Here is a 62,938-nt window from a genome sequence, read left to right as displayed (position 1 = left end):
ACTCATGGCTACCATGTTGTGTGTCAGTCTGGTGATTCACTGCATATGTCGATGTCTTTGATGTGGTACTTGAGTGTCGTGTTTGCTAACATACTGCCCTGGTTATGGGATGGCAGTTTCATTTCATTTTTGTTTTCACTCTGTGCTTTTGTGTGGCATGTGGCAATATCACTCTTTCTTCACTGTAATATTTCCTTACACCTCATTTACTTTATACATTAATCTCAAGACTGCTTGATTATGTGTAATGAAAGTGTTTTCACACATTTTCAACTAGCCAAAAGTTACAAAAAGGGATTATTGAATTGTTAGAAGTATTTTATAAATAACGTTATATAATCTAACATGTACTTTTTTGTATGTGTGCCTCTCAGTTTCTGAATTCAGTTAATTTGTTTGGAATATGATTTTACTGCTCACTGTATACTGCATAGGAAGGCCTACCACTTGTGAAAAAAGCACACACCTGTAGTGTACTGCAAATCTTAGAAGTAGTTATAAATATAATATTAATGAAAACAGGACACTTATATGTACTTAAAGAGAGTACACATTCATAACTGTTTCCTAACTCACTTAAGTATTCACTTTAAAATAATGTCAAATTAGGTTTTACTTTAAAATATTTTAAATCATAATATTTTGTCATGCTTTGAAGAAGTACACTTATTTAGATGTGATGACTAACATAATAAATCACATGTAAAGTTCTTGGTTATAATTTTAATTGTGTGTTAATATATAGTTGTTGTTGATTTTTTTTTCAGCAAATTCATCAGTACACTTTAACCATATTTCAATGACAAATTAATTATGAAATTTCATATAAAGGTGAACTTTAGACCTACTTAAGTCTAAAAAAAAAATGGCTAATTGCATTTAATGTTAATCAAGATCATACTGCATTTTCAGGTAACACTTAATTTTAAGGGCCAATTCTCATTATTAACTGAAAAGCTTTTTACCAGCATACAGTATGGTTGTTTATTAGTACTTACTAGTGTTTTAAGCACATATTAATGCCTTATTCTGCATGACCATATTTTGGATCCCTTAATCCTATGACTAAGTTTATTGAGGCAAAAGTTGTAGTTAGCAGTTAGTTAACAGTGCGAATTGGACCTTAAAATAAAGTGTGACCCATTTTCATTTAATTGCAATTAACATGCAATTAAGTGTCCAAAAACTACATTCAGTTCACACTTTTATATTGTATATTGTTTTAAATTATATTATTTCCCTTTTATTTCCATATTATTTTCACAAGATACTGTTATGTCTACTATTAAAAAAATAAGAAAGAAAGAAAGAAAGAAAGAAAGAAAGAGAAAGAAATACACAAACATAAACACTTCAAACGTATCACCTTGCTAAGTTTTGTATTTGACTCCACAAGTAATATTCAGCTTGAAATATAACAATATTTAGCATTTTTACTTATTTTTTTGTGTAATAAAAGTGTCTTTTGGTAAAATAATAAGCCAAGTAAGCCAAGTTCTGGCTCAATTGTCACACTGGAAAAGAAATGCTGAGCACAATAAGACACTGCACATTGTGCTAAACGTGCTAAACTATTCACAGAACATTCACATAATGCAAAAATAGTATGCATAGCACTATGGTAGTTTGCTATGCCAGTGAGTCTTTTCCACACTGTCCCTCACACTCACTGTCAGCTTCATTCTAATGGTGAAATTACACAACTGCATGTCTTTTAATGAAGCGCATAATGCATCCTCAACATCTGTACAACACTATTACGCTACTGTTCAATCATGCCACCACTTTACCAAAGTTCATAAGCCAAACATGTATCCAGACATTCAGTTACAGCCATTTCAGGGCAAGCTATAGTTAGCCATTTGAAACGTTATGCCCAACCACTGCTTGATTTGTGGTGATCCAATGAAATGCATTAAACCACTACCATTTCAGTAACCTTGAAAACTGACTATCATAGATTTAGTGCTAAATTAACTGTGTACAACTGTATTTGTTGAAAATCTGCACAGTTCAGTCCCAGCGATAGAGTTGGGGAGAGGTGAGCCCTCATGATGCATATGGACGGCTAATGAGTTCCAGGTGTGTGTGCCAATGTTTCAGATGAACCTATTATAACATACTGCACTTCATACGCACAGGACATTAAGAAACTAAACACGCCACTTTAATAAGCAAGGCAAGCCTAATTGAGCTCTATCTTCATTATTTTTTGACTTTATCAAACTGTTTAAGGGCCTGTGCTCACCGGTACAGCTTCATCTGAGGTTTTAGTTATTATTATTTATTTATTTTTGTGATTTTCTTTTGCATTCCAAAGAGGTGAGCAGCCTGGAAACTTAACTGCTTCCAACAACTTTTTTTTTTCCTTCTGTTGTAGTAATTGTGGGAAGTGATTATTGTAAACACACACACGCTCACTCACAGTACCCCATATGAAAGTACACCACCACATCAGGAGAAAACAGCAACCAGATGTGCTTTTAGCAGAATGACCAGAGGAAACACTGACTATTAACGTAAGAGTGAGAAGAAGTGTAATATGAAGTGATGCGTAGTGCACAGCAAATCACTAGAACATTTCACATTTACTGTATGCACCATATACAGCATGCATCTGTATGTCCGTATATTATATAGTTCCTATATATAATAGAATCCCTGTTATTCAAACTTAAGAAGGAACAATAGGGACATTTATATTAAAAGCACGATTCATGAATTTATAATAAGAAACGACGTAACTGTTGGTTTAAATATGCAATTACATAATCACCTGACATTGTGCTTTAAAAAACATTTGTTTAATATATCTTAATATCCTGTCCCCTTAAGACATTCACTTCCTAAACGACAAACTTTTAAGGAGCTGTACTCAGCGTAATTGTGCCATCTTTCTCAGGAGCTTGTGTAACATGGCAGATATGACACTGGATCAATCTCTGCTGTCTTTTGATCAGTTGAGGCCCTCAAGGTATAACCGTCTCTTCTTTCACTTCACACTTTACGCTGTCACAGCTCTTCAGATTTACTGAGTGCTAAAGTGTTCATCATCTCTGCAGCCACTAGATTTATAAGGATTTTTTTTTTAGACAATACAAAATATTTGGTGTACCTGGAAGTGTTTGACATTTAGCATTTAGCTCTTGCAGTTTTCCATAAGTAATAAGAGCTTTGGGACTGCAGCAGGAAGGAGCACTGCAACTGTAAATATTCCTCATTTACTTGCTCCTCTATGGGCAATACGGCTAGTTTTCCAAATGTTACATTAGATTAGCCTACACACTGGCTGTGAGGCCAGCAGGGGAGTGACCAACATTAGTGCTGTTTGTCAAGTCAAACACTACTATTACTATTGTTCAAACTTGTAGTTGAGGGTTTGTTCGAATAAAGGAATTGTTCACCCAGAAATAAAAATTGTCATTTACTTTCTCTCATGTCGGTTCAAACCTGTATGGCTTTCTTTTGTTTTGTTTTTTTACAATGAAAGTTGGTTTAGTCCATTGTTGTTTTGGACCCCATTTACCTTTTTATTCACATATGACAAAAATATTTTGAATATACAGTGTCCTCCATAAGTATTGGGACAGTAAAGACAAAATAGCTTTCTCTGCTGTGGAGTCAAGCCATTTGCAAATATGATTAAAAAGATGAATATGCGACAAAACTACAGAATGTCACATTTTATTATTAGGTCTTTCAACACATACATGTTTTACCAAATAAAAAGGACAGCACTTTTAGAGTTCATCCCACTATTTGATGTGAGCATAAGTATTGGAACAGTTGAATTTAAGGCAGCTGTAAAAGATTAAAAGCTTATATTTAGTTGCAGATCCCTTGCATGCAATCAGAGCAGTGAGTCTGCAACCCATAGACATCACCAGACTCTTTGTCTTATGCTTTGAAATGCTTTTCTCCAGCCTTTAACCCTCTTTGCAGCCAATTCCAACTGTTGATTGTTTTGGGGAGTTTCTGTCTTTAGTCTCCTCTTCAGCTGGTGAAATTAATGTTCAATCAGATTTAAATCTGGAGACTGATTTGGGCAGTTTGTTTTTTTGAGTTTCTTTGTTTAGTTAAAGTCCTTGACTGAACTGGCAGTGTGTTTTGGGTCATTGTCCTGATCCAATATGAAGTGCTTTCTAATGATTTTGGTGCCATTTTCTTGAATATTGGTAGCCAAGATGATTTTGTACCCTTCCAAATTCATTGTGCTACTGCCATCACACATTAAGTCATCATTAAAATTAAGAGGTCCTGTTCTAGAGACAACCATGCATGCCCATGCCATGACACCACCTCCACCAAGCTTTACAGATGAGGTTGTATGCTAAGGATCATTTGCAGTTCCCTTTTTTATCCACACTTTTGCTTTCCAATCACTTAGATAAAGTTTAATCTTTGTCTCATCAGTCCATCAACTCAGTTCCAAAACTCTACTGGCTCACATTTGTGAAGAATCTTGCCTTTCTATTTTTGGTGCTGATGAGAGGTTTGCATCTTGCTGGTTAGCTTCTGTAATTCTGTGTCAAATTCTCCTGCGGACTGTAGATTGACAGAGCATCACCCCAGCCTTCTGGAGGTTGCTGGTGATTTTTACAGACATGTATTTTAGGGTTCATTTTCACAGCTTTTATGATTTGTCTGTCATCAACTACTGTTGTTTTTCTCAGTCGATCAGGTCGTCGTTGGTTGCTGATGTCGCCGGTAGTTTCCAAACTCTTGATTTCTCCATGCCCTTTGTTTTCCTATAGTTCTAATTGACTTCTTCTTTTCTTTTAGCATCCAAATTGCTTGGTTTTCTTTCAGAGTCGGCTTCCTTGTCTTCATCCTGGTACAGTATGTGTGTGTCATCATCGAATGCAAGACTTAGAATGCAGAAGCAATGGATATAACTGATAAGACACGTTCCCTGCTTTTAATATCTAAAGAATTAATGCAACAGGACACATCTGAACACTTAGAAAGACATGTGAGGCAACTGTTCCAATACTTATGCTCATATCAGATAGGGAGATGAAACTCTGAAAGTGCTGATCTTCTTAGCTGGTAAAACATCTTTGTGTTGAATCACCCAATAATAAAATGTGAAATTTTGTAGTTTTGTCTCATATCCATCTTTTAATCATATTTACAGATTTCTTGACTCCACAGCAAACAGAACAATTTTGTCTATATATATATATATATATATATATATATATATATATATATATATATAGTAGGTGCATCTCAATAAACAGAATAGAATGTCGTGGAAAAGTTCATTTTATATCAGTGATTCAACTCAAATTGTGAAAACTCGTGTATTAAATAAATTCAATGCACATAGACTGAAGTAGTGTAAGTCTTTGGTTCTTTTAATTGTGATGATTTTGGCTCACATTTAACAAAAAACCCACAAATGTCAACTTTTTAGAATACATCATAAGACCAAAAAATAAATAAATAAATAAATAAATAAAATCTTTTTAGTGAATTGTTGGCCTTCTGGAAAGTATGTTCATTTACTGTACATGTACTCAATACTTCGTAGGGGCTCCTTTTGCTTTAATTACTGCCTCAATTCGGCGTGGCAGAGGTGATCAGTTTGTGGCACTGCTGAGGTGGTATGGAAGCCCAGGTTTCTTTGACAGTGACCTTCAGCTCATCTGAATTTTTTGGTCTCTTGTTTCTCATTTTCCTCTTGACAATACCCCATAGATTCTCTCTGGGGTTCAGGTCTGGTGAGTTTAACCAACTTTTGGTGCTTTTGGCAGTGTGGGCAGGTGTCAAATCCTGCTGGAAAATGAAATCAGCATCTTCAAAAAGCTGGTCAGCAGAAGGAAGCATGAAGTGCTCCAAAAATTTCTTGGTAAACGGCTGCAGTGACTTTGGTTTTCAAAAAAAAAAATGGACCAACACCAGCGGATGACATTGCATCCCAAATCATCACAGACTGTGGAAATTTAACACTGGACTTCAAGTAACTTGGGCTATGAGCTTCTCCACACAAATGTTTCCAAATGAAATACAAAACTTGCTCTCATCTGAAAAGAGGACTTTGGACCACTGGGCAACAGTCCAGTTTTTTTTCTCCTTAGCCCAAATAACATGTCCCTGATGATGTCTGTGGTTCAGGAGTGGCTTAACAAGAGCAATACGACAACTGTAGCCAAAATCCTTGACACGTCTGTGTGTGTTGGCTCTTGATGCCTTGACCCCAGCCTCAATCCATTCCTTGTGAAGTTCACTCAAATTCTTGAATCGATTTTGCTTGACAATCCTCATAAGGCTGCGGTTCTATCGGTTGGTTGTGCATCTTTTTCTTCCACACTTTTTTCTTCCACTCAACTTTCTGTTAACATGCTTGGATACAAAACTCTGTGAACAGCCAGCTTCTTTGGAAATGAATGTTTGTAGCTTACCCTCCTTGTGAAGGGTGTCAGTGATTGTCTTCTGGACAACTGTCAGATCATCAGTCTTCCCCATGATTGTGTAGCCTAGTGAAACCAAACTGAGAGACCATTTTGAAGGCTCAGGAAACCTTTGCAGGTGTTTTGAGATGATTAGCTGATTTGAGTTTGAGAATATTATAGTTTGTTGAGATTAATTGGTGAGTTTTTGTTAATTGTGAGCCATAATTATCACAATTAAAAGAACCAAAGACTTAAACTACTTCAGACTGTGTGCATTGGATTTATGAATTAACAAGTTTCACAATTTGAGTTGAATAACTGAAATAAATGAACTTTTCTACGACATTATAGTTTATTGAGGTGCACCTGTATATATATATATATATATATATATATATAATTATTATTATTATTATTATTTCAACATACTTCAGTTAGTGTGAGACTAGTTTCATATTTCCTAATTTTAGGCCATTTATATTTGTGTTAACTATCTATCTATTGACATTTTATTTTTAGGGATTAAATGTATGATTAGTACCTGCTGGATAATAAACCTCTAATAAACTTACTTAAAACTCAAAAATCTAACAAAAATGACATTCAGGGTGGGATTTTTAAAGACCACAGTGTCATAATAATCGTAATAAGGGTAGAATCTTTTGACCCTAGAGACCTACTGCACTTGAGCAGGCCATCAGTTTTGGCCATCAGGCATTGTTTGCTCATATTTATCTAGTACAGTGTGAAACATGTACACAAACATTTTCCAAAGACAGCCCACCTTCCAAACCCCAGATGAATTGTTTGGATGAACCCAAGATTTGATTAGATGACTCTCACAACTTCATCTTTGATGACATACTAAGATAACAAACAAGAAACAAAAACAACAAACAAAAAAAAACTAAACTAACTCCAAATCCACATTATCAGATGCATCATAACACCTTAGCGATCATATGGCAACACAACTTGGCACCACCCACCTTTACACAGTGGAGTTTTGCAAAATAAATAAATACAATTATTTAAATCAGTGTGAACAAGGTTTGAACACCTCAGTACATTGGCATCAGTGTGTTAGAGGAGAAACATTCTGCAGAGAACATTTTGGATGTGATTAAGAGCACATGCTGCCAACACAATGTGAGTCATGCGCAAAATGGCATATTAAAATTCACACTCACAAACTGTTCAACAAGGGTCTGTGATTAATTGCTTCAATTCATTTATGGAAACAAGAGCACAGATGTTCACTGTTCATTGAGAGGCAGCGTGTTAATGTATTGCGGCATCATAAGAGAGTCAGTTACAGGTCAGCACTGCAGGTGTGTTCATTGCTTGACTACAGGCATGGATGGAGATTACATTAATAGGCCTGATGTCTCTTGCCTAAAAGGCTCTGGTAAAAAGTCTGAAAAAGTGCTAACAGTTGTAATAAATAATAGTGATATCTATGGATTTTTAAGATAATCAGTTAAACTAGCTAGCTGTTTTTATGGTTGACGTTTTATGCTATATTTTTTATCTAAATGTTAGTGAAAATAAAATTTTTTTTTTTTTTAGATATCAGTTTGCATATGTTTTTGATAATCTTTGCATATGGTTATGATAATCTTTGGTATCTTGAGTATAACTGCTTCATATTTAACGAAGCATATGCAAAGGCTTAAACTGGAAACGACGAGATCCGGTAAACAGAATTTTGGAAGTTTTTTGAGCATAACCCCTATTGTTTTATGTTTTTTTTTTTTTTTTTAAGATTTTATTTTTCTGCATTAACTACAGTGAGTTTTTTTATACATTCATATAGAAATACTCACTGTAGTTATTGCAGAGAATTTTTTTGATATATTTTATACCTTTCCAACTAATGGCCTAAAACAGTATTACCTGATTAGTGTGTTTTAATCTCTTATGATTGATTATTAAATGAAACAGCAATAATTATATTATGGTGAGATCAGGGTTATTATATTTTTGAATGTATAATTTAGATTTTTTTTATTACAGGTTTCAGAATATCATTGTTAGTTTTTTTTTTTTTTTTTTTTTTTTTTTTTTTTAGTTTCTGACTATTTTGTTTTGATTTTAGTTTTTGTATTTAATGTTTAGTATTTTAGTTTCATTTCTCAGCACAGTCTAGTGCCATCTTTTAAATTTTAATGCAAGCTGAATGTAAAGGCCTGCATTAAACCTAAATTTCAGGTTTTATAATATTGTATTATAATTTTTTAATTAATTAGCTAATAATTGTTGTTGAAAGGAATAAAATGTAAATAGTAAAAGTAATTGATATTGTATTAACCACAACAAGCTTGATTATCAGCATTGGTCCAGAATATCCAAAACAGTGCAGTTCAGGTCATCAAAAAAAAAAAAAAAAAAAAAAAAGCAATGATGAGTATCTGAAAATAGAATAACAGTGGATCTCTAGTGCTGACAAACCTATGCGGCAGTCCTTTGGTGAGCTTCTAAGACAAATTCTACTAAGGACATCTGGCTAGATGGAAAAACAGAAGTATATATCACGACAGGGATGTGTATTCTCAACAGTAAATGACACAAGGATAAGTATACAGAAAAATAAAGGACGTTTACTGTGTGAGTGTGCCCCCTTCTGTGGATTTCTATGCTATCAGCTCTGAGAAAGAACAACCAAACAAATGTTACAATCACAAGCAAGTCATTCAGTGATTAAAGCACAGACTATTCTGAGAAACAGACATGACAGATAATATTTCATAGACTTGAAAGTGATTTTTTTTTTTTTTCAAAGAAACCATCAAACGCAGTCGACTGGAATGTGATTAAATAAGGTATACATTTCTCTGTCATGTCAGTTTTGTTTTGTACAGTTGATTATGAAACAGTTTAGTATCACTGAATCAAATATAAAAATAAAGAATTATGAAACTGTGAAATGTGAAACTAAAGGACTTTTAACAAGTTTTTCTAAATGTTTACTTACACACTAGAACTTAGTTTAAGCCTTATTTAGAGATGAAAGCTGATCATATACTCAAAGGCTAGCAGAGGACAAGGATTGTGACATTGAGAGTGGGAAAAAATAGGGAATTTTTGTCACCGGGGAAACTGAAAAAAAAAAAAAAAAAACAGATAAACAGCTCTTTGAAATAATATAATTACTCACAAAATTGATCTATTTCATAGTTACTAGGGCTAAGATATTTTTAACTGCTTAAAAAACTGTAACAGTTGGAATAATCTGTTCATCTTACAGGATTAAAGAAAGCTCAAAACAAGCTAAAACGCACCTTGTCTCTGACTTGCTGACTGTAAATCTCGGTTAACTGTAATACCAGTCTTGAACTGGAATGTTTTGAATGACAAGTCTTACATTAATGAAGTACATGTTTACAGTTTTCTCTTCTTCAGATCCTCTGTTCCTACATCCATACAGCATCACGTTGTTGAATTTTCTGAATTTTCAGCATCATTACTCCAGTGTCACATGATCCTTCAGAAATCATTCTAATATGCTGTTTTTTCTGCTTAATAAACATTTCTTATCACAGTGAAGATCTCTTCATCAGTACATATTTGAAGTAATTTGGCATTACATCTGCTCGGGTGAACTACTGCTTTAATGCATTTCAATAAGTAAGAAAGAAAATAAATAAATAAACAGTAGTGAATGTTTGCCATGAAGTTGTGGGGATGCTTCTCTGCATCATGCCCTGAAAGACTGGTAAAATTATGGTAAAATACAAAAAACCTGCAGTCAAGACAACTGCAGTTTTGGGAGAACATTTGTTTTCAGTGACCCCAGAGCTACAGAAGACTGGCTTAAAGACAGTTGGAGTCAGAGTCCAGCTCTCAATCCAACTGATAATTTATGGGTTGACTTGACAAAGGCTGCCCACCCGTGATCTCCATGCAAACTAACTGAGATCAAGCGGTTCTGCCAAGAAGAATGAAAAATTGAAATTGCACTAGACATACACAGTAGTTTCCACATATACTAAAGACTGGAACTACACTGCGTTCCAAATTATTATGCAAGTGATATATCAGTAGGATTTTGGTACAATAAAGAGTCAGATTTTTGTTTGTGTTGTTATTGTGTGGTTTTTCACATCTTTTTAGATAACTGCTATAAATCTCAGACAGGTTTGTTCAATAGTTTGCCAGGTCTTCTTAGGTAAATAACTGATACCAGTTATCTAAAAAGATGTGAAAAACCAAACAATAACAACATGAACAAAAATCTGACTCTTTATTGTACTGAAATCCTATTGATATATCACTTGCATAATAATTTGGAATGCAGTGTAGACTGACAAAGGTGCATCTACTCTAATCCTCTGTGGTTTAATGTTGTAAATCACAAAAATGTCCAAATTTACATAAATCACATTGACATACCTTTGATTTTGAACAGTCATCTCTAACTTTGATATGTAGGCATTCTGTTCTGAAATGTTCCTGTACAAATTAGAAAACAACAGAAATGAGGCAAAAATGCAAAAATATATAACTGCGCTAATGCAGTACTCATACATACTTTGACATCTTCTGCATCTCATGTTGCATTTTCAGGCCATCCTCCTTCATTCTCTCAGTGTGTTTTATTCAACATTAATTGGATTTTGTTAAAATGTGTCTTACCCTGTGCATGTTAGTTAAGAAAAAAACGAGACTAGATTAAGCCATATTAGCATCCACATCTACCATATCCAATATCAGAGCTAGTCATGTTAAGGACAGGATGCTCTCACCTTCTGCTGATAATGGGCCAAAAAACTTTTCTGGTGTCTGGCCTGGAATTGTAAAACCTGCAGAGCATAATAAATGTGTCTTTATGCCTTAAGTTAATGATTAACATAGCTGCAATATACTCTTTTTATGTATAGGATTACCTTGCTTATCTCTGAGAAGTACTTAACTGCAACTGCACTGATATCTGAGAAAAGCTCTTGAACCTCTGAGCTACTGTATGAGAACAATACACAGATTAGTGGCACAGCTTATTAAAATTAATTTAAAAAAAAAATTGTATCTTACTTTATCAGACGGTGGTTTCATCTGACACTTTGCTTTGAAAATGAAGCATACGTCCTGCTTTCCTAAAGGGGAAAACAAATACACCCTCTCTGTGTAGAACTATATTACTTCCAGCAGAGGGCAGTATATCCACACATTTAATTCATGTTCTGACTAAATGTAAAACCAGCACCATTATACCGTTTTGAAATCTGAATATATAATTTAAATATAATGTAATGTTAATTATAATGTTATATATAATGTGTTAGTTGAATGTGCTAGCTCCCTCTGAAAGCAAACATTACAAATGATGTGATCGTAGTATGTGACAGCCAGCTGACGCTCAGGACCAGATGACACGAAGCACGAGTTACAGCAAATCCAGTGAGACATTATTCTGTTTAAGTACAACAACATCATTGTAGCTGTGTGCTAAAACTTCTACAAGTGAACTGTTTACTACATAGCCTCTTAGGTAATAGGCGCTAAGATTAGCTTGTAAGGCCGAAACTGCTGCTATCACAATATGCCAGTAAAATGTTGCATGCACCTGTTATTGCCAGAACCCTCTCTAGGTGGACTGCTCACACGGTTTTGAGACACAACCTATGTGTTATTAAGATCACACATATTATTTCATAGCAAACCGATCCATCTCGAGTGCTTAATTAATTCATTTTAAAATACCGACTGTGAGGGAAGAATGATTGACTTAAAAATATGAAAATAAAAAAGATAAACTGATTAAATGTACATTAAATGGGGATAAAAATAAATAAATAAAGGTGGATGTGTTGGAGCCAAATATACAAAATAATGTGAAAAATGTCCCTGAGGACTTAACGAAAGTTCTGTGGTCACAAAATTTCTAAAATAACTACATACCTGTGTCTTTTTTACACGCTATCCAGATTTATATCAGTCGTGTGTACCCTAAATTGCAGGTTTAGGCTACTAGTTATCATATAACTAATTAGCAGATTTTCCAATGCTTTTTGAAACGACAACTACACATTGACGAAAATTGCGCACTCCTCAAAAATAAATAAATAAATAATAAAAAAAAGGCCAATGGTAGTTTCCGCCAAAACGATCCGATGATCGTAAATTATAATGAATTAGGCTAAATATTTACTGTTAAGTCAATATATCAAACGAATAACATTTATATTTGTTGATGGCGGTGTTGATAGTTAATAATCGTAGTTAAAGGGCTTGATACTGTATGTTGGTGGAATAAATTAAATTAATATTCGTGGTGGAACACAATGTTAGAATGGAATAAAACACAAAGAGGATAATCTATAGTTATTTAATAAGTATTATGAAGGTATTAAAATCACTTCATATGACACATTCGTGCAGGGTAAATGCTCAGATGTTTATGCTCAGATGAAGTAATTTAGACTTCAACATTCTTCAAACAATGTTAGAGTTGTCCAGACACACAGTCAGTCATTTCATAAAGCTAAACCAACTTCTTTTCAATGAGAAAGTTTTTGAGGTTTTTCATTTGCCAGATTCCAACAGAGAGGAGTATTGATGTCTGAATAATGGCCCACCACAAAACGTTTCCATTTGTATCCTCACTCATTTGGCGAAACTTCTCCTCACGTTCCTGGTTGCAGTAAAATAAACAGATACAAATAGCACATAATCACCAGAGAGTAAGTACCCCTTGGAAAACATGGACAGATGACATTCGGTCTGGTTCTTATTCTGATCCTGGCAAGCAATTAATATGGTAACATTTTGTTGTCAGGCTATCCTGCCTGTGTTTGCTTACCCTTTGGAAATTTTGCTGCCTGCTAATGTATCGCATCTGGTCAATGAGATGTTGCAAGTTGTACTCCATTGCTTTTCAAATCGTGTCCTTTGCCTTCGCAGCATTAGGATCAATTGGTGCTTGCCCCATCTGGACATCTAAATGCACTTTTCTGTATATAAAAGAATAGTAAGCTAGCTGACATTTTAAATTTCAACATATATGAGGCCACATTTCACATCTCACCAACGATCTCCTGCAAACACAGAGAACCTGGTGGAGTTGGACTGCATGCACAAGAAATGTTGACCCGAAGCATGGGAGGTAAAGGTGAATTTTCCATATCTCCCAAAGCGTTTTAACAAGACCACCTGCATATGACAGAACGTATCAGAGGAATTGTTGCAGGTGGTTACAGTTAAGAGTTTATTTGAAGAGTTGAATGCTTCAGACCGCATGGTCAGGGTCTCTCACAGTCACGGTCAAACCAAGATGTTGGATATTGGCCTTCATATTTTCATCCTAAGTGCTCTAGCAGAAACATGCCTTAAGGGAGAAACCAATAGTCAGGTGATACTGAGTAGTCCCTATTGCAACATTGACCAGTGTACTACTTTTCTATGCGCAGTGCACTACTTTTACTCCATGACCCACAAAACTGAATTCCCTATTGATACATGTTCAAATCTTGCTGGAATAAAGCGTTAAATGGATCATTCACCACATGAAAATTTAATTTCTGTTATCGTTTACTCACCCTCATGTTGTCATTTAATCCAAATTTTTTGAAGAGGTTAAGGAAATAATTATGCAGGTCTGTGTTTTTACTCCACAATATGTAGTTTCCATAACTATTAAGTTTCAGCCCCCTTTTAATTCTAGATGTCATGGATTGACATATTTTAATTACTCATGATAATGCACTTTTTACCTGAAAAAAATAAAAACAAATAAAAATGTCACTATTTTTGTACCACTATTTTGGACAGATCTCTGATCAGTTTAGTAGCTATAAGCCCCTAAATAGTCTCTGACTTGTGGTTAACAGGCTGTTTTTGTCTTGATAAGAATGGGCTAAATGTATCACACCAATTATCTAAGACAACTGCCTCCAGAATTTATCTTGATGTTTGGACCACAAACAAACAAAAGCCCAAACATAAAGTCAGCAATAAATGTTCCACACATATTAAAAGTAGGATTATATTTTCAAATTGTATATTAAATCACCTGTTAGTGTGAGCAGAATATAAGGAAAAAGTGTTCCGGACCCATTCAGGATCAAATAACTGATTCATGTAACTCATGTAATAGAGCAAATATGTATAACGTCATATAACAGCCCAATTCATCTTCACTGACCTGACACAAGTGTGTCCTCTGGAATCTCCTCAATGATACACTTTTCCTCCTGTTCCCCTAAATCAAAATACATTGCCGGAGCCAAAATGACAAGACTGGCTAGCAGCAGGCCTGTCAGCCTCACATTCATTACTGTAAAACAATTCATGTTTAAGGTAAGAAAGTTACAAGTAACAATAACATAACACCAGTAAAGCTTTATGTGCCCAGCAGGTTTAGTGTGAGAAATCTCCAGCTGCTGTTTGTAGAGTCATGTTTAAACAAAGTAAACAGAATTTAATGATAAGAATAGGGAGAAACCTAAATTTGTTGATAGAAATAGTCAATCGTCAAGTCAAACCTGTCTTGCTTTGTTAAGATATATAGTTTAATATATAGTAATTACAGTCCAGACCAAAAAATATTTAGACACCGTGTCACACATGAAAATGCTGTGCATTAGAATACAAAATATCAAACCAAATGTCATTTATTAGAAAGATCACAGTTTTCGACCAAATATTTCACAAAAAGGATTCAAAAGAGGATCAAGACAAAATATTTTGTGATACTTTGTGACCATAGTTTATGTCCATAATCACTTTGATGAACAACACCAGAATGTGGTTACTTGTGTGAACACTAGAAATGATTCATTGACTAAAATGCTTATTAAAAGACATTGAAAAAAGGGGCTTTCTATAGTGAAATAAAAAAAAAAATGTCTGGCATCATTTGATTTGATCCTTGATATTCACACATTTTAAGTATGACTTAGATGCCCAAATAGATGGACAAATTATATTGCAGTTATTATATTTTAGAAAAGTATAATCATTTTTCACACAAATATTTATTTTTCACACAAGCATGACAGAAATGTGTTTTATTTATTTGTATGTACAACTTTATATACAGTTTTGCAATTAATGTACAGATATCATCCACTAATGTAACATTTTGAATGGAACAGAGTACTTTTTACTGAAGATGTTTATCTCGACTACTGAGCTTGATAATGTCAAACGTGAGTTTTTTTTCCCCCACCAGAGAGCACCAGAATCCATGAACAGTGCATGAGGACAGTGTGAAACTTACAGCAAACTCAGCCTATAATAAACTCCTGCTATTAGAGCAAATATTGCTGTATTGAAAGTATTTTGACATCTGCAGTTCCTCATATTTTACTCTCAAATGTGATACATTTACTGAGAATTTACTTTGGGTACTTCAGTCTTCTTTTTAACTTGGAATATGTTGCCTAGACTGTTCATTACCACGTTTAAGCTTGTTAACTCACCCGCAGCATCACAGCTTTAAAAGAACAAAGTTATTCCCTTTAAAATGTCTCATTTTAAAGCTGTTAACCAGTAAATTCTTCCCTGTGGATGAGGTATGGATGGTTGGTCCTCTTTATATTCACACACAGTTGTCAGGGATACAGAGCTTCTTTTCTTCTAGGGGTGGGCAGGCAGCCCCATTGTTTGCAGGATGCATGTGAATATAGCGGGTTCTGTGTTTTACCCCTTTCTCACCACACTGACCTTTGCAAAGACCCCAAGGTGACCAGACAGACACCTCACAGTCCAGAGGGGTATCTGTAGAAAAAGAGATGTTGTTCATTTAAATAAAATCATCACAAAATCACCCAATCAAAATGTTCATGTTTTGGTGCACTATTCCTTAAAAAGTGAAGTGACAGTGATGTGACGTGTAGTCAAGTATGGTGTCCCATACTCTGAATTTGTGCTCTGCATTTATCCCATCCAAGTGCACACACACAGCAGTGAGTAGTGAACACACACACACCCAGATCAGTGGGCAGCCATTTTTGCTGCGGCACCCACGGATCAGTTGGGGGTTTGGTGCCTTGCTCAAGGGTCTCACCTCAGTTGTGGTATTGAGGGTGGAAGAGCGCTGTACATTCACTACAAAACGTATGAATGCGCTGTACAAAACGTATGAATGACAATTGTACTAATTCCAATGAGTTTGTCACCAATTTGCCAAAACATTCATTAAAATTGGCATGAAAATGTTTTGGGCTAAGTATTTATATTATTATGAAAACATTTATATTATCTGTGAAGTGTAAACAAAAATGGAAAGTTGCCTAAACGCTAAATCACTTTAATTTAGTATTAAATTTAATGTTTTATGATAAATTAAGGTTTAGGGCTACTTACTCTGAATTTAAATTAAACTCAGACAACAAAAGTAAATTCTTTATATTTTGCAGAAATAATTGCTTCTCATCTTGAACCTGCCTAGAGAGATCTCATTCACTGACCTTGTAAAAGGTTGATATCTATCACAGACTTCTGTACAAGTAGGAAAACAGAAGCATGGAATCAAAGCACACATTTCACTTCTATGACAAACACTTCCTGAGTTCTGAGTGGCAGAAAACGTTTAAACCGGTTGTACTCCATTATCATGTTTGCAGTTTGTTGTGTTGGTTACCATGGGAGTGTATAAACCTTTCTACAGCCTGCAATTTAATCACCACAAGTTCTCTCTATGGATTTATAGTGTTTCCCTCGGAACACATGCGTATTCAAATGCAAGTATATCATGAATAAGTTCTGTATGAGGAGACTATGCCAGACCATTACAGTGTTCACATCACAATTCATTTTTTACAAACAATTCCCAATGCTTACTTATGAGAGACCCATCTATCTCATTCCCACTTGGAATCTGATTGGACTGGGTCGGCTGAATGGGTAAGCTGAAGATCTGGTTGTTCTTGATCTTTGTTAGGGAGACTTTGGCTATTGGGGGGAGATGCTTCAGTCTGGGATAGTAGAAGGAGTTTGCAGGGTGACTTGGGAATGATGCGGTTATCTGTTGAGAGAAGACATATCTGTAACAAGACCTCCAACCATGCAGAAAAAAGGTGGTTAGGTGGTCTGGTCTGCTGGTTTTAGGTCGCGTTTTGACCACTGACAAACCGAACCAGCTTAAACCAGCAAACCACCTTAGGCTGGTTTAAGATTGATTCCCAAAGTAGGCTGTCTCTGTTGGGGAAAAATACATCTTAAACTTGCTTAAGATTGTTTCCTGGTCTCCTCTGGCCTCCAAGTCTGGTCAGGCTGGTCTTTTGAAAACGTTTCAGTTGGTGAGGCTGAGAAGATTTGCCCAGCTAAACACTAACTTGGCCAGGTTGGGAGAACAGCTTAAACCAAAAAAAAAAGACCATCAAACCAGCTCATTCTGGTCTAAGAAGCATTGTTTCTTGGAAAATATTATAAATATATATGACTTGTAGGGTTACCTGCATTCAGACATTACCTGAGTGATCTTGTCTTGAGGAATGGTCTCAAAGTTTGGTGAAGAGAAGGTGAAACCACTGTCTGTGCCGGCATCGTAGGGGTAGAGATCTAGGCTTATGTTTTCTATCCAGTTATCACCCTCGCACAAGTTTAGACTGTCTATTCCAACAAACCAGTCAGGACTTGGCACAATGCGGACAATGAAGGACAGCTGCAAAACAAGAAGACCATTAGTGTTCTGTTCCATTCTGGTTTTAGCTTACTCATTAGCTATTATGAATTGCTGGCTGGTTTTCATTTGGAAAGTTTTATTATTTATAATTCTCTCTTTAATATTTTATATGGAATGCCTGGAAGGCCAGTGAAGTATGTGCATGTAGAGAGACAGTTCCAGAAGAATGCTTTGGACACAGTATGGAAGTGTCCACATCTTCTGACTGAAAACATCTGTAGTTTTTACTAAAAAACCTGTTATAATAACAGCTTAAACCAGCCAATGGTCGTTTGCTGGTCATACTGTACACGGTCAAAGATGGTCTAGTTTGTATCTCAGTATAGCCAAATCAAGTTGATCTGGTCAGCCTCGTGGTGTTTCAGCCTGACCAGCTAACCAAAAACCCTTCTAATTGGATTTGATATTCATTTTAGTATAATACAGCTGCATAAAAATATGTCATATGCAGGGCCATGATTTGGTGCTGAAGAAAGGCTTTTCCTTGCTTTAACCTACTGCAGTGTACTTACTAAGGAGTGTCTTGCATAGACTTCAAATTCTGTGGTTGCCTGACCAGTTCCTCCAACCACAGCTGGTGCTGAAAAGAGGCCATAGACACTCTGGATCCGTTCCCCAGCTGCCTCCACTTCCTTTATCAGGGTCCAAGCCTCTCCTCTCTCAGAAAACTCTCTCACCCCATTACTGGCGTACTCGTTCCTTTGCCAGATGTGATAGTCTGAGCTGTGAGTTACTCCTATAATAAAAATCATAGTTTTCGATGTGTACTTCTACTTCAGTGCATAACATGCTACTCAAGCTCTGCCATCATTGTCTTGCTCAGACCCATTGGAACAGAGTTTGAGTTATACAGTGGCTTGTGAGGGGTTGACTTTTCTTTATAGGAAAATTTTAGGCATAATCTCATTTTGAGTAACTCAGATTATTTTGGCATCCCTAAAGCACAGTTTAACATGGCCAACTATCAGTTTTACTGTAGTTTTTATATGATTTTGTGATACTATACAAAAATCTATAAGAAAGTTTTAAATAATGATTTTTATTATATACATAATCTAATAATGATCAGCAAGCAGGCATGCAAAAAAAAATGCACATTGGCTAATAAATTTATAAAACGTTGTTAAAACTTTTAAAAAAAGCAATGTTTTTACTGGCATGTATGGTTCCATGAACCTTTGACATCCATGAAAACTTTCCACTGCACTAAAGGTTCTTTATATTGGAAAAAAGTTCTCCAGATTATCAAAATTTTCTTTGCACTAAGAAAAAATGGTTCTCTGAAAGGTTTTGGGGGGAACCAAAAATGGCTCTTCTATGGCATCACTGTGAAAACCCCCTTTTTGAACCTTTATGTCAAGTTTATATATCACCTAACCTTTGTTATGACTACCTTTGGAGGGGTTAATTGTAGTTACTGGGTCAAACCCCCTCAGTAGGAACAAGGTGAAAGGTTTGCGTGAACAGAACCAAAAAGGGGTGCAGCAAATGTTAAAATTTGCTACCCTGTTCTTACTCATAAATGCAGCCCACTCACCAATGATGGGAGACCACTGAGCAGGCGGCCTGTACAGAGGGTAGTGTTTGGGGAAGGCAGTCTGAGTCCACTGGCTGGTAAACGTCAGTCTGTACTTGGCTGCGGACGTTGCCATGCACACGCGGTCCACGTCAACCGGCATTGCAGGGACTCCACTCAGCAGGGCCAGAGTCACGGTAAGCCACCGCAGCCAGCAGTTCACTTTCAAACATGTCATCTTTTCCATGCTGGTTCTGTGAGGGAACAATAAACTGTTTTACCAGACATGTGGATGTGTGTGCATGCCATAACCAGGTTTGGACACTTTGGACCTTTCATTCAATACAAATGTATTTTATATTGGTATGGTGGGGAATTGGAGTTATTTAGTTTAGATAATCTATTATTTATTTGGTATGTGTCATTCACTGACTAAGAATGAAAGAAGGATAACCAAATTCACTCTGTGTTTTCAGGATTCTTATATGAAATATTCAGAAGGATTGGCAATGAAATTGCGTGATTTGTTGAAATTTGTTAAGTGATACTCAATATAAAATTTTATAATTTTTTTTTTATATCCCTAAATTATATTAGCATAGATTATTACATCAATTTATATTATTATTATCCAACTCCATGCACCATGCAAAATAGTATTAGTATGTATACACAGTAGTATTTATTATGTGACATATGACATAATACATATGAAATTGACATATAAAATACTATTATTATTACTTTAAATGCATATGCCCTAAAAAAAGGATTTTAATTCATCATAATTAAGCAGAAGAAATTCAACACTGTGCAGCACAAATAAAACATATAGTTACAGAAAGCACTTACAGGTTTTGATGAGGTTTTCTGCAGAAAAGCTGAGTGGAGGTCACCTGTGCCCAGGCATTCAGAGAAAGACTGCAAGATTACTGTGTGTCTTCCAGCTATTTATGCGTTTCCAGCGGCCCCCACAGTCTAACTATGTTAATAACCTCCTGACCCCTCCCAGAAGTAGTATCAAGCTCTCCACACTCACAATTACAACTCCATGTATGATTTCCTTTTTGGTCTCGGCAAACGAGTCACCGTTTGAATCATGATTCACAATTTTTTTCCCCTCTCCCAACCAAACATGCATAGAGAAAGCAGCATTATGAAGCTCCTGAGGGTTTCGTAGTCAGTTGAGGAGGCAGTATTTTAGGGTTGGTTGATTGTGGAAACAGGCTTGGCTGGTGGATCAGCAGTGTGGAAGCACCCAGTAAGCCGAAAGCTAAGAGATCCCGCCTGCAGCCAGTAATTGCTTCCACATGCTCACGTTTTGCCCCTCACCCTTCTCAAATTCTCTCCAGTTTCTTGACACTTAATTTGCTGAGAGCTGTTTGGATGTGGTTTTCTGCAGACCAGTTCCATTTCTGAGAGCTTAATTGAAGGGTTTTTAATATTCCTCAGTTGTAAATATGGATTGCGACATCTAATATGTTTTATGCCTGTCTCAATCTGGGGTCAGTTTCTGTCAACCATCCCTCATTGTTAATTTGAGTTGTCTCACATGTCACTCCATTTGGTCACAATGGACTAACTAAAATATGAATAGAAACTACAGAAAGTGTGTATTTACAACACTGTTCCAGAACTGTTCAACCCAAATATTCAGATGTGTGCAACGCATTTTACGGAGGATGAGGACTGTTTCCTGAACCAGTAGCCTACAATGCCGGTGTCTATTTCTATAAAGTGGGGCAATTCCAACTTTGCAAGGACAGTCTGGCGCTTCTGACTCACAACCTGTAAGTACGTTTATATATTTAAAGAATTTGCCACTGATGATTCAAACGCGAGTTTTAAGCAGTGTAGAGTTGTGCTTGTTGTTTGTCGTTTCTCTGATCACAAATGCAGACATGGTTTAATGTTTACGCAGCACGATACGCAATGCAACACAATGCAACGCGACGCGTAAAAACACAGTATAAGTCATTATAATCAGTAATTATGTCCCTGATGGATGCAACCAATGCCTCATTTGTAATGGGTTTTATTGGTTTTGTCTGGTCGTGCCGGGACACGGCATCACAGTATGTTAAGGGGCGTAACATTTCCGTTACATGCTTGAGGTATTCAGCCAATCACAACGCACTGGATACCTGGCCAATCAGAGCACACCTTGCTTTTCAGAATGATGAGCTTTGTAAAAATCAACACGTTTCAGAAAGGCGGGGCATAGAGGAGCAACAATAATGTACACTGTGTGGAAAATAATGTTTTTTGAACCTAAAAGAACCCTAATTTTAATGACAAAATTAAAATTTTGTCATTAATCACTTACCCCCATGTCGTTCCAAACCCGTAAAAGCTTCGTTTGTCTTTGGAACACAATTTAAGATATTATGGATGAAAACCAGGATACTTGTGACTGTCCCATAGACTGTCAAGTAAATTACACTGTCAAGGTCCAGAAAAGTATGAAAAGCATCATCAGAATACTCCATCTGCCATCGGTGGTTCAACTGTAACGTAATGAAGCGACAAGAATACTTTTTGTACGTGAAGAAAACAAAAATAATGACAACAATTCGTCTGTTCTGTGTCTCTCCGCATCACCGTATCGCCATTTGTAGAATATGAGCTGAATGCAGACAGCATACGCTCTTCTGTGTCAGCTGGGCCACAAGGATACGTGTTTTTTACGTGTATTTACGCTTTGATTTGAAAGAAAACAGCACATCCTTGAGGCGTGGCTGACACAGAAGAGCGTACGCTGCCTGCATTCAGCTGGTATTATCCAAAATGAAGCTACAGTGATGCGGAGAGACACACAGAGGAGACGAATTGTTGAATAAATTCATTATTTTTGTTTTCTTTGCATACAAAAAGTATTCTCGTCACTTTATAACATTACGACTGAACCACTGATGGCAGATGGACTATTCTGATGATGTCTTTCATACTTTTCTGGACCTTGATAGTGTAATTTACTTGGCAGTATATGGGACAATCACAAGCCTCCCGGTTTTCATCCAAAATATCTTAAATTGTGTTCGGAAGATGAACAAAGCTTTTACAGGTTTGGAACAACATGGGGGTAAGTGATTAATGACAAAATTTTCATTTTGGGGTGGAGTATCCCTTTAAACTGCATAAACACATTGCATTACACCATATACACAAAATAATGTTATTTTTAGCAATGTCATACACTGTAAAAAATGATTCACTTTATTTACTCAATAAAATTGTGTCAACAGATTAGAAGCAATATTATTAATTAAATTTAACACATTAGAATTAATTAGAATTAATAAAATGAGATGCTTACAAGCAACCATTCAAAATGAGTAAAATAACATGAAAAAATAAGTAAAATTTACACAAAAATATTGGTTTCGTTGGACAACAAACAAGAAGCACCCAGCTGCAGCCTGCAGATAGAGGTGGGGGTTGCACGTGTCAACCCACCACATACCTATAGTTGGCGATCAAGAAACACAGCGCAAAAACGTAATACGCATGCACATGCCTTTTTCACAAATTCATGTTTTTGTTGATTACATGGAGATGATACAGGCATTGTGTTCAAAAGCTTATGTTTTCAAGCCCCCAAAACAGAGTTATTGAAGACACCTGATTTTAACACACAGAATCACTGAAGGAGAAAAATCTATATTTTGGTTACCATTACGGTGGTCAGTGTTTGCTTTAGTTGGGATCTTGACCCTTAAACTTTTAAACAGATTTTTTTCTTTTTTTGGTTGCTGTAGTTGTGATACAGCAGCTAGACAAGCAAAGAACGAATGAGATCATCATCATCTGTCCTTGATTTCTGAGTTGGGTGTGTCTTACCGATAACAGGCGTCCTGTGGTTGTACAATATAAGGTCTGGTATTTTCCACATAATCAGAGAGATTCTTAGAAGCACTTCTGAACAAAACATTTTTAAAAAAGAAAACTCTTTCATTTAGGCACACAGACATCAAGAATCAGCCTGAGGACCTCAACAATGGTGACCATCAAAAAGCATGTTGCACTGCATTCTGGGTGTCACCAATCAAAACTCATTTATGGTTCCCATCATGCTTTGCAGCATTATTAAATTATGAGCTGAATTGTCTTATATTTATTCTTACTATTTTCTTTTATTTTTACTTTTTTATGAAATTTTTTAGTTTTTTGTAAATGAGTTCAGATATTCAGGTCAAATGATGATTATGTAAAATCATAACCAACACCACCTGATCATCTTTACTCTTAGCTTGTCTAGCTGTTATAACTGTTACAACAGCCATACAAAATGTAATATAAAAAAATCAAGGGTCAAGAGCCCAACTAAAGAAAACACTGACCACTATAATGGTAACCAATTATTTACCCTTTTCTCCTTCAGTGATTCTGTTCGTGAACTTTAGGTGTCTTCAATAACTCTGTTTTGGGGTCCTTAAGACACAAGCTTTTGAACATGATGCCTGTATCATATCTATGTAAGCAACAATAATGTGAATTTGTAAAAAGGTTAACGTCATGTGCATGCATATAATGTTTTTGCAGGGTGTTTCATGATCGGCAACTACTGGCCTGGCATGCATAACCTAGTATTCTTTAGCATAGTGTTTTTGTTGTTTTTTTTTGATGTTGTTTTTTTTTTGTCCAATGAAATCAATATTTTTGTGTAAATTTTACTAATTTTTTTCATGTTATTCTATGTTATTCTATGTTAATATTGCTTGTAATCTGTTGACACAATTTTATTGAGTAAATAAAGTGAATCATTTTTGACACCTTTAACAATAACTCTAAGGAAGTAATAAATACATGAGAGTATCTTTAAAAGGCCAAAATGTAGATTATCATTTGCAAAAAAAAAAAAAAAACCTCACTCAATCCTAATGTCTTTATCAATACAGTACCGCTGTAAGACAGGACAATAATTGCACAAAAAGCATATGCATTGTACTAATTTAACTCATAAACTAACTACATTTGTTTTGTTTGAGGTCTAAGACAGTCTATTTGAGACATTTTTCGCAGAGTTAAAAAAGATAAGTTGTAAGACTTTGCATTGTTTAGGGAAACTATGTTGTGTAGATACTGGAGCCCAGTTTTCCAGGGTTCTGCGCCATGGGCAAGGGAACACCTTGAACGGATTACCAGTTTATCATAGTAATCAAAAACCAAAAGGCACTTCATTACACATGCAACTTTTAGAAAAAGTATTTTAAGAACTACTTCCAGCGCCAACATTTCATATGAATTCTTTATCCAAAGTGACCACCCAGGTTTGTTGTTCTGCTTTGAGGCTTCCCTAGAGACTGCTGATTTATTTTTTGTTTATTTCTACAAGTAAACAGTCGGTAACTGTGTCGTTCTGGGCTGTTTTGTTTGAAACAAAAATGTAACCAATGCAGACTATTCAGTTCTTGGCAAGAATGTTTATGAAACCATGAGCTAGTTCCAGAAATTATGCCTTTAACTAGGTCACATTAAGTACCCGGATGACTACTTCTGCTTGGATTCTGAAGTGTGCATACAATGGACACTTTACTATCCCATGAGGCCACGGGAGAGGATTTATGAATGGCAGAGGCGATGCAACTGATGCTGGTACGTATTATTCCAGTCAAAATGTTACTGGGTCAATTGCAAAGCTTGATGCTTTTGCAACAACTTTCTTTGGTGGAGAAAAACTTAACTGGCCAACTTATATTGCTTGTGTGATATTGCTTAATTAAATATTAATTTCATTTGATGTTGAACATCAATTAATGGTCATGCTGAAAATAGTTTTGCAAGGAGATCATGTTTTGAGCTCCTTACATAGCCATATATTTTTGTTCTTTGTTTTTGGACAGCTAAACGTTACATAAGGAGGAGTAATCACACATTTTTATTTTCTTCATCCTAAGAAGCCAATCATCATGCCCTGTCTGTAAACCTTCCTATGAAACCACATTAAAACCCTGGCAACTCAGGGCCTTAAATGTTTTGCTATGAAACGTGTGTTTTTACCCATGTAAACTTCATATAGCTATATATGATTGTAGCCAAATCATATTTGCTGCACACCAATTATATCACAATTCAAGCAGTTCTCCTTTCTTCACATTTATCTAGTCTTTTTGTATTTTCTCTGTTGTCTTAAACTTAAACCTTATAACGTCACATCTCATTACTTGAGACATGTTTCACTAAAAGTTCAAGACCTGAGACTTGGACCAGGACTCTGACTTGGACTCTGTAATGTGCAAGCTACAGGCCAACACAATTTTTATTTATTTATTTATTGTATAAAGTTTCATCCTGCTAGATCGCTGTAATAATAAGGGTCAATTTATTGGTTAAGAAAGGCAAGGATGCATAAAATTCACCTCGTCTGTCAATGACAGAAACAGTGATTTGGCATTAGTTCACAAAATTCCACACAGAATTTAAAGAGGCTGATAAAAATGTGAACACAGTCCAGCTGAGTTTAGCCAAACGTGACTTCATCTGCAACTCATGAAGAATTAAATCAAGTTATGTGGTGCAACATGACAAGTCACGAGTTGTTTTGGTCTGGAAGTTATAACATTTATGTAGCCTACACGTACATTTATTGTGCCAAAATCTATACTATATATATATGTATGTGTGTGTGTGTGTGTGTGTGTATTTGAGACAAACAAACTGTTGTAGAGTTAACTCTTTACTATGGTTCTTGAAAATGTGACTTTAAACGGCCTTGTAAAGTCATTTGCATGCTGTATGTTTATGCCAAAATGTTTTGGCAAGGAACTTGGGGAAAATATTAGACAGTGTCTGAAGGATCATAGAAGAATCATACCAAGTTAATTTATACCTGTTATTCCTTCGGGCATTGTTCCAGACAATGTTGTAATTGTTGAAATCATAGGTCAATTTATGATAAAGAGCTGATATTTTCAGCATTTTAAAAGATAAAGAGCTGATGTTTTCACGAGTCACAACCATGTTTAAGAATAGTTTTTATTTTTGCAGGGATTGCGGATGAAAAACATGTTAGTGAATCACAGAAAAACAGATTCATTTCTATCTTTAAAGTTTTGTTTATTGAGATCCTGTCATTAGAGGTCACTGGCACTGACTGCTGTTTTTGTTGTCACATCCTTTCCTTCTTGTAAAATGTTATGTTACATGTTAATCTGTCTACGATTTGCCTTGATGTTGAAAGCTTGCTTTTTAATATTATTAATAATTTTACAATTAAAATAATTAACCAAACCTTAAAATAATTTCAAATAAATTCTATAGCACATTGAATATTTATATGAATTTAAGATTCATTAAATATACTTTGAACTGAAAGCATAACAACTAAATAAACAACAGTTGTTTTAAACATAATTTTTAAAAATAATTAAATAATTACAACTATCTATAAGGCTGTCACAACCATGTATGAATGATAATGAATATTTTAAGATTACTGAGTAGTGGTGGTGCTTAAAACATTATTTTTTATTTAGTGCTTTTGTGGCAAAGAATAAGAAGAATATTACCAGTCTAATATTACACGCTAACATGCTAGTTACTTAAATTTATAATGTTTAAAACATTTAATAATATTAACTTACAATAGTTAAGAACAATTGATTTTCCCTCAAGTAGATTGCATTTTATCAGATGCTCAGTGTTTGTCACGCTAATAACCCGAACCTGAACCCTAAATCAAACCCTCACAAAAACCTGTGCAAATCATTAATTTTAAGTACAAACATAATTTGACCAAACCCTTAATCTGTGTCTTCCTTAGAGGACCTAGACCTGTCAATTATCATGAAAAACATCTTCAGGCATAAGATATCCAGAGGAGTTCATTATAATGGGACATATCCATATGGAAGTACCTTAGGATGTAATTTAGCTTTACCCAATTGTAAAGCCAGCTCTGTAAAGCTACATTGTTTTGGCATACCTGGTGGAAAGGTTTGTACTCCTATGATTATAACATCTCACGTGCATCACTGCTTCCAAAGACACCCAGTGCTGAATCGTGTGGCTCACTAGTTCAAGAAAGCCCAACTGAAAACTTTCAGAATGGGGTCAGTCCTGTTTCATGTGGGATCTCACAAGCACATGAATGAGACAGCATGGATTCACTTACAAAGGTAAACTTAATGGCTCAAGACAGCTGGAGAGTGACACTAACTAAAATAAAGCCAAACTTATTTTTAAAAATGTAAATTTGTAAATAAGACAGATATATGCATTAAAGAAATTATTTGTCAAACTCTACTTCCAGCTTTTCCACATATGGACAACAAAAATTTTGTAAATCTGGGTCAAGCAAGAGCCATTCGTGAAAACAGTGACTGACAAAACAATAACACATGTGTTTGCAAAGCCAGGGCTTCTGTCCAAAACCTCTCAATTTTTTTTTTCTGTGCTTTGTTGTGTTTAGCTATTTTTTCCTAATCTTTTCTTCAGAACAGCCTTTTTTTCTATTGGGATCTGCCATTGATAACCATCATGTAATGTAGTTGATGTAATTAAATATTTTATAACAATTATTTTTTACTTTTTTGTTATGTTTCATTTTATTTATTTATTCATGTTAAAATCTTGGATTGATTTGGATTGATTAGAGACAACAACCAAGCCATTTTTCAGTTGTTTCAAAGATACTGCAAATATCAGATAGATCAGAAGATCAGAAAGAGCTTTATTGTCAAGTACATTTGCACATACTAGGATTTGTTCAGGTGACAGAAGCTTCCAGTACACAAAGAACAACAACAACACAGATAATAAAAAATAACTACAGTATATGTGAATAAAATACACGTGTGTGTGTATACATTTTCAAGAAACCATAGTAAAGTTAACTCCACAACAGTTTGTTTGTCTCAAATACACACACACACACACACACACACACACACACACATATATACTATGTGTGTACACAATGTGTGTACAGTTGTGGTATATAGATGGAATAGAACAGAATTTATAAGGACCCTTATGAAAAAAAAGTTTATTCAAGTGTGCTATTAGTATACTTCTTTTAAACTAAAAATAGGAAAGTATGCTTTTACTTTACTTTTTAAGTCAGAAATTGGCTTTATGTACTTCTCAGAAATAGGCTTTATGTACTCCTCAGAAATATATTTAAAATGACATTTAAGTATACCTGACTTATACTTACAAAAAGTCTAAATATATTTGAGCTATACTTGTGCTCCTAGAATCTGTGTGAAGTGAAGAACACAAGTGAAGAAGAAAAAGAAACAACAGATACTAAACACATGTAATCTAACACGATCATCTGACATGAAACAGCATCAAAACTGTAACGTTATGGAATAAAATGTCGACAGATAAAGAGGTAATAATTACAGTCAAGCTTTTGGGTGTTGATCGACTCCATCTACGTTTTGAATATCATTCTGAATACAATTCATAGTTTTTTTCAGCTTTTTGTTCAAAATGTTATTTCTTTATTTTTTAAGTGAAAAAAAAAAAGTGAAGGGACATACAGCCAAGTCTGGTGACCCATACTCAGAATTTGTGCTCTGCATTTAACCCATCCAAAGTGCACACACACAGCAGTGAACACACACACACCGTGAACACACACCCGGAGCAGTGGGCAGCCATTTATGCTGCGGTGCCCGGGGAGCAGTTGGGTTCGGTGCCTTGCTCAAGGGCACATCAGTCGTGGTATTGCCGGCCCGAGACTCAAACCCACAACCTTAGGGTTAGGAGTCAAACTCTCCAACTACTAGGCCATGACTTCCCCCATGACTTTTATGAAACTTACCCAGATTAAAGTGTTAAAAAAAGAATGCATGAAGCTAGAATAAAATGTTTTTGTTTACAAGCAGATACTCTGTTCTTTCTTTGGATGTTTTGTATGTTCAGATATTCATATAACAAAATATATACAAATTAAAACCTAAATAGGGACATAGTAGTATACTTGAAGTATGATGTAAAGTTCACTTAAAGAAAACTTATGAGTATACTTGCAGAATAAAACTACTAAACTAGTGGTTTACTTAGACTATACTTCAAAGTGTACAAAGTATTTAATTAGTAAACTATCTGTATACCTGTAAGTTCACTTTTAGTATAATTGCAGTACAAACTACAAACTTAGAGGTAAACTAGTTGTGTACTCAAAGTTTGCTACTGTTATACTTAAAGTATACTAGAAAGTGGGCCAATTTAGTCCCAAGGAGTATTGAAACAGTACACTTACAAGTATACTACTAAAACACTGATATTTGTATACTTGCTACATAAAGTATATTTTAAAATATACTTGAACTTTACTTAAGTATACTTAATAAAATAAACTTGAAGTATACTACTTTTTGGTAAGGGGAGTATTTAGTATTTAGTAAACAAAAGTGGTTTTGCACATCTTTTTATTGGGGAGTAGGAGAGAACATTTATTTTATTTATATTAATTAAAAAAAAAATCATTGTCTATATAGACACAACATATTTTACATATCTTATAGCATGAGTTTTGGGGCGGGGTTATCTGTTTGGCAACCAGTGACAGAAGAGAGGAGTGTTTTGGATTGTCTGAAAATAGTTGCTTAACAAACTATTTAATCAACTAACCAACTGTTCCTATCACACTACATGACTGTTTTAGGTATCATATTTCTCAAGCATCAGTGGCGCTTCTGCGTTTCTCTCAGATCATGTCTTTGCGATTCACACTATGTGATCGTCACTCATATAATTGAGCACCAATTTGCCACAGATTTCGGCCTTTCGTCAGCAATCTCCAGAAAACTGTTGCAAGTGCAAACTGGGCCTAATGTCATGTAATGTATGCCCAGCATAAGATGAAACCCAATGCTTACATTTAAAAGTGTAAACTGGACCCCAAAGGATCCATCTATTGTATCCTTCATGGCCCTGGTAATGAAGGATGCATTTTGAGGTCACATTTTAAGGAGCCTTCAAACAGTTATAGCCTTTATCGCTGTGATGCATTAGGCCTTCGAATGCAGAAGATGAGGACACAGCTATACTCAGGAAAGTTGAAGAGTTGGATCTTTATCATGCATATATATTGAATATTTAAATCTCTGTGCATAGCCACAAATCAAATACAGTGCTGTAGGGATGACATTTTTTTTTATGCCAAAACCCGGAAATGAGTTAGCATTTAGTATTTCCATTCCATCGCCTGAAGTCAATGGTTTTTTTTTGTAATCAGTAATATACCCTTGTGATCTCATCTACTCACTAGCCCATTTTTCCAGCTTTGTTGTGTTTATAATTGTGCTCTTACAAACTCTTATTGTCTATGAACAGCATCTAAAATGAACTCAAACATTCTAGGAAAATGTTTTTAAACAAAGACTGATAAAATAAAGCTGTCAGACGCTTAAGCGCGGTGACATGAAAAACTACTGAATGCACTCTAATCACATGTCCATGAAATGGTTCACTGTCAGAAAGTTTTCCAGGGTTATGAAATTAGAACAGTTTTTGTACCAAGGGCATATTCAGCACATTTCTTTCTCCAAATAAAAATGATCAAATATGATATTTTCCATTCATATCATTCTGGCCATGTTTAATTCTTTATATATTATTTCATACCATGATGGATTCAGTATCATCATATATAATAATTATAAAAACATTAGCAGCTCAGTATGATATATGGGTTATTGTAAGGTTATTTGTGGTTTAAACAGGTAATCCTTCACTTGAGCCAGTACCATTGGTTTGTGTAGTTTTCTATGTATCTATGAGGGTTTTTTTTTTTTCTCCATCTTCTTATAAAATAAGAAACTGATGCTGCCAGACAGTGTAGCTTTGGAAGTTTCTCAGGAAAAGGAAGTCTGGAAAAAGTCTGGCTTTAAGAAAGTCTATGATTGACAAACCCAAGCTTCTAGAAGAGTTTCAGCAGATCCTATAGTTTATTCAAACTATAGCTGCATTTACCTATTGTTCCGAATATAAGAAAAAATCTTGCCTTGACCTAATTATTCCAAAAAATATATAAATAATAATAATAATAATAATAAAGCATTGTAGTAAAATTGTGGTTATACAAATGGTAATCAATACGCCAAAAAAACATGGTTACTACACTTTAAACATGGTTAATTTTGGTCTATCAAGCATAGTGATGATAATATCTTGAATATCTGCCATAGTTGTTAAATTCGATACCTGACATTTACTAGATGAAAATACACTTTCTAAACACTCCTGGATACAATCACAGTCTGAAAGGGTGCATGGTTGAGTCGTTCATAATTACCTTTTTAAGCAGAGGTAACAGTTTTTGGAGGTGGCTTTTACCAGTGCATTCAAGTTTCAGTAGATATAATTATTCTGCCATCTAATGGTTGTACTGTTCATAAATATCTGAAAACTCTGCTGCCGTATTGCACCTCTCATTACTCTACATAATGCATATAAAACTAGATGTTTCATTCTCTGTAGATAAGAGTTGTGTTTGTACATCTAAAGTTTGCTGCCAAGAAACCAGCTTGTTATGCAGTTGCTGTGATTTTAAGAGTGTTTTAACTGTTAAGTGTTTGTTAAGTGTTGTTTACTGGCCCACGTCAAATGTGCCTACCCACAAGTCTGTAAGATAAGAGGAATATTCACTGAAATCATAGCAGGGCAGAATGGAAAGCTCAGACAGTGTATGTCAGTAAACGGCGATAACACAGTCGATATGCAGGCATGTATATGTATGATAAATGATGAGTGGCACTTCATTATTGACATATAATGAAGTGGTGGCACATTCACATATTTATAGTACCGAAAATAAAATTTATAAAAGGGCTGATTTTTCACACAGGACAAATTCTATTACTACATACAGTGTTTTAATATTGTGCAATGTACTGGTCAGATCATACCTTCAATGCAGCCACAATCAATCAAACACCTGTTCAGCAATGTTTAAGGTTTGAAATGTCTACTAAAATCTCAAATAGATATTAATATATGTGACAATAATAATTCCACAATTATAGAAAATAAAAAGATCTATAGTTGTGTCTAAGAAAAACCTCTATTGTACTGTACAATATTTTCACAGAAAAATCATTAATAATTTTCTAATTTGTTCTATACGCCCTAAAATGTGTCACATAAATCTTCAAAAGATACTTCTGAACCAGTCTAAGGCATAATAATTATAAAACACAGACACACACTTGCACACACCCAAATAGTAATAAATTATCTTCCAATACAATAACTAAATTAAGTATAATTTCAGACATTCAAAAGCCCTATAAATCAATAAAACATGGGAAAGCTAGTGATTGTAACCTCTCACTACAGAAAATTTAGTGAGTCCAGATGCACTGGTTCTTTGGAAATTTAGGCATGGCTTTCAATTTCCCCATGATATGCATATTTATATTCCTTAACTTCTGGTTAAATAGTTAAAGGGGAATTAAATTGTTCAGCGATTGTGGTGGTATTTTATTTGGTTTCTGTAGCACTGGGGTGTCCAAGTCTGCTTCTGGGGGACCACTCTCACGCAAAGTTTAGCTTCAACCCTAATTAAACACGCTTGAACCAGCTAACGAAGGTCTCCAGGATTACTAGAAAATTCAAGGCAGTTGTATTGGTTCAGGCTGGAGCTAAACTCTGTAGGATCATGGCCCTTCAGGAACAGGACTGGGCACCTCTGCTATAGGTGCTACAGAAAGTTGTTCACTTTCATACTTGAAACAGACAAAACAAAATGACAACGCCTCTGGCGTTTTGATAACACTTTCATCAAAAGTACTTTATCAAATATCCTTGCACTTCGAAATTCAGTCTAATACTGCAGTGTATCCCAATGGTCAAAAACTAGCTTCACACAGATACTTCTGTAGTAGCTACAGTAGCGTCGACCTCAGCTGAGAGCAGAGGGTGGAACAGGAAATTGAAGGCAAATGCAAAGGCATTTCTAGCATTAACCCTCCAGTCCTGCTCAATCTTGAACTGTTGTTTTATTGGTACAAGCGGCGAGGCACATGTTTTGCAGCGCAAGGCTTTGAGCTCAAACACAGGCCATTTGCTGCCCAGTCTACCCTCAAGTACCGTGCTAAACTCCACCATGCTACCTGAGCTGAGTGCCAGTAGGACGTGGCAAAATTCGTTACTAGCCTGCAGCACAATGTCTTTGGTGGCATCATCAAAATCTTGTGCCCCATTGCGCCCCTTCTGTGGCATCCCCATAATTACTTCAAACTTGTAGTAGTCAAAAAGTTTGACATAGCACTTGTGCTTTGCAAGGGCCTTGAGCTGACACAGTGGTTCAGCGGGTCCCGGCTGGGTCTCTTCACAGGCAGGATACTCCTCGCCGTATAGACATCTGACCCAGTCCGCTACAAAGACGGGCAGAAGGTTGATGACAGCTTGCACACCGTTCTCAATCTCAGTGACGCGAACATACTTAAACTGGCCCTCCCATGTTACCCGGTGTCCCTCCAAGTGGCTGCAGAGGATCTGGGCATGTGCCATGTTACGCTCCTTCCATGCACGAGGGCCGCACAGGTCGCTGTACTCCTGCCATGTCAGGGTGGAGTTGTATACCTTCATCCCCTCCGAACGGTACACATAGAACCAGCTGAAGAGCACCAGAGCTGAAATCCACACAAGGATCAACTTGACCACACTGCTACGCTGCAAAGAGCGCAGCACTGCCGAGGGCGACACACTAAAACGTGTCCACCAGCGCAGCAGCACAGGCAGCACACAAACGCACACCGTTACAATCATTTTGGTCAGTTCCAGGGTGAGGAACCACTGCAGTAGCTGCACCAGCATTACAGCTGCTAAAGCCAGCGATAACACCGGTAAAGCAAAGAAGAAAAGGAGGTAGCCCACAGCTGTGCGCATAAGCCCCAATGCAGTGAACTCTTGCAACAGCGTGACGGACAGTTCACACCAGATGAAGCACACCAGGTAGGGCAACAGCACACAGTATGTGCCATGTGTACCACCTGTTGTGGCCATACGAGAACACAGGTAGACGAGGTAGAGATACAAAACACAAGGCACACCCACATGCAGTACCAACCAGTCACAAAGGTGCATGCTGAACCAAGCGCCACCAACTATATGACCCACCGAGCCTCCCAGCAACTGATTCATGAATGCAGAAATGGCGGAGGCAACCTGGGAGAGCAGAGCAAATCTGGCATGCTGCTGTGCTGCTGGTCGCAGGCTTAAGTAGCTGCTTATAGTGAAAAAGACTGCAACCATAGCTAGTTCCGAACATGGCAACCAGGACTTGTCTGCCACAGGAAATGAAAGGATGAGGAAAAGCGCAGAAAGGAGGAAGCAGAGGTATGGCTCAAGGTGATTCCGTGTGAAGTTGGACTCGGCCTGCTCATGGTCGATCCCCGGCTCAAAATGAGATAACATGGCTGTCAGTGCTCTAAAGTTCTCCCATGCCTTACTGTTCTGGAAGACTCGGAGCGTAGAAATTACCATTGACACAAAGGAGAGGTAGAATATAATGAGGGGAATGACAAGGACAAAGAACTCCAGTGTTAGATTGGAAATGATGAAGAAGAAGATGAGGGCATTGATGTGATGAGTAGGTATGAGAGAGCTTATCCACTGCATGCCAGCACGTGACGCCCAGTCTATTAACACCTCTTTCACCTCCATCACAGCATGAAGGGGAAACTTCAATACCTGTAGGTATGAAGAAAATGATTTGTTATCATTTTTAGTACAGTTAGTATACTATTAGATGTGTCTCAAAACATAGTGAGCTGGTTAACTAAATAGTAGTGATGTCAATTGTCAGAAATATTAAGAATTTGTCGTCATTAAAGGGATAGTCCACCAAAAAATGAAAATATCATTGTTCCAAGCCCATAAGACTTTCGTTCATCCTCAAAACATAAATTAAGTTATTTTTAATATTCTCTCTCAATTTTTCTTTTTTATTGATTGTAAATACAACCAAAATGTTTCATTTCTTGACACAGCAGAACCGCCTGGGGCTGGTTTTCGTGCATCAAGCAAGCATGTTTAAGCTTCTGTGGCTGTATTTGATGTTCTATGTATGTGTTGATCTGTCATCCAATATATCATTTATATATGAATTAAAAGCCTAAATTAAATCTCTTTGTCATATAAAGCGATCAACAGTCGACTCGAGTTAAACCACTCAACAACATCCTGTGTGTAATCATCTCCTATTGTCTATGAAGAGCATCTAACATCAATTACTTAAAAGATTCCACTTTGGATAAGATACCATTTGTGTGGACAGCTGGCCACGTAGGCAGTACACAATGAATCACCTCGCCAAGTTTTCACATACTGTACATAGATTTCAGCAGAAATGTAAATAACACCTTCTGATGCAAAGGGAGTTCATCTGGGTTCTTTACTGGTCCTTCATCGTCATCATCATCATCATCATCATCATCACCACTTGTGACCCCTTCCATGGCAGGAGTTGGGGAAACACCCTCAGCATATTGTTTAGTATTCTCAACAAACTCTTCTACACCTACATGATCACCCCCTGCCAGAGAACAGACACACAAATACAGGACATTATATGCATATTACCACATATGTAATAAAAGTCTAAAACATATTAGACTCTAAAGGAAAGATAACACAATGCATTCACCATCTCTTATGACCAAACTCTCCAAAACTTTACTTTGTTTCTGTGTTGGGGTTGAGAGAGGGCTGTTGAGAGCGCCATCTAGAGGAGAAGGAGGACACACACGATAATGTTAAATGTTCTGGAGATATTTACAGTCGACCCTGTTGATTTAGATATAAAAGATCTGCATGAAGATTCTACATTTTTTATTTTGGAAAATTATAACAGCAGGTTGGGTACAACACAAGGGTAATGACAGAAAATGACAGAAGCACTATTCATTCAACATCCTCCAAACTTGTTGACCACAACAACAGATTCATGTTGTTTCACCTGTCTCAGCATTGAGCTGGCTCACATTTTCCACAAGTTCAGCGGCAGTGATGTTTTTCTTCCTCTCTGGATTGAGTTTCCAGTACATGAGCAGAGCTGCTTTCCTTACACTGCGCTGAAAACGAGATTCACATGACAGGGAACACACCTCCTCTCTGTTCTCAGCTGTGATGCCTGGCACAAACACACACGCAAATGCATTATAAATTCAGGCTAAATGTAAGTACAGAGAAAGGGATGTCATATGTTTATAATCTAGATATCATAATAAGTTTCTACTTTACCTCTTCTTTCATGCAAGCAATGCTGTAGCAGTTTCACTGCATCTTTCTGTCCGTTTTTCGCTGCCTGGAGCAGATGGACAGTAACAGAATTCAATTCCTCGTCTTCTTGCTCTGCTAATCTCAGGTAATATCTACCAATCTGTTCAAAAACACATTGTAAGTTTTACTAATTACTATGAAGATGTATAGTGTGTCTGTGTTTGTGGCACTCAGACCTCTGTCTGTGCTTTGGTGTCTCCATTCTTTGCCCTCTGTTTAAGATCATCTTTGCTCAGTTCCTCTGGGATTTCCCCTAGAAAATGAAAAGAAGTCCACATACAAATAGCCTCATATTCATATTATGCTGTCACAACAAACATGTACAGTAGTAAGCCAGTCCAGTTTATACTAAATATGTTCACACAGCAGATTTTTACACACATTTGTTTTTCAAATCAGATCTTTGAGACTGACTACCTACATCTTATTTGCAACTGTTTGCAAAGCAGATCAGTCTGTTCAGGCAATGTAGTCCTGACATATCTATGATAATGTGTTAAATGTAGCTGAGTGTACTACTCTTCCTTGGTAGTTAAAATCAGAAAACACAAGGAAGAAAAACATTAAGACAACTGACAACATATCAGTGCTCTTCATATGGCAATTTGATGTATTGTACTGTTTATGACAAGTTTGTGCATGTCAGCATTATTGTAGTATTTTATATTATATTATTATTATATTATATATGTGAATATTTTAAATTAGCTTAAAAATCAGTTTTCATTTTAATTTGAGTATTATTTTTTTTAAATGTGCTGTCAGTTTTTTATTAGTTTTTTTGTTTTTTTTTAAATATTTTAATTTACCATTCATAAGTAGTTAAACTTATTTCTATTAGTTGCCAAGGCATCATTTTTAATTGTAAGTTTTAAAAGGTTAAGTTTTTAATCTAATCTTTATCATTTATTTTCATGACTGAAAACTATTTTCAATATTTTTAGTTAGTAATAACAACACTGATAATAACAACACTTAATAATAACAACACTGGTGTGTGTTTGTGTGTGTGTGTGTGTGTGGTAGAAGATCTGAACTAAGTCAATGATTCATGACACAGGAACTTGGGGAATACCAGCATGGGGATATGTGACATCTGAGCTGTGCATTATCCAACAGAGAGTGAATCTGTACCCTGTAGAGGAAAAGATGATTGTCCTGGAAAAGCAGTGTGGGAATTGCTGTCTGCATTCAGTTGGGATCGACCTGTCTGTGAGGAGTGATGTGGGGGTGGAGTCATTGTTGAAGGGGAGGGGCTAGACATTGAAGAAGGGGACATTGGATGAATGGTGTGCCCAGATGCAGAGAAAGCTGTGGGGACAAGTGATGCTGGGGATGACAGTGCAGATTCAAGAAGAGAGCCATCCATTTCTAAGTCTAAAACAAAAAGACACAACGATTTTAATAAGTGCTTTTTAAAATAATGGAGAGTTATCTTTTCATTGTTGTACATCAGTTTCTTTTTTCTTTCTTTTATATTCTTTTTTTTCTGAAATCCTGAAGCCCTACTTCTCCTTCATAGCTAATCCTGTAGCCATAATAGATATAATGAAGTAACATGTAATGAAAAAAATATACTTAAAATACACTATAAAACTTAAATTAACTTAAGTTGCACTTTTATTAATATTACTAGTTTATTTGTATTTTAAATTACTATATTTAAGACCCAAAAGGATGTTTTATTACATTAAAAAAAAGCAAATTTACACCGTTAAATACGTTAATTTTAAAAGTACGCTATGGTAACTATAGATTCTGAAAGATTCTTAGGGAGATCCCATTTCAATTTATTATGATTTTAAGATAAGTTGAAATAACTTCAACTGAAATCAGGGAAACTACATAATGAAAGCCATTGTTCCATGGTAAATGTTTTGTAAACAGTGTATTTTGCACCACTCGGAGATAAAAAATAAAAAATAATAAAAGGCTGAGCTGTGTCATTCTGTCATTGCTCACCCGTGTCACCCTCACTACTTGACCGGCCGGCAGCCCAACAGAAAGTTAAGTTACACTCAAACAAACACTGATCAGCAATCACGGTGGAGCAAACAGATACCTCCGATCACTTCCAAACGCTTAAACTGTTGATTTTTCTTTATGTCTGCGAACGTTCTTTACAGATATACAGTACATAAATGAAACTACACAGCGAGTGTCTTCAATCACCGACTGCAACGACATCATTTTTTTCTTACCTGTGCTCCTTTATCACTCCTTCATAACTATGACAGAGCAGCCTTTATTGTATTCTGACACCAGACACATAACTGGAATAAGTGATGAGCACAGCGGACTTAGCAGGGGCCCGTCCAGATGATGCTTACTAAAATAAACCCTCCCCCACTGACTGACTGGACCAGAATGTTGACATTTACCAAGTTCCTGTTGCTGCCTTCCTGGATTTTCAAAATAAAAGAACTGAAAAATAAAACTAAATAAAACTAAACTAAACTAAACTAAACTAAAATAAAATAAATAAAATAAAATAAAATAAAAAATAAATAAAAAAGTCCCTGATTTTTTTTTTTGTTTGTTTGTTTGTTTTGCCTAATTTTAACACCCACAAGCACATGAAAACTGAAAACTGATCAATTAATGTAATAATGCTAAGCAATTATGAATAATTCATTCATGGATTTGAAATGAGATAGATAGGAAATAAGATGCAAAAATTTTTTTTTTTTCTTTTAATGAAAATCTAAGGAAGTAGAGTGAACTCAAACCTCAGTAAATTCCTCTTTATGTCATTCCAAAATCTAGTTCAACTTCATAGCCAATTCAGTTTAAATTCTAACTCATGAATCTATACTCTTTGTCTAAAGGGAGACGATTCTTAAATTATGAGTTTTGTTATTGGTTTAGTTTGACTGATACAATGAATTTTATAACAGTGTGTCCGGGTAAATGTCATCCTTTCACCTCTAGTGTTGTGGACAACATTGTAATTGGTCTCTTACTAAACCCTAATCTCAGTAATGGGTAACAAGAGTTTAAAGGGGTCATATGATGCAATTTCAATTTTTTTCTTTCTCTTTGGAGTGTTACAAGCTCTTGGTGCATGAAGAAGATCTGTAAAGTTGCAAAGACTAAAGTCTCAAATCCAAAGAGTTATTCTTTATCAAAGTTAAGACTCTACCACGCCCCCCTAAAATGGCCCCCACATATCTACATCACTATGTGGAAATATTTGCCTAATCCTGCCCAAATGTTAACGAAAAGAAAGAAGGCGTGGTTTCAGTAACTTGCAGTGATCGGCCAATCACAATGCACTGGGTCAGTTGGCCAATCAGAGCAGACTGCGCTTGTCAGAAGGAGGGATTTTGTAGAAAACGAGGCGTTTGAGAGAGGTGGGGCATAGAGGACCTACAATAATGTACAGTATTTGAAAAATAATGTGTTTTTTGAACATTAAAGCATGTCAACATATTGTTTACAACCAAATACACAAAATAATGATCTTTAATAAAAAAAGCATAATTTGACCCCTTTAAAGCGCATAGGGTTTGTTGCTATTAGAGGCAGCACTGTTTCAAATGTGAACCAAATAGTAGTGATTTATACATTTACAGTTCTTCTGGTCTCTGAAGATGTTTTAATACAGCTGCTGCTACAAGTCAAGTCAAGTCACATTTATTTCTATAGCACTTCATACAATACCAATTATATCAAAGCAGCTTCACAGAGGATAAACAGGAAACAGCAGAAGCAATTGTGGAAATTGTAAAGCTAGGAGATATGGGGACTGTTCAGATACTGCTGTAAAGCAGCTCTAAAAGACAATAGTGGTCATGATTTAGCTTAAGTACTTCAGATCAACAACAGTGTGACGTTAATTGATCAGCTATAGACAGTTCTACAACAGGCAGCAATGTTGTTATTCAGCTTGAGTCAGTTCAGTATTGATTCATTTTATTTCAGTTAAATACCAATGTTGATTTTGCAAGATGTCATTCACCTGTAATGCATTCACAGAAAACAATAGTGCCATCATCCAGCTTATTTCAGTTAAAATTTGTTCTCTTCCAGTGGTGTCAGTCATTATGGTCATGTTGATAAATTACTGAATGTTAAGTGTCTTTTAGACCCCAACTAAGCAAACCATAAGGCGACAAGTAACCCAAACTCCATCAGGTGACACAAATGGAGAAAAAATCTTAGGAAATCCCAGGCTCATTTCGGGGGACCAGTTCTACTCTGGCCTAAATGAAGAACATGGTGTTTATTGATCAAAGAACATCAAATGGGAAAAGAAAGAGTTGTAGTCTGTCCAGCAGATAGGAAAGCAGTTAGAGCTGCCATTCAGCCATTAGCAGATGACTGGGATGAACATCCTTCTTCACAAAATTAAGTTACGGTCCCAGCTGGTCCTGGCACGAGTCTGACACATTCATAGCTGACCGTTGGGAACAAAACCCTGAATATCCAACGAGGACCTTAACCGCACAGTTGAGTTTCCGAACAAGGAGATTAAGGTACTTATTATATCCAAATACAGAAAAATTATCAATTGATAATTTAAATTTTTTTTTGATATTACCGAGATAATAATATCTTAAAGTTGCTGTATGTAGGATTGACACCGAGTGGTTGAAATAGGCATTGCAGTTCAAATTCAAAATATCGGAGAGGGTTTTTTTTTTCACCTGGCCCCTACTCCTCAGACTTGACGCGCACACAGGTTGCCAGATTGATGACACAAACAGGAACGAGCACACTTGATGATGAAATGAAATGAAATACGCTGTGTTTTCCGTTAACTGGCAACCCGAGGTGTTGGGTTTCAATTGGGTAAACTGGCAGTGGGCAGGATTTCACAAACCAAAACAAAGATTGACATTGAATATCTGAATATCTGCAAACATATTATGGTATTTTTATGCTTTAGTAGAGTCAAAATCTTACATGAAGCACCTCTAAGCTTGAGGCAGGTAGGGCAACCAATACTACAAACCCGATTCCAAAAAAGTTGGGACACTGTACAAATTGTGAATAAAAACAGAATGCAATGATGTGGAAGTTCCAAATTTCAATATTTTATTCAGAATACAAAATAGATGACATATCCAAATGTTTAAACTGAGAAAATGTATAATTTTTAAGGGAAAAATAAGTTGATTTTAAATTTCATGGCATCAACACATCTCAAAAAAGTTGGGACAAGGCCATGTTTACCACTGTGTGGCATCCCCTCTTCTTTTTTATAACAGTCTGCAAACGTCTGGGGACTGAGGAGAAAAGTTGCTCAAGTTTAGGAATAGGAATGTTGTCCCATTCTTCTTTATGATGCACCAAATGTTTTCTATGGGTGAAAGATCTGGACTGCAGGTTGGCCAGTTCAGTACCCGGATCCTTCTTCTATGCAGCCATGATGTTGTAATTGATGCAGTATGTGGTCTGGCATTGTCATGTTGGAAAAGGCAAGGTCTTCCCTGAAAGAGACGACGTCTGGATGGGAGCATATGTTTGTTCTAGAACTTGGATATGCCTTTCAGCATTGATGGTGCCTTTCCAGATGTGTAAGCTGCCCATGCCACACGCACTCATGAAACCCCATACCATCAGAGATCCAGGCTTCTGAACTGAGCGCTGATAACAACTTGGTGTTGTCCTTGTCCTCTTTAGTCCGGATGACATGGCGTCCCAGTTTTTCCCAAAAGAACTTCAAATTTTGATTTGTCTGACCACAGAACAGTTTTCCACTTTGCCACAGTCCATTTTAAATGAGCCTTGGCCCAGAGAAAACGCCTGGCTTCTGGATCATGTTTAGATATGGCTTCTTTTTTGACCTATAGAGTTTTAGCTGGCAACGGCGAATGGCACGGTGGATTGTGTTCACCGACAAGGTTTTCTGGAAGTATTCCTGAGCCCATGTTGTGATTTACATTACAGTAGCATTCCTGTATGTGATGCAGTGCTGTCTAAGGGCCCGAAGATCACTGGCATCCAGTATGGTTTTCCGGCCTTGACCCTTACGCACCGAGATTGTTCGAGATTCTCTGAATCTTTGGATGATATTATGCACTGTAGATGATGATAACTTCAAACTCTTTGCAATTTTTTCTCTGAGAAACTCCTTTCTGATATTGCTCCACTATTTTTGGCCGCAGCATTGGGGAATGGGTGATCCTCTGCCCATCTTGACTTCTGAGAGACACTGCCACTCTAAGAGGCTCTTTTTATACCTAATCATGTTGCCAATTGACCTAATAAGTTGCAAAATGGTCCTCCAGCTGTTCCTTATATGTACATTTAACTTTTCCGGCCTCTTACGAGATTAAAATTGTTACCTGTCCCAACTTTTTTGGATGGTGTAGCTCTCATGAAATCCAAAATGAGCCAATATATTTGGCATGACATTTCAAAATGTCTCACTTTCAACATTTGATATGTTAGCTATATTCTATTGTGAATAAAATATAAGTTTATGAGATTTGTAAATTATTCCATTCCTTTTTTACTCACAATTTGTACAGTGTCCCAACTTTTTTGGAATCGGGTTTGTATTTACAAGACTCAGAATAAATGACACCCCTTCTGAAACAACAAATTCAGCAATTACATTTTACAAGACATACTCGGGTTTAACTGCAAGTCAGTCGCGTGTTAAATTCATTCGCGAAAGTACCGCCAGGTGGCGCAAAAGGGACGGATTGCGAACTGAATGTAATTGTAAAATGAGATAAAAGGAGGAGGTAAAACAACAATAACATTATGATATAACATTGTACCATCTTTAAAAACCATTAAAAAATGTACAGTGAGTTAATTTCAAAATGTAGGATAGTCTTAGGCTACAGTCTAGGTACTCATCAAAAATTAAAAGAAAGACCTTAACACAAAGGATCTTGTTATTAAACAGTCATTAAATATAAGGCCTATATATACGGATAAAAAGCTAAATGTTTTCATTTCGGTTCATTCTTGGTTTAAAAAAAAAAATCCTTCAGGTTCCATTTGCAGATTGAAATGAGAACGGTCCAGCATTTAGCAATAATTATTATTAATTCTGTTATTATTCTTGATTTTTCAAACTGCTAACACTTTGCATTTTTGAATTATGCCTTTACTGTGTGACCAAAAATTGAGTATTTTCTGTTTCAGCTGTTTGATCGCGCTGGGGCCTCGCGCACATTCATTGGAAACAGTAGCCGTTCACTGTGCCATTCGCCGCTAGCAGCGGTCCACTTTGGCATATTTTTGCTAATTCTGATTTTTTTTTTTTTTTCGTTGATACTGAAACATGCATGAACTACAAAGCCTATGTTACCTAATTAATAATAGTTAAGCTTGAAATAGGCAACATCACGAATATGGAAACGTTGGGGATTTCTCCCGAATGAGAGCCCAACCTTACCTATGGTTCGCTTTAAATTATTATTCATTTTTTTTTTTTGTTTGTTTATAGCTAAGCCTATATTATTATATACTGCAATTTTATTTATCCATTAGAATTAAATACTTTTAATTCTTGTTCTGTTCTGATAAATTTGTTAAATTTAAAGGATTTGTTGTAAAGTGAATGGAACTAAAAATATCCTGTTGGCACATTATAATATTATTAGGCCAGCCGTTATTATTTCTGAATGTAATAAAATGCAACTTATACATTACTTATATTTTTTGTTTCCTCTCACAAACTTAATTTATTTTTTAGCCTGTTTAAAAATAAATAAATAAATAAATTAAATAAAAAATGCAGCAAACGAAAATAGGCGATTAATCGGTTAAAATTTGTTACTGTGGGTTAACAGTAATTATAATTATTATATACTTAGGAACAGAGTCTGTGCCTAATAGGCTATCCATGGGTTTTTTATTTTTTTATTTTCATTGCATCTGAAAATGACTTTGTGCAGCACATTCACTTCGCACGTGTAATGGGCTCAACCTGCCTCGTGCGTTGCTCAGCTGTGGACGATTTCAAAATGTTTAATATAAAGGTTGATGTCCCATTTTATACAGGAATTGTTCATTAAAAAAAAAAATCGAATTATATTGATAGTCTAAATGAACTTGTTAACAATATAATTAGAACTATTTAACATGCACTGTGACATTTTACCCTTTTTAACTTATAAACTCTTTGAGATTTTAAAGTCAGTTTAATAGTATTGAAGTTCAAGTTTTTTTTTAAAAAAGGATTAATATGCAAAATGTCAATATTCTCATATATTAGACCTATATTTTAATTTATATTTTAAAATTCCTTTAATAAAACAACATGCATTTTTGTTATTCGTTACCTGTCCTTTATTTTGACAGACAACTTCTTGGGAAAATATATTTGTCTGTACACTGATTAAGAAATTGCTGCGTGTTTTATAAATTATTTTCTTTATTTTAGTAAAACGTGAGGCACTGTATAATTTCGTTTCCCATTATTTAGGTCTAATTAAAACAAGAAACGAATAAATTAAACCTGCGCGATTTAGCTAAATCATTGAAAGTCTAAAGAATGGACTGATTAATAAAACGTTCTCATTTTTAAACTCAAGTTTTTATTTTTATATTCGAGATTTTGCTAAATATTTGAATGTGTGATTAATTGATTGATTAATTCAGTGATTTTAAAGGGATCCTTCTTTACTTGCTTTCATATAATTTAAGTAAAAAAATAAAATTGCAGCCGCATTTTAATGCAAATTTGTGTAAATTTGTCTGCTTGCAAGATTTGCGCGGCGCGAGTGATGCTGAGTGCACGCGCAGCATTTATTCTTATTTGTTTTATCTTCATTACAACTCTTGTTTGGTTTTATTTTGGATAATTGCATGTAAAAAATTATTTACTTTGTAATGCATATGCAAAATGTGAATTATTATTCATATTCAAGTGTTTGTGCGAAAATTATTAATGCGCATGCAGGACAGGGAGGCGCCCTCTAGATCACTTGAATTTTTTCCTGATAATGAATTAACTTAAAATTGTGGTGTGTCACATACATGAGAAATATATCAGCAGAAAGCTTGAAATGTCTTTTAAACGAATCAATTCAGAACGAAAGCATTATGTAATCTGTGAAGGTTGTATTTCTCTTTAAAGGCGAGTCCATGTGGATAAAGTCAGCACTGTGAATTTCATCTTGTAGCCGACAAGAAAAAAAATTGTTTATTAATAAATAATTAAAATGTCTCCTTTTTTAAAATTATTGGGCTACTTCTGCTAATGCATGTGCTTGAGCGCAGAATATATTAAGGCTCATTATGGATTATAGATGTAAATTTAATATAAACCTGCATTAGTTGAATAATGACAAATGAACGGCTAGTAACTAGAAAAAACTTACGTGGGGGGCAGACCTATTAAATACCCTCTAGACATCTCTGTTAAAGCTTTTAAAGCATTTTATACGCGTTTGCATAAATTCTTCTTTCAGAACGGTCTGGAATGGAGAGATGCTTTAACACTGTTTTTTTCCTCTGAAACACAAAAAAACGAAAATTGAAATAAAATTGATATTTTATGTTTTGAGAATGGCCAATCCTTCTCCAAAAACTCCAAAAATGTTTTTTTTCATGTCTGTAATCGTCCTATCTAAACCTGTTCTGCAAGTTTGATACCCTCATAAGACACTGTGCATATGAAAGACCAAGAGATTCTCACCTTTATCTCGACCCCCACAAGCAATACAGAACTACCCCCCAACCCCCTCCAGCTGAACTGAATTTGGTCTGTTTTTTTGGCTGTGAGGAACGGTGTGTTGTCATGTTACTGGGGTGAAACATGCCTGCACTCACAGCAGAACTACTCTTTTTATTCATTATTTTCCCGCAGCCCATATTATTATTATCACTAGACCAAAATAATAACAAATTATCAATTGATAATTAATCATTATTTTACGAAAATCATTGTTATTTGTGAACGTAGCGTTTGCGGAAGGCTTTAAGACCAAGGGGAGTCCTCCATCAGCTGCTCCCGCTTCACAGCGAGAGGGACTCGCGCTAACTGCACCCAGCTTCAAAGTCCGCAAGTTTTGATTTAACTAACTCAGTTTGAGCGAATACAACTTACTGATCATGAGCCCAAGATTTAGCAAGACAGAAAAACATTCAGTCTACCTGAAGGAAGATGTATTTCATTGTAAGTTAATGCTAATAGTTAAATAGAGAGAGAGGAGAGAGAGAGAGAGAGAGAGAGAGAGAGAGAGAGAGAGAGAGAGAGAGAGAGAGAGAGAGAAAACCGTGTTGGCTATTCCTAAACTTGGAGCTCATTATATTGAAGTACAAATCCAAACACCAGACGCAACCTACACTCTCAGTGTTCTTTCATTGAAAAGTCAAGTATGTTTTTTTGTTTATTCACAGGCTATATGGTTGAAATAATATTTTAGTTCAAAACTTTAAGTGCCATTGTTTAAAAAAAAAATGCTTTATTGGCTAACGTTTCACAGACCTTCAGTTGTTATGCTTTAAAATCCCATACCATTTGTAATTTCACAGTATTTTCACCTCTTAAATCACTAACCTTTAAAGTCACAATTCTATAATGGTAAAATTTACTCAGGCCGATGGCACTTTTAATGACATTATTATTTTTTTATTTTTATTTTTTTTATATATTTGTTTTTTTTTTTTAATAATTGTAGCCTACATAAATAGGTTAAGCAAAAAAAATATGAATAATATTTGGATCGTCCCTTATTTTCTTAAAGAATAAACACTTATTATCTACAAGAATGAAACATGATAACATATTATTAATTCATAGAATAGAAATAATTTAAGCAATTAAAACCTGATAACATATTATCAATTCATAGAAATAATTTAAGCAATTAAATACCTTTTTTTTAAAACTTGAACTTCAATACTATTAAACTGACTTTAAAATCTCAAAGAGTTTATAAGTTAAAAAGTGTAAAATGTCACAGTGCATGTTAAATAGTTCTAATTATATTGTTAACAAGTTTTTTTTAGACTGACAATATAATTCGATTTTTTTTTTTTTAAATGAACAATTCCTGTATAAAATGGGACATCAACCTTTATATTAAACATTTTGAAATCGTCCACAGCTGAGCAACGCGCGAGGCAGGTTGAGCGTGCGAAGTGAATGTGCTGCACAAAGTCATTTTCAGATGCAATGAAAATAAAAAAATAAAAAAACATGGATAGCCTATTAGGCCCAGACTCTGTTCCTAAGTATATAATAATTATAATTACTGTTAACCCACAGTAACAAATTTTAATGTATAAAATGCTTTAAAAGCTTTAACAGCGATGTCTAGAGGGTATTTAATAGGTCTGCCCCCCACGTAAGATTTTTCTAGTTACTAGTCCTTCATTTGTCATTATTCAACTAATCAGAGGTTTTATTTAATTTACATCTATAATCCATAATGAACCTTAATATATTCTGTGCTCAAGCACATGCATTAAGTTTGCCACAAAGCACAGGCAGAAGTAGCCCAATAATTGTAAAAAAGGAGACATTTTAATTATTTATTAATAAACAAATGTTTTCTTGTCGGCTGCAAGATGAAATTCACAGTGCTGACTCTCTCCACATGGATTTACCTTTAAAGAGAAATACAACCTTCACAGATTACATAATGCTTTCGTTCTGAATTGATTTGTTTAAAAGACATTTCAAGCTTTCTGTAGATATATTTCTCATGTATGTGAGACACCACAATTTTAAGTTAATTCATTATCAGGAAAAATTTCAAGCGATCAAATAAGAATAAATGCTGCGCGTGCACTCAGCATGACTCGCGCCGCGCAAATCTTGCACGCAGACAAATTTACACACCTACATTTAAATGCGGCTGCAATTTTATTTTTTTTACTTAAATTATATGAAAGCAAGTAAAGAAGGGTCCCTTTAAAATCACTGAAGTTGTCAATAAATGAAGCTCTTATTTACATCGTGTGTATTTTGTTGATTATAATGAGAGAACTTGAGTTTAAACATGAGAACGTTTTTATTAATCCGTCCATTCTTTAGACTTTCAATGATTTCGCTAAATCGTGCAGGTTTAATTTATTCGTTTTCTTGTTTTAATTAGGCATAAATAATGGGAACGAAATTATACAGTGCCTCACGTTTAACTAAAATAAAGAAAATAATTTATAAAACACGCAGCAATTTCTTAATCAGTGTACAGACAAATATATTTTCCCAAGAAGTTGTCTGTCAAAATAAAGGACAGGTAAGGAATAACAAAAATGCATGTTGTTTTATTAAAGGAATTTTAAAATATAAATTAAAATATAGGCCTAATATATGAGGATATTGACATTTTGCATATAAATCCAGTAGTCAAGCTCACTAAAATAGGCTACCACTTTTAATGCTCTGATGCAAAGTAAACCACAATTTATTTTGATTAATATAACACAATCAATATTATATAAATAATACTGCACACCTATTAAATGTGTCAAATCTAAAATATGGTGTAATACTTTGTAGTTTAGAGAAAATATAAGCACAGGCAGAGGCTTGACATTTTATCCTGCTTGAATTCGTTCTAAGAAATGCACATAACTTCATAATTACCAAACTTTCATCTGTGAATATTAAATATTTTAACTATAGTGTTTTTCTTTCATTTTCCCTGACTCCAGCCGTCAAATGTAACACATCAGCGAGGCAAAACTGACGTCTATTTGCGAAAATGTGCTTTGATGCGCTTGTTTGAAAACTTGTGATTAAAGCGTCACTCAGCGGTCAAAAGCTGCAAATGCACTTTGCAGACGCCGCGGCGGCGGTACGAGCGGCGGTAGAAGTAACGTTTTGGATGTCCACCTACTGTACCAGCACTCACACACATCATCAACACATCTCTCCTCACAGGCACCTTCACAACTGCATTCAAGCAGGCTCAGGTGACCCCACTGCTCAAAAAAACTACATTAACACTTCACTTACAGATAGCCACAGACCTGTCTCTCTCCTTCCATTCATAGCGAAAACCCTCACAAGAGTTGTTTTCAACCAGATATCATTGTTTCTTTCACAGAACAACAAACTGGACACTAACCAATCAGATTTCAGGAGTGGCCATTGAAAGATTATTGGTTTTGAATCAACTTTAGTCAAATGTATTTGCAATCAATTGTCTTTGTTTACAAAAGTGTGAACCAAATGGTCCATATAATTAGCCTCTTAGGTCAACATCAGATCAATGAATGGGCTCTCCATGGGAGAGATCCTTTCAAGTCATCAAAAGGTTACACTATCATTGGCTCTCCATGGGGTTTTATTGTATTGTTTGTAGCACATTTGTTACCAGGTATAAAGGTTTGGTCTCACAGACAGTACCTTGGGTTAAGATTGTTTGAAGGATGACATGCTAACATCACTGCTGAAGAACTGCTACACTGCTACCTTCAATAAATTCTTCTTCCCACAAGAACTTTGGTCAAGCTTACTTATTTTATGTATTAGAGAAATTTAGTCTAGAAATTTAGCGAGCCACCCAAACTACTGCTCAGCCAAATACAGCAAAATCTTAGAATTTTGTGAGAGTTTGGCAGGAGAGACTGACAAGAAGAAAACTCACCAACTGCAACAAGAAGTGAACAAAAGAGTTTTGGAGATTCTACAGTTTTGTGTTGAAGATCAACAGACCGCGTCTGTGGACATAAGTTATTTGAATCAACTTGATCCTGTCTCAAAGATTCTAATTTGGTGAGTGAAACTATCAGCTCTCTAAAAGAACTTAAATAACACTTTTTCATAAGTAAGCAGATCATTTGATGTATGTAGTGTAACCATAATAACCAGTGTAGCACTGTTTAAGAAATGTTTGGCTTAGGCCTTTCTCATGAGTCTGTAGGAACCTTTTAAATGATTTAGTTAATTCTCCTGAGACTGTAGGAGCTATAGAAAAAGTGTTTATAGCTTGGTCCTGTTCTCTTGAGTCTGTAAGAATCATTTAAGAAAAAGGTTTAGTCCGTTCTCATGAGACTGTAGGAGCCATAGATGTGTAATTATAGACTTAGTCCTGTTATCTGGAGTCTGTAGGAATTGTTTAAAAAACAATTTAGTCCGTTCATCAAGAGATTGTAGAAGCAGAGGCTTGGTCCTTTCTCTTTTTGTCTGTAGGAATTGTGTAAAAAAAAAATTTAGTCCATTTGTCCAGAGAATGTAGGAGCCATAGATAGAATTGGGACTGATGTGTCACGAACCGCACACAGACAGGTAGATCCAATTGCAGTATGTTTATTGAGGCAATCCAAAAATCATAACTTAGCCAGGCAAAGGTCAACATCCAGGTAATCCGTCCAAAACAAGAAACATAAACAACATACAAAAACACGAGAAACCAGGGAACCAGGAAAACGCAGGGTGACATTCAACAAGGACTCCGTCACAAAGACAGAACAACCAGGGTATTTAAAGACAGGTGCAAACAAGGTAAGTGGTGACAGCTGAATACAATGAACAGTGATGAGCAGCTAAGGCTAGTGGGAAATGAAGTTCTGACGAAGATGACAATAAGGGGGAAGTGAGACCTCTAGTGGCCACCCAGGGAGACACAGAACAGACACCGTGACACTACCCCCCCTCTAAGGGGCAGCTTCCAGATGCTCCTCAGAACCAAATAAACACAAAACAAAGAGACCAGGAGGGAGGTGGACTGGTGGAGGCAGAACAGGGGGGGGGATGGCGGGCCAGGCCCGTGTAGGGGAACTGGAACCGGCAGCGATGGCTCCCCTGGTAGCCCAGGTGGCTTGGTCAGATCAGGGGGCCATGGTGGACCCGAAAGTTCAGGGGACCACAAGGGACCAGGCAGTTCAGGGGGCCACGGTGGACCCGAAAGTTCAGGGGACCACGAGGGACCAGGCAGTTCAGGTGGCCACGGTGGATCAGTCCATTCTCATTGTGCAGACGGCCTGCGCATCGGGCACCGCCTCGGGAACGACCTCGGCCTGCGCATCGGGCACCGCCTCGGGCACCGCCTCGGTCTCTGGAACCAACTCGGGCACCGCCTCGACCTGCGGAACGGCATCGGCCACCGCCTCGACCTGCGGAACGGCATCGGGCACCGCCTCAGCATCGGGAACAACATCGGGCACCGCCTCGACCTCCGGAACAGCCTCGGTCTCGGGCATTACATCGGGAACCGTCTCTGGCACCGTCTCTGGCACCGCATCGGGCACCGCATCGGCATCGGGCATTGCATCGGGGACCGCCTCGGCATCGGGGACCACCTCGGCCACCGCATCAGGCACCGCCTCGGCATCGGGCACCGCCTCGGGCACCGCCTCGGCATCGGGCACCGCCTCGGCATCGGACATTGCATCGGGAACCGCCTCGGCCACCGCATCAGGCACCGCCTCGGCATCGGGCACCGCCTCGGCCTCGGACACAGCCTCGGGCACCGCCTCGGCATCGGGCACAGCCTCGGGCACCGCCTCGGCATCCAGAACCACCTCGAGCCCCGCCTCGGGAACCTCGGGCACGTCCACCTGGACGACAGCGGCCCGCTCGGGAACGTCCTCCTGGACGGCAGCGGCCCGCTCGGGAACGTCCTCCTGGACGGCAGCGGCCTGCTCGGGAACGTCCTCCGGGCTTCGAGGAAACGGCTGACGCCTGTCTCCTCCTCCTGCGGCCTCTATGATGGCGTGCCCGGTGGCTCCTTGACGGAAGACTCAGGCGTTGAGTCAAACCATCTTGTGCTGTGGTGCTGGGCCGGCGGCCATCCCGTGCTGTGGTGCTGGGCACGCTGAGCTGGCAGCCATCCTGTGCAATGGCGCTGGGCTGGCGGCCATCTTGCGCTGTGGTGCTGAACTGGTGGCCCTCCTGGGCATTGGCGCTGGCTCAGCGGCCGTGATGTGAACACTCCTGGGAATCTCCGGGATCTGGCACATCCTGGAAAAGTAACTCAACAATGTCTCCGCGGCCATCTTGGGCTGTGGCGCTGTGCTGGTTGCCATCTTGTGCTGTGGCGCTGGGCTGGCGGCCCTCTTGTGCTGTGGCGCTGGGCTGGCGGCCATCTTGTGCTGTGGCGCTGGGCTGGCGGCCATCTTGTGCTGTGGCGATGGGCTGGCGGCCATCTTGTGCTGTGGCGCAGGGCTGGCGGCCATCTTGTGCTGTGGCGCTGGGTTGGCGACCCTCCTGGACTGTGGTGCTGGCTCAGCAGCCGTGACGTGAACACTTTTGGGAATCTCTGGGATCTTGGACAGCCTAGAAAAATAATCCAAGAACGTTTCCGTCGCCCTCTTCTCCGCAGACACAGTCTCGGCGGACGTGTGCTTCCTCCCCCCTCTCACGAGCCCAGGGTCGAAGGGGGACCATGGGTGGAGAGCGATGCCGGACCTCCTCTCGCCCGCTCACTCCTATGCGACCTCCCCGGGTCCCACGAAAAAACGGCCAGGCGGGTTCCCTCAAACCCACTCGTTCTCTCCCGCTCGATGGCAGGGGGAGAAAACCTCAACTCAAACATCCTGCTGGATCTAAGTGTGACGGAGTCCTTCTGTCACGAACCGCACACAGACAGGTAGATCCAATTGCAGTATGTTTATTGAGGCAATCCAAAAATCATAACTTAGCCAGGCAAAGGTCAACATCCAGGTAATCCGTCCAAAACAAGAAACATAAACAACATACAAAAAACACGAGAAACCAGGGAACCAGGAAAAACGCAGGGTGACATTCAACAAGGACTCCGTCACAAAGACAGAACAACCAGGGTATTTAAAGACAGGTGCAAACAAGGTAAAGTGGTGACAAGCTGAATACAATGAACAGTGATGAGCAGCTAAGGCTAGTGGGAAATGAAGTTCTGACGAAGATGACAATAAGGGGAAGTGAGACCTCTAGTGGCCACCCAGGGAGACACAGAACAGACACCGTGACATGATGTTGCTGCAAGAATTTGGAAAGAAATAATTTAGTCCAGTAACCAAGAGATTGTAGAAGCATAAGCTTGGTCCTTTCTCTTTATGTCTGTAGGAATTGTTTAGGAAGCAATTTAGTCCGTTCATCAAGAGATTGCAGAAGCAGAGGCTTGTTTCTTTCTCTTTTTGTCTGTAGGAATTGTGTAAAAAAAACAATTTAGCCCATTCGTCCATTGACTGTAGGAGCCTTGGAAAGAATTGGGACTGATGTTGCTGCAAGAATTCGAAATTCTTGACTGGGTGCTAATTCAGTAGCCACTATTGTACTTTTGAAATAAATGTTCTAACTGAGTTAGAAGATGATGGCATAAAGCCATGAAACTATAAGGTTGTTTGCCTTCCGTGAAACATACGGAAAGATATAATGTAAATTGTCTAAGAGACAAATTTGAAAAAGTAATTCAGCCTTCTGAGCTAGAACTCAATTCAGACATTAAACAAAGAAAATTAGCCTGAATGTAAATGTTTTGTTTTAAATTTAAGATTGAAAACCAAGCTGAGCTTTTAAACTAATGATACCTGTATGTCTGTGTAACTGAAAATGGTCAGTCTAACAGATTTAAATCTGAATAAGTGCCTTTAACAGTTCTAACACCTTTTGTTCTGTTTTCACACCTCTGAGGACACTTTTCCTGTATTTGCCATGGCTGAGTCTGCACAAAACAATGGCAATAGTTGTGCATTGAGGCCAACAAATGAAAGACATGGGACAGAACCTCCAAATGTTACCATTGATCAGATGTTGGATAATCTGAATGCATATCTGGACAAAAGGCTGGGACTGAGGAAGTGCCATGATGACATGTGCCAGAACTACAGCATGAAGTACTCAGAGAGTGGACTATGGGCTTTGCTGGACATTAAAAGGGCTTATGGAAAGATGCAGCGCTTAAGGACAAATACCAACAGAGATGGCTTGTCTTTAATTTTGCTCAAACAAATTCGACAGCATCTACAGAGATGTGTAACTGACAAATTACAACATGAGAACAAAGCAGAGAAAGCAAAGGTTCAAGCACTGGCTGAACAATTACAGACTGTAAAGAAGGATAAAGAAAGACTGTTACATGAGAATGACAAGTTGCTAATTTTGCTCTCCAAACGACTGGAATCAAAATCTTCAAGCAGCTCTGATAACAGTGATGCAGATATTAACATACATACTGAAATTACAAAGGACAAACTGAAGGTTAGACTTGCTCCTGTAATTATTAAGAACAGATGGACTAAAGTTGAAACTGAAAATGAAGAGGAGTATGAGGAAGATGGTAAACGACTAACTCGCACAGTAAAAAAGGTGTAAAGAAATATGTTCCCTACAGAACATACCAGCCAGCTACTCCAGAGCAAGTTGACAAATGGTCAAAAGAATTGCCAGATGTGTACAAGCAACCATGGAAAGTTTGGCAATATCTTCAAAGCTTGCAGAAAATCTACAATTTACATCCACTGGACAGTGTGATGATTGTTAATGTGAACCTAAGAGACAATGACCAACAACGACTTACAGAAAGTGTTGAAAAAAGGATTGGTGAATCTCAAGAAATCACTGAATCTGGATGGGAAGCGGTTCAAACCTTCTTATTTGAACTGAAACCTGCAGAGGTTAATTGGGCCAAAATTACCTCTTGTGTGCAGAAGACAGGAGAAAGTGATGCAGAGTTTGAAGAACGCTTCAGACAAACTTAGATGGAACATGCTGGTTTGAACAACAACATTGAAGAACTCTGTGAAGACACTAGCATGCCTCTTAAAACCACTTTTGTGAATGGACTGAAACCTGAGGTTTCTAAAACTCTTAAAATCAGGTATGATGACTGGGACAGCATTGGAACAACATTTATGCAGATTGTTGAATAGTCAGCAAAGATTGAAAGAACACAGGAAGTCGATCTCAGAGTTTTACAATGCAAAACCTTGTCATTCAACAACAGGACAATGGGGTATGAAAAAAGTGAATATCAGAGACACTCAAGAGAGAAAACTCAGGGAAGATGTAGACATTGCAACGAAGATGGACACTGGATTCGTGATTGTAAGCTGAGTTTGAGACATCAAAGTGATGAGGACAACCTGTTGAAGAGGTTTCAGCAGTTGACAGCCAAACAAAAACAGACTCTGCTAAATGCTGTGGAGCCGCAGGGAAACTGAAGAACCTCTCTCTGCAGCACCAGCTAATGACATCTCATCCAAAAGCTGATGGACTCCATGTGTATGCAAACAAGAAAGGAAAAGCATACACAGAAACCTCAACAACTGAAGCCAAAGATGATGTCCTAGTAGGCAGTGCTGCTAAACAAGCCCTAAAGGAGAGAGGTGAACATGCAGCGGCATTAAGACAACTTCAGCAAGAATCACAAACAGTTCTTCATAGTAAACAGATTCAAATTGAATTGTCCAGGAAACAATCATCATTGTTAATGGAAGATGGAAAAAAAACTACATGATAACAACCAATGCATTAAGAAAAAACCACAAGGAAAATGGACATGTCACAGGCCAGCCCATGTCCAATGAAAATCTAACATCTGACAGCCTTGTCCAAACTGATGAAAGACTCAGCCTGGCAGTACACAATGCCAAGAATAAAGTTTTGGCACCTCCAAAGGGGGGCGATGGTATAGTGCCCAACAAATGGGTAAAGGATTCAAAAAACTGATGTGTCACAAGAATACAGATGGGAAAGACCAACTGAGGATCTTTTAGTATCTGATGCAGCAGTTAAGGCACTGGGAAACAATGAGTGGATTGATGTAAATTTGCCTAGAGATGAGGGATAGACGGCAGTAGTGTTTTTCAGAGTCCAGATATGGCGGGACTAGGGTTTTTATGCTCTAGCTTGTCACCTGAGGACGAAGACATGAGAATTTTACCACTGATAAACACTGTAGTGTCCTGCCAACATTAAATAGGTACAGTTTTATTGGTAATTAGGCATATTTTGTTTAAAACTATTTCTTTGGAAAGATTTGTTTCCCTTTTCTCTTGTGTGTGATTGCAGGTGTCCCAGCGTTTCAGAGGATGAGCAAAGACATCCAATACTTGGACCAAACTGCACTGGCCACCTAGATGAACATGCCTGAACATCCACAGAACACAACAACATCAGCCACTTCCACAAGATCGCAACATTAAAATAAAAAAAGAACTTAGGCATTCAAGATAATGCAAACCTCACCATGAACTCTTATTCTGTCATCTTATGTAATGGAGCCTGTATGCAGCATTCTGTATTCAAGATTACTGAAAAGTATTGCAAGCAGGAACCTGTATACAGCATGTGTACATGACTACTAAAATGATAACTGTTTTGTATGTTCTTTTTATTTGTGTGATCAAATATGATCAAAGGGGGGATTGAAAGATTATTGGTTTTTAATCAACTTTAGTCAAATGTATTTGCAATCAACTGTAGCCATCTGTCTTTGTTTACAAAAGCGTGAACCAAATGGCCCATATAATTAGCCTCTTAGGTCAACATCAGATCAATGAATGGGCTCTCCATGGGAGAGATCCTTTCAAGTCATCAAAAGGTTACACTATCATTGGCTTTCCATGGGGTGTTATTGTATTGTTTGTAGCACATTTGTTACCAGGTATAAAGGTCTGGTCTCACAGACAGTACCTTGGGATAAGATTGTTTGAAGGATGACATGCTAACATCACTGCTGAAGAACTGCTACACTGCTACCTTCAATAAATTCTTCTCCCCACAAGAACTTTGTTCAAGCTTACTTATTTTATGTATTAGAGAAATCTAGTACATTGGCGAGGCACCCAAACTACTGCTCAGCCAAATACAGCAAAATCTAACACCATTCAACTGAGACTGCGCTACCGTCAGTCACGGAAGCCCTGTGGATTGCAAAAGATGATTCCAAATCATCAGTTCTTATTCTGCTGGATCTGTCTGCTGCTTTCGACACTGTCAATCATAAGACCCTCCTGTCTGCCCTCTCATCACTGGGCTTCACAGGGATTCCACTTCACTGATTTGAATCCTATCTCACTAGGTCTTTCAGGGTGGCTTGGTGAGGGGAGGTATCCAAAACACATCAACTTGTCACTGGGGTTCCTCTGGGATCAGTTCTTGGACCCCTCTCATCACTGGGTCCCATCATACAGGCACATAGCTTCTCCTACCATTGCTATGCTGATGACACACAGCTCTATCTTTCATTTCTACCAGATGATCCAACAGTAGCTGCACAGATCTCAGGCTGCCTGGCGGACATCTTGGCATGGATGAAAGAATATCAACTACAGCTCAACCTGGCAAAGAGCTTCTTGTCTTCCCTTCCAAATCTACAGCGTGATTTCACCATCCAGCTAGGTTCTTCTACAAGTACAGAAATCTTGGTGTAACCTTTGATAACCAGCTGACCTTTAAGTCAGCACCCTTAAGGGGAAGTCATGGCCTAATGGTTAGAGAGTTTGACTCCTAACCCTAAGGTTGTGGTTTCTTACTTCCACTCACTATTACGAATCTACATCCCCTCCAAAAATCTGAGATGAGCAACATGGTACCATCACAGAGAGGCTCAAAATCACTTTCCAGAACATTCTCGTTTACCATTCCTGGCTGGTGGAATGATCTTCCCACCCCTGGAATGCTGAATCCCTGACAATTTTCAAGTGACAGCTGAAAACGCATCTTTTTCGCTACTTGACTTCATCGTAAAAAAAATAAATAATAATAATTAAAATAAAAATAAAATTTGTCTGAATCTTTATTTATTCCTTCTCTTTCTAGCATGTACTTATTTGAACAATGCCTAAAACTTGGTCTGTTTGCCTCTTTAAGAAGATTTGTTTATCCCCCAATTGTAAGTTGCTTTGGATAAAAGAGTCTGCAAAATGACTAAATGTAATGTAAATATATAAAAGTATTTATCCATAAGTTTCAGTTCACACATTTTTATTATTATTATTATTTTTTTTTATTGTAAAGAAACTTACATATGGGCAAAATTTTACATTTGCTGACCGCGCTATAATCTCAAGCATTTACAAAAGCACATCATAATGGCCCTTGCTTAAAATGTTTATAATTGTAAATACATAAACCTGCTTGGAATTATTATTCCATGCATTATATAGAAAGCAAAATGCATCAGAATCCATACTTTTTAAATTGATCTGATTTCATCACATCAAGCTACAAACAGGGACAGGAGTTATACATGTTAAACTGAGGGCTGTTTGTTAGCATAATGTTTAGTATGTGAGTGTGTGCAGTGCATGATCTTCAGCTGATGAGGAATGTGTGCTGTAACCATGGTAACAGAGCTTGCTGCATTACTGAACAGACAATCCAGAGCAGATCTTCTCTTATATGATTGCTTTCCCTTGTAAATGATGCTAAAACACATTTTCTTTTACCACATTTCCAGGGTTGTTTATTTCTTAGTACTCTTTACTTACTCTCTTTCAAGTGTTATATCAAACAGTGAAGTGTGAAGATGTTGCATGAATTTGAGATTCCCACCAATCTTTAAAAAAAGAAGAAGAGAAAATAATGGCATCTGAGATTGCATGATGATCAGAAAAGGGAATTTGTTTTTTTTTCACTTGGGGTTTCTATAGTTTTCGATCTAACATTCATGGTCAAGCATTACTGTGTTCAAGTTCAACAACAGAGACAAAGAAAAGCGATGTAGTCATGCCTCATTTGAGTTGGACTTTGTACCAGGGTTCAACAGGGTTCAACTGAACAGAAGGTTCACACACACACACACACACACACACACACACACACACACACACACACACACACACACAGAGAGAGAGACACACACACACACACACACACACACAAACACACACTTTACAAGCTTTGTTGAGTAATACATCTTATAGCAGGTTTAAGATAATGAGCTTGTTATGAGTTTTACACACTGAGAATGAGAGTGTCCTCGTATATGGTTTCACATGTATGTTTTTTTCCCACCACAACTTTAATCATGTACTGTATGAGGAAAAATATATATTGTACAGTAGTTCATGTCACTGGTGACATTTCTTTTACAATCTTGACCATTTTTATTGACTTAAATTATTATTTTTAAAGCACATGCATGTAGTTTAATTAATATGACTTTAAAAATCTGCATGGATATAAATAAATTACTAAAATGCTCTTTAATGACTTTAAATGGAGTATACAGTAGCAAGAAAAATTAAAAATCTGTGTAAGTCACCCAGTTTTATGATTACTGTTGACTGGCCAGTCTAAAAGTAATGATGATGAAGAGTTTATTTCTCTGTGTATAAACCAAACTTTGTTTTTAAAATACAAACCCGATTCCAAAAAAGTTGGGACACTGTACAAATTGTGAATGAAAACAGAATGCAATGATGTGGAGGTTTCAAATTTCAATATTTTATTCAGAATACAACATAGATGACATATCAAATGTTTAAACTGAGAAAATGTATAATTTTAAGAGAAAAATAAGTTGATTGTAAATTTCATGGCATCAACACATCTCAAAAAAGTTGGGACAAGGCCATGTTTACCACTGTGTGGCATGCTCTCTTCTTTTATAACAGTCTGCAAACATCTGGGGACTGAATAGGGCCCGAAAATCACTGCCATCCAGTATGGTTTTCCGGCCTTAACCCTTACGCACAGAGATTGTTCCAGATTCTCTGAATCTTTGGATGATATTATGATATTATGCACTGGATTTTGTGATTTCACTTCCTTAACAAGGATTGGAGGATAAAATAATGAAAGTATGACAAGAAAAAAAAAATGTTTTCAAAAACATATTTTCTATTATCTGACAAAAACTGTAATCTCGCAAATGGGTGAGAGACAGGTGCAACACAATATGTTCAGTTAAATGATCATATTTTCTAAAGTCCTACATCTGAGTATTTGTGTCCTTTATATTGTATACTCAGAAGTCTCAGATGTACTCTTTGTACATAGTATGAGTGCTTACTAAAACATTTTAGCATCAGAAATATACTTACCTTAACCAGTATTTCAAATCAATATTTATGCAGTAACAATAACATAATTTTGTGCTATAAGTGCTTTTAGAAGAAACTTAAAAAAAGAGTAAATCTGAGACTTCTGAGTATACAATATAAAGGACACAAATACTCAGATGTAGGACTCTAGAAAATATGATCATTTAACTGAACATATTTTGTTGCACCTATCTCTCACCCATTTGAGAGATTACAGTTTTTGCCAGATAATAGAAAATATGTTTTTGAAAATATTTTTTTTTTCTTGTCATACTTTCATTATTTTATCCTCCAATCCTTGTTAAGGAAGTGAAAACACAAAAATCCAGACAGAGAGAGAGAGAGAGAGAAAGAGAGAGAGAGAGAGAGAGAGAGAGAGTTGGGCCTGAGGTAGTGCCCGCATATGGTGTTAATCATGCATGCTGTAATGTCTGTGTTTAACTGCACTCCAACATACGTTTACAAGAAGGGACAGAGAGGCAAGCAGACAAGGAAATCCAGGTCAGAATGATGGCAGTTTAGTGATGTTTCCAAGACTGAGGTTGATTTTCCACTTCACTCAGCAAATACCCACTGTCAACCGCACACTCCTCCCTCCCCCTTACATGGCAGTGGTTGGTGGTGCTTTGCCTGCACTGTAACTATTTCATTTATTCAGGCTGAAACCACATTTTCCTCTCTCCCTACTTTTATGACTTATTACCTGAATTAATCTGTTGGAAACTTATTTGAAACAACCAATATCAGAAAGAACTATGTATTATTGTAAGTTGTCTCTTATAACAAGTGTGTGTTTATTTGTTTGTTTAACAACATTTATTGAATAACTAATATATATATATATATATATATATATATATATATTATATATATATATATATATATATATATATATACATACATACATACACTCGCCAGCCACTTTATTATGTACACCTATTCAGTTGATTGGTATCACAAATTGCTAATCAGCCAATCACATGGCAGCAACTCAATGCATTTAGGCTGAAGTTCAAACCGAGCATCAGAATGGGGAAGAAAGGGGATTTAAGTGACTTTGAACATGGAATGGTTGTTGGTGCCAGACGGGCTGGTCTGAGTATTTCAAAAATCGCTGATCTACTGGGATTTTCATGCACAACCATATCTAGGGTTTACAAAGAATGGTCCAAAAAAAATAAAATATCCAGTGAGTGGCAGTTGTGTGGACGAAAATGCCTTGTTGATGTCAGAGGTCAGAGGAGAATGGGCAGACTGGTCAGAGATGATATCCAGTGACCGGCAGTTGTGTGGACAAAAATGCCTTGTTTGATGTCAGAGGTCAGAGGAGAATGGGCAGACTGGTCAGAGATAATAAAAAGGCAACAGTAAATTAAAATAACCACTCGTTACAACCAAGGTATGCAGAATACCATTTCTGAATGAACAACATGTCGAACCCTGAAGCAGATGGGCTACAGCAGCAGAAGACCATACCGGGTCCCGCTCCTGTAAGCTAAGAACAGGAAACAATTCGCACAGGCTCACCAAAATTGGACAATAGAAGATTGGAAAAACGTTGCCTGGTCTGATGAGTCTTGATTTCTGCTGCGACATTCAGATGGTAGGGTTAGAATTTGGCATAAAGAACATGAAAGCATGGATCCATCCTGTCTTCTCTCAACGGTTCAGGCTGGTGGTGGTGGTGTAATGGTGTGGGGGATATTTTCTTGGCACACTTTGGGCCCCTTAGTACCAAATGAGCATTGTTTAAATGCCACAGCCTACCTGAGTATTGTTGCTGACCATGTCCATCCCTTTATGACTACAGTGTACCCATCTTCTGATGGCTACTTCCAGCAGGATAAGGCACCATGTCACAAAGCTCAAATCATCTCAGACTGGTTTCTTGACCATGACAATGAGTTCACTTTACTCAAATGGCCTTCACAGTCACCAGATCTCAATCCAATAGAGCAGCTTTGGTATGTGGTGGAATGGGAGATTCGCATCATGGATGTGCAGCCGACAAATCTGTAGCAACTGCGTGATGCTTTCATGTCAATATGGACCAAAATCTCTGAGGAATGTTTGATGTTTCCACACACACACACACACACACACACACACACACACACATTATTAATACAATAAATTATTGTATTAGACTTTAATTTCAATTAAAAATTTTAGACTTGATTTTATGTTTTGTCATTATTATTATTATTATTAATTATACTATTATGAATATTACTGAAAAACAATAAACCTAGGATATCCACATCACAATACACAAATTGTATAGAGATTAAAATTTAAGATACAACAATTAACATAAAA

General features: G+C 36.9%; 2 protein-coding genes, 1 long non-coding RNA gene and 1 pseudogene across 5 annotated transcripts; 1 reads left to right on the top strand and 3 right to left on the bottom strand.

The window, feature by feature from the left end:
• Nucleotides 1–12,709: 12,709 nt before the first annotated feature.
• On the bottom strand, nt 12,710–14,764 carry LOC109081116 (annotated as a pseudogene).
• Nucleotides 14,765–15,898: 1,134 nt separating this feature from the next.
• Nucleotides 15,899–20,741, bottom strand: LOC109106844 (spondin-2-like). The gene is made up of 6 exons (XM_042769732.1): nt 20,393–20,741; nt 19,562–19,794; nt 18,537–18,760; nt 17,812–18,003; nt 17,181–17,364; nt 15,899–16,115 (listed from the first exon to the last, which is right to left on the bottom strand). Exons 2-6 carry the CDS (start codon nt 19,785–19,787, stop codon nt 15,937–15,939), a joined length of 1,005 nt encoding a protein of 334 aa, XP_042625666.1. The 5' UTR covers nt 19,788–19,794; nt 20,393–20,741; the 3' UTR covers nt 15,899–15,936.
• Nucleotides 20,742–29,771: 9,030 nt separating this feature from the next.
• Nucleotides 29,772–39,122, bottom strand: LOC109106842 (wolframin-like). Of its 3 annotated transcripts, XM_042769728.1 has the most exons (8): nt 38,983–39,122; nt 37,916–38,158; nt 36,958–37,034; nt 36,743–36,881; nt 36,459–36,632; nt 36,147–36,224; nt 35,863–36,035; nt 29,772–35,191 (listed from the first exon to the last, which is right to left on the bottom strand). In XM_042769728.1, the coding sequence occupies exons 2-8, from the start codon at nt 38,148–38,150 to the stop codon at nt 33,359–33,361; spliced, it is 2,709 nt and encodes a 902-aa protein (XP_042625662.1). In that variant the 5' UTR covers nt 38,151–38,158; nt 38,983–39,122; the 3' UTR covers nt 29,772–33,358. The 3 variants fall into 3 exon arrangements, with proteins under 3 accessions (XP_042625662.1, XP_042625665.1, XP_042625663.1); XM_042769731.1 differs by lacking the exon at nt 37,916–38,158 and having other exon boundaries at nt 38,983–39,107; XM_042769729.1 differs by lacking the exon at nt 38,983–39,122 and having other exon boundaries at nt 37,857–37,988.
• Nucleotides 39,123–50,262: 11,140 nt separating this feature from the next.
• LOC122147396 lies at nt 50,263–56,789 on the top strand. The gene is made up of 2 exons (XR_006161599.1): nt 50,263–50,423; nt 56,640–56,789. It is a non-coding gene; the product is annotated as an uncharacterized LOC122147396 (long non-coding RNA).
• The last annotated feature ends 6,149 nt before the right edge of the window (nt 56,790–62,938 follow it).

The sequence above is a fragment of the Cyprinus carpio genome, chromosome A14 (genome assembly GCF_018340385.1).
Source record: "Cyprinus carpio isolate SPL01 chromosome A14, ASM1834038v1, whole genome shotgun sequence".
Lineage (NCBI taxonomy): Eukaryota > Metazoa > Chordata > Actinopteri > Cypriniformes > Cyprinidae > Cyprinus > Cyprinus carpio.
The sequence above is the reverse complement of the archived record's forward strand: the minus strand, read 5'-3'. Positions and strand labels throughout refer to the sequence as shown.

Excerpts from the sequence above, each read along its gene's own strand:
- LOC109106844 (XM_042769732.1), bottom strand. The coding sequence starts at position 19,787 with ATGGAAAAGATGACATGTTTGAAAGTGAACTGCTGGCTGCGGTGGCTT. Across the intron at positions 18,761-19,561 it reads TCAGTGGTCTCCCATCATTG|GAGTAACTCACAGCTCAGAC; the intron begins GTGAGTGGGCTG and ends TTTTTATTATAG. Across the intron at positions 16,116-17,180 it reads GATAGATGGGTCTCTCATAA|ATACCCCTCTGGACTGTGAG; the intron begins GTAAGCATTGGG and ends CTTTTTCTACAG.
- LOC109106842 (XM_042769728.1), bottom strand. The coding sequence starts at position 38,150 with ATGGATGGCTCTCTTCTTGAATCTGCACTGTCATCCCCAGCATCACTT. Across the intron at positions 36,225-36,458 it reads CCAGCTCAATGCTGAGACAG|ATGGCGCTCTCAACAGCCCT; the intron begins GTGAAACAACAT and ends CTTCTCCTCTAG. Across the intron at positions 36,036-36,146 it reads GAGTTTGGTCATAAGAGATG|GGGGTGATCATGTAGGTGTA; the intron begins GTGAATGCATTG and ends GTTCTCTGGCAG.